Source organism: Hypanus sabinus, chromosome 21 (genome assembly GCF_030144855.1).
Source record: "Hypanus sabinus isolate sHypSab1 chromosome 21, sHypSab1.hap1, whole genome shotgun sequence".
Classification (NCBI taxonomy): Eukaryota; Metazoa; Chordata; class Chondrichthyes; order Myliobatiformes; family Dasyatidae; genus Hypanus; species Hypanus sabinus.
Genome location: NC_082726.1, coordinates 45693838 through 45765926, shown reverse-complemented (window position 1 = coordinate 45765926; position 72089 = coordinate 45693838). Strand labels below are relative to the sequence as shown.

At 41.7% G+C, this 72089-nt stretch overlaps 1 long non-coding RNA gene across 1 annotated transcript; it reads right to left on the bottom strand.

The window, feature by feature from the left end:
* Positions 1–26456: 26456 nt before the first annotated feature.
* On the bottom strand, positions 26457–69891 carry LOC132379007 (uncharacterized). The gene is made up of 3 exons (XR_009507263.1): positions 69777–69891; positions 53386–53449; positions 26457–28244 (listed from the first exon to the last, which is right to left on the bottom strand). It is a non-coding gene; the product is annotated as an uncharacterized LOC132379007 (long non-coding RNA).
* Between the last annotated feature and the right edge of the window lie 2198 nt (positions 69892–72089).

The window sequence follows — 72089 nt, the reverse complement described above, 5'->3', positions numbered from 1 at the left end:
GCATGGTGGGAAGGGTTGACACTGTATGTCTGTGTCCACAATATTACAGTGTATGACACTGTGTCCACAATAATGAACTTGTAAAGTTGAAGAAAGTATGTTCGATTCTTTATTAAGAAACTAGTAAAATGAAAACCCTGAAACAATAAAAACTAATGAAACGAGTGATATAATGAACTGAACAGACTTAGCATATTTAAACATACTTAGCACAAGCATTCTTAAATATATTTAAGGGTATTCAAGCTTATTTAAGCAGACAACAAAATAGATACCACTCTGGCCCACTCCCTGGCTCTACCCAGACTAGACTGAACTGAAGTCAAAGCATGAATGCATAACTAAACTCTTCATTACACCACAGACCAACCCATGTGACTAACAACCCATAATAAACTCAATAAACGCACAGCACAAAATACAACACAGACAGAAAATAGATACATGGCTCCTGTAACAAGCCTTTTAGCCCTGGCAACATCCTCATTAATGTTTCCTGCACTCTTTCCAGTTTAACACTTTTTTCCTATAACAGGATGATAGGTCCAGAAACGGAGTCCAAGTTGATGCACCCAAACCGCCACTGAAGAATTGCACCACCACCGAGTGCAGCAATGGAGCTCTGTCTCACTATGGAGAAGGTCCAGGTGCCGATAACATCTAATCCTTAGCGTTACAAAGGGAGGTCTTGTGGGGGAAAGATGATAGTTACCTTTTCTCCCCCCACCTATTAAATCTACTCCTCATTTTCTTTTCTCTAGTCCTGCCCAAGGGTCTCGGCCCAAAACATCGACTGTATTTTTCTCCTTAGCTGCTGCCTGGCCTGTTGAGTTCCTCCAGTTTTTTGTGAGTTACCTTTTCTCCATTGGATTGAGACCACATTCAGAGAAATGCCTCCATTCCTTCACAAGACCTCCCAGATGTAAAGGTGAGGATTAGTCACTTTAGCTCTCCACTTTATTTTATTTGTGATTTATTTATTTGTTTGTATCTTCAGGTATTTTTATTTAATTTTTTTATTAAAAAGCTTTTACAAAGACAATAACACCAAGCTGTGTAATTATTGAAATTTATGAAGTTTTATGAGTCATTAACACAGAAATGGGCTCTTCAGACAGTTACATTCACACAGACCATCTTGCCCTGCCAGGATGGAAAACCATAGCATGTATATTCAAGTGTGGCACAGTAGCAATAATGCTTTACAGTGCCAACAACCCAGGTTCAATTCCCACTGCTGCCTGTAAAGAGCCTGTACATTCTCCTCGTGACTGCGTGGGTTTCCTCCAGGTGCTCTAGTTTCCCCCCACTGTCCAAAGATGTACCGATTGGTAGGTTAATTGGTCGTTATAAATTGTCCTGTGATCAGCCTAGTGTTAAACCAGGGGTTGCTGGGCGACATAGCTCAAAGGGCCAGAAGGGTCTATCCTACACTGTATCTCAATAAAATAAAAATAAAAAGATGGCACGCACAAAAATTTTATTTTATTGGGTGGGGGGGAATCTGGAAGAGAATTCCAGGGACTGGACTTTGGTGTTAATGGGTCAACTTTTAATGATGAAACAGGTAAAGCCAATGAGGGCCAGAACTGAAGGTGCATAAAGACCTCAGCACACAGGAAGAGGTTACAGAGTCAATAAGAAATGGAAGGATTTGGACACATGAACAAAAATTTTAACGTTGAGGATTAGCTGGACTCTGGCAACCTGGGTCCAATTCTACCCTTATCAGCTTACACGATTGAGCCTCAAACTCTCAGAGAAAAGGTGGTAGGAGGGGAGAATTTTTGCACTCTCATTGCCCCCATTCTTTTTTAAATAGGAATTATGTGAATGAGTGAAAAAAGATATTGGCTCCTAATTCTTATGGCCTCAACTCCTCTCCCAGCCCCCATCCCGACCGGAACGCTAGGAGATAATTTATCAGCCAGAACTAACTTCATAATTGCTTGCACCTTTCTCCTAAACTCGCTGCTGTGAGAGTTGTCCAAGGAGGCTGCTCAATGGTGAATGACACAAATTAATGTTAGTTTCTCCATATACTGACACAATACGAAATATTCCTCTCATCCTTCTTCAAGACTCCTTGTTGCACAAATCTTTGCACTAACAAATGAAGAACCAAACTTTATTAAGTAAAACAATCGATTGACTAATAGAAGCCAGTCAAAGAAGGTCCAAGTCACTAATAAAGAATTTAATGAAGTATTCAGTTTTGTCACTTGGCTCATTTGAGAACTGTGTTTAACCCTGAGCCTTTTATGTTTCCACTTACCAATAAAATACTTGAGATCACATAGTTTACAATTCAGAACTGAGTGCTTAACCCTTTAAATTCTGGTGCTGAAGGTCTCCCAGGATATCACAGGATATTAACATTTTTTCTTGTATAATTTATGTGTAGTTTGTTTTTCTTCTGAATGCTGTCTCTCTAATGTACCTGTGATGCAGGAGGATTTTCATTGCACCTGTGTATAGATGTACCTGTGCATGTGACATTAAGTTCAACTTTGACTCTACAGCAAAAATCTGAAAATTTGTTCTTAAATGCATATTTAAATTTGGTACCCACCTACCATGTTCCCTTTTTAGAGATAATTGCAGTGCTTTACTTCCTTAATTTTATTGTTTATACTGCATATTTTGGATGAGTAATTTTCAATCTATCTTTCCAATTTCAACCTTCTAATGTATGATTTAATTCAGAAATTAAAAATTTCAGCTCAGTCATAGGCAATGATCAGTTCCACTATTAAGTGCCTTTGGTTCCCTGCTGGCTTACCATCAATGCCAGAGGCAACAGAAAAATAAAGAGTTTGGCATTAATTTAAGGGTCAGAGAAGGAGGAAGAAGAAAATCTAAATAGTTATTGGACCTTCCATAACCTCAGGACATCACAAATTAGCCATCTGTAAAATAGGAACCACATCAGCTGACCAGAGCTTTGATGCTCCTGTTTGTACGTCTTCCCCTACACAACATGGGTCTGATTTATTTTCCCTTTCAATTTCATTTTCCTGCCTTCTCCTATAACCTTCAATGCCCTTTCTTATTAAGAAACTGTCAACCTCCACTTTAAATACAGGTGATTCCCCCCTCCCTGCTTTACAAAGGTAGAGTGTTCCTATGAAACCTTTCTTAAGCCAAAATGGCGTAAAGCAACAAACCATTAATTTATATGGGAAAAATTTTTGTAGAAGTGAAAATCCTCTACATAATGTGAAAACAGGTTACTAATGTAGGTCTTTTGTAAAAGTGGTGTAAAACGAACATTCATAAAGCAGGGGACACCTGTACTGTATATCCAATGATTTGGTTTCCACAGATTTAGGTGGCAAAGATTTCTACAGTTTCACCACACTCTGTCTAACAATTGTCTCACCTCTGTTCTACAGGGACATCCTTGTATTCTGGGTCTATGCATCCTGGTCATAGACTCTCCCACTATTGGAAACATCCTCTCCATGTCTATTCAGCCTAGGCCTTTCAATATTCAGTAGAGACCACCCCCATTTTTATAAACTCCAGTGCGTACAGGCCCAGAGCCATCAAACACTCCTCATATAGAACCATAGAACATTACAGCACAGAAACAGGCCTTTTGGCCCTTCTTGGCTGTGCCGAACCATTTTTCTGCCTAGTCTCACTGACCTGCACCTGTCCCACCTCCCTTCATACACCTCTCATGTATGTTAACCCTTTCGTTAATGGGATGATTCTGGGAATCTCCTGTGGACCCTCACAATGCCAGCACATCCTTTCTTGGATGCAGGGCCCAAAACTGTTCGGAATACTCCAAATACTGTCTGACTAATGCCTTGCAAAGACTCAGCATTACATCCTTGCTTTTATATTCTCGTCCTCTTGAAATAAATGCTAACATTGCATTCACCTTCCTTGCTACCAACAACTTAGTACAAAGTTGCAGTGCACAGAGAAATAGAGAAAGGGAATGAGAGTCAAAGTGCCAGCAGACACTTTGCTTTAAGGTTTCAATGTCATAATCAGAATCGGAATCAGATTTAAATTCAACAAGATATGTTGTGAAATGTGTTAACTTTATGGCAGCAGTACAATGAAATACATGATAAATATAGAGAAAAAGCTGAGTTACAATAGATATATATATATAATAGTTAAGTAGGGCAAACTAACAGAAATATAAAAAGTAGTGAGGTGGTGTTCATGGGTTCAATATTCATTTAGAAATCTGATGACAGAGGGCAAGAACCTGTTCCTGGATCACTGAGTGTGTGTCTTTAGGCTTCTGTACCTCCTTCTCGACGGTAAAGAGGGCATGACCTGTGTGGTGGGAATCCTTAATGATGGGCATTTCCTTCCTGAGGCACCATTCCTTGAAGATGTCTTGGATACTATCGATGCTAGTACCCATGATAGAACTAACTAGTTTTACAAGTTTCTGCAACTTATTTTGATTTTGTGCAGTAGTTCCTCCCTACCCCCGTACCAGACAGCAATGCAGCCAGTCAGAATGTTCTCCACATTTGTACATTTGTAGTTTAGTTTTCGAGTGTTTTAGTTAGCAAACCAAATCTCCTCAAACTCCTAATGAAATATGCCCACTGTCTTGCCTTCTTTATAGCTGCATCAATATGTTGCATCCAAGTTCGGTCCACAGAGATATTGATACCCAACAACTTGAAACTGCTCACTCTCTTCACTTCTGATCCCTCTATGAGGACTGGTTTGAGTCCCTGGCCTTACCCTTCCTGAAATCCACAATCAGCTCTTCCGTCTTGCTGACATTGAGTGCAAGGTCGGTGCTGCAATACCATTCACTTAGCTGGTATATCTTGCTGCTGTATGCCCTTCTGTCACCATCTGAAATTCTGCCAACAATGGTTGAATCATCAGCAGATTGATAGATGCTGTTGGGCTATGGCTAGCCACACTGTAATAGCTGTCTAGAGCAGCGCTCTGAGCACATGGGCTATGGCTAGCCACACTGTAATAGCTGTCAAGAGAGTAGAGCAGCGCTCTGAGCACATATCCCTAAGGTGTGCCAGTGTTAATTGTTAGTGAGGTAGAGATGTTATAAGACCATAAGACACAGAAGCAGAATTAGGCCATACAGTCCATCGGGCCTATTCTACCATTCCATCATGGCTGATCCAAGATCCCACTCAACCCTATTCATCTGCCTTCTCACCATATCCTTTGATGCCCTAACCAATCAGGAAACTATCAACTTCTGCCTTAAATATACACACAGTCTTGGCCTCCACTGCAGTCTGTGGCAGAACATTCCACAGATTTACTACTCTCTGGCTAAAAAAATTCCTCCTTACCTCTGTTCTAAAGGTTGCTCCTCATATGTTAACCCCTTCATTCCCAGACTCATCCTCGTGAGCCTTTCCCCAAGTAGGCTCAAACACAAGCTGTTCTAAGAAGCCATCTCGTAAGCATTCAACAAACTTCCTCTCTTGCGATCCAACACCAATCTGATTTTCCTAATCCCCTTGCATATTGAAGTCCCCATTACAACTGTGCCATTACCCTTATTATATGCCTTTCCCAGCTCCCTTTGCAATCTCAAACCCACATGTTGGCTACTATTTGGAGGCCTATATATGATTCCCATAATGTTTTTTTTTACCCTTGCAATTTCTTAACTCCACCTACAAAGATTTACCATTCTCTGGCCCTATGTCACCTCCTTCTGAAGATCTAGTTCCACCTCTTACCAACAGAGCCACACCACCACCTATGCCTTCCTGCCTGTCCTTTCGACATAAAGTATATCCTTTTGATGTTAAGCTCCCAACTACAGCCTTCTTTCAGCCACGACTCAATGATGTCCACAATGTCATACCAACCAATCTCTATTTGTTATTTCCAATCCACACAGATTGTGGTCTTGCAGTTAGGAAGTCAAGGATCCAGTTGCAGAGGGAGGTACAGAGGCCTAAGTTCTCCAGCTTCTCAGTCAAGACTAATGTTGTTAAATGCTGAGCTCTAGTCAATAAACATCATCCTGTCGTAGGTACTTGCGTTGCCCAGAAGCTGCGTGGAGAGCCACTGAGATTACATTTGATGTAGACCAAATGTGGCAATAGGCAAATTACAGTGGGTTCAGTCCTTCCTCAGACAGGTGTTGATTCTAGCCATTTCCAACCTCTCAAGGCATATTATCACTGTAGATGTGAGTGCTACTGGATGATAGTCATTGCGGCAGTTCATAGTGCTCTTCCTAGGCACTGATATCATTGTTGCCCCTTTGAAGCAGCTGGGAATTTCTGACGAGCAGTGAGAGGCTGAAAATGTCTTTGAATATTCCTGCCAGTTGGTTGGCACAGGTTTTCAGAGCCTTATCAGGTACTCCATCGAGCCTGCTACATTGCGAGAACTCATCCTCTTGAAAGACAGCCTGACGTTGGCCTCCAAGATAAAGACCGCAGGGTCACCGAATGCTGCAGGGATCCTCTCGACTGCGGTTTTATTCTGCCTTGTAAAGTGAGCATAAAAGGCATTGAGCTCGTCTGGTAATGATGCATCACTGTCTTTCATGATGCTGGGTTTTGCTTTGTAGGAAGTAATGGACTGCAAATCTTGCCAGAGTTGACATGCATCTAATGTCACCTCCAACCTCACTTGGAATTGCTTCTTCACTCTTCAAATAGCCCTCCACAAGTCATATCTGGTTTTCTTATACCGATTTGTATAATGTACAGTACACGTGCGCATAGCAATCTTTCACAAACAGCAGTCTGATAATAATAATAAGTCTGATAAGAATCTGTTCCAAACCTTGAATGAAGTTGATTAAGAGATAAATATTGGCCACTATCTGCAGATGCTTTCCTCATCATCTATTAGTACCGCAGTATTTTGCTTTATCCAAGGGAGTAAATCATCCCTCAGTTAAATGGTTATGCAAAAGACAATATTACTGATACTGCTCAAGAGACTCAGACTGGATCTCTGTGCTCCAGTCTCTGTTGTGGGACTTGAACCCACAATCTTCCCACAAAGAACTGCTGATGCTTTATACTCAATTACACCCTGCACCACCATGGTGAGAGAAATGAATGTGGCATGCACATGAAATTTATGGGATATTTTTAAAATGCAGTGGAAAATAAGTTGGAAATCTGTATCCTCTTTGGGTTTGGTTGTGAGATTTACTCCTGGGAGATCAACACCATTATCCCCTCAAAACTAATCAATAAGCTTCAAGTCCTAGGCCTCAATACCTCCTTGTGCAACTAGATCCTCGATTTCCTACTTGCAGACACTAGTTGACAACAACATCTCCTCGACAACCTCCATCAGCACAGGTTGTGTCCTTAGACCCCTACTCTACTTGCTTTATACTTATGACTGTGAGGCTAAGCACAGCTCTAATACCAGATATAGATTTGCTGACAACACCACTGTAGTTGGCCGAATCAAAGATGGCAACAAATCAGCATATGGGTCGGGGGAGATTGAAAATCTGTTTGGCTGATGCCACAACAACAATCTCTTCCTCAATGCCAGCAGTACCAAAGAGATGATTATTGATCACAGGACAAGGAAACCAGAGGTCCATGAGCCAGTCCCCATCAGGGGATCAGAGCTGGAAAGGGTCAGCAATGTTAAATTCCTCGGCATTATTAGTTCAAAGAATCTGTCATGGATCCAGCACGTAAGTGCTATTACAAAGAAGGCACAACAGCGCCTTGACTTTCTTGGAAGTTGCAATGATTCAGCATACCATCTACAACTTTGACAAGCTTCTATAGGTACACAATGGAGAGTACACTGATTAGCTGCATCACAGCCTGGTATGGAAACAACAAGTCCCTTGAACAAAAAAGCCTTCAAAAAGTAATGAATACAGCCCAGTGCATCACAGGGAATGGCCTTCCCAGCACTGAGCACATCTACAAGGAATGCTTTTGCAGGAAAGCAGCATCCAACACCAAGGACCCCCTCCATCCAGGCCATGCTCACTTCCTGCTGCTGCCATGAGGGAGGAGGTATAGTGGGCCTTAGGACCCACACCACCAGGTTCAGGAACAGTTATTACCCCTCTGTTATGTTTTGTAACTCCAAAACATAAAACAAATCAAATGGAACACACCAAGCCAGGGATAAATGTGTCTGCTTTGGTTTGACTTTTACTGAGGTGCTCATTTATGACATGGTGAGGTAACGATACATGCATATGGTGTGGTGGTGTAATGACGTATGCCAAACACATACTTTTACATATAACCCATTCTGAATTATATAAACAATAAAGAATGCTTAATCAAACAATGTATTAAAATATTACTCGATAATACTGTTATGCTCGCTTTGAAAGGGAGAATAAAACTACAGCTATAAGGATTCCTACAACACCTGGTGATCCAGTGATCTCTGTCTCAGAGGCCAACGTCAAGGCTGTATCTCAAGAGGGTGAACTTTCACAAGGTGACAGGCCTTGATGGAGTACCTGGTCGGGCTCTGAAAACCTGTGCCAATCAACTGGCACGGTTTTTCAAAGACATCTTCAGTCTCCCATTCCTGCATCAGGAAGTTCCCACCTGCTTCAAAGTTCGAGAGTGTGAGGGGGGGCAAAAGCATGTGAAGCTGTCATTACTAGAGAAAAGATGCTTACAAAACTGAAAGGTCTGAAGGTAGATAAGTCATCTGAACTAAATGGTCTACATCCTAGGTTCTGAAAAAGGTGGCTGAACAGATTGTGGAGGTATTAGTAATGATCTTTCAAGAATCAATAGATTCTGGCATGGTTCCAGAGGACTGGAAATTTTCAAATGTCACTCTACATTCAATAAAGGAGAGAGGCAGAAGAAAATAAATTACACTGACCTCAGTGGTTGGGAGGATGTTGAGTCCATTGTTAAAAATGAGGTTTCCGGGTACTTGGAGTCACATGATGAAATAAGCCATAGTCAATGTGGTTTCCTTATGGGAAAACCTTGCCTGACAAATCTCTTGGAATTCTTTGAAGAAATAACAAGATAGACAAAGAAGCATCAGTGGATGCTGTGTACTTGGATTTTTTGAAGGGCTTTGACAAGGTGCCACACATAAAGCTGCTTAACAAGTTAAGAGCCCATGGTATTACAGGAAGGATACGAGCATGGATAGAGCATTTACTGATCAGCAGGTGGCAAAGAGTGGAAATAAAGAGAACCTTCACTGATTGGCTGCTGGTGATTAGTGGTGTTCCATAAGGGTTTGTGTTGGGACCACTTCGTTTTTCATTATATTTCGATTATTTGGATGACAGAATTGATGGCTTTGTGGCCAAGTTTGGGGATGATACAAAGACAGGTGGAGGAGCAGGTAGTGTTGAGAAAGCAGAAAAGCAATGGAAGGACTCAGACAGATTAGGAGAATGGGTAAAGAAGTGACAGGTGGAATCCAACTTTGGAAAGTGTACGGTCATGCACTTTGGTGGAAGAACTAAAAGTTTAGGCCATTTTCTCAATAGAGAGAAAATTCTAATATCTGAGGTGCAAAAAGACTTGGGAGTCCCCGTGCAGGATTCCGTAAAAGTTAACTGCAGGTTGAGTCAGTTGAGGAAGGCAAATGCAATGTTAGCATTTATTCTGAGAGGAGAATATAAAAGCAAGGACATAATGGTGAAACTTCATAAGGGACTGGAGTATTGTGAGCAGTTTTGGGCCCTTTATCTAAGAAAGGATGTGCTGACATTGGAGAGAGTTCAAAGGAGGGTCATAAATTAATTCAAGGATTGAAAGACTTATCATGTGAGGAGCATTTGATGGCTCTGGGCCTATACTCACTGGAATTCAGAGGAAAGAGGTGAGATCTCATTGAAACCTTTCAAATATTGAAGGGCCTTGAGAGTCAGTGGGTCACCCCAGCTTGACAGGTCCCAGAATTGGAGATCAATGCATGCAAGAGGCACCAGGCAGTGGCCCCCTAGTGGCTGTGTAGGTGAGCCAGAATTTCAAGTCTTGGAACACAGGGTCCCGTCATTGGTGAGTCCTGAGGTTGATAATGAAATCTGAAGCCCAAAAGTCAAAGACCAAAATATGCAAGTCCAGGAGTTGAGGGCCAGTGGCCAAAATCCTGGATTGGTGAATCCACCAGGGATGTTGGAAGCCCAATGTCTGAGAGTCCTTGAGTCCACTGGAGGCTGTAGGCCCAGAAATGACCTGTCCTGCGGTTGCAGGCCTATCTATGTGTGTGAATGAGTGGGGGGGAGGAAGGAGGCATGTATTTCTGTTGTTTTTTTGCTGCTGTTGTGTCACTGCTACTTGTGTTGTTCTGCTGAAAATTGTGGGCAAGCTATGTTGGTGCTGAAATGTGTGGCAGCACTTGTAGGCTGCCCCCAGCACAACCTTGGGTTGTATTTTGTTGTTAATGCAAACTACTCATCTGTCCCATAAGTTTTGATATACAGTACATGTAATAAATAAGTTAATCGAAATCTGAATCTGGAGTTCTGGCCAATGGACATTTCTCAATCAGATTACTAAGGCATTACTACATCGCTGTATGAAGCACATTCCAGTGGTCAAAATGACGCACTTACTGCAGTGGCCGTAACGATCATGAGACACCCTAAGGCTGAGGAATACAACAGAGGAATGCAAGTTCTTTCCATCAATGGAGAAACAGCCCACTCGGGGGATCCAATCTCACTCATAACTTAAACACCTATCACAAGCTGCACAACTTCCACACAACACATCTGCCAGTTTGCTTTAATAAACAATTAAACCTACACTGTGCGTTTACACTCATTGTTGCTACATGCAATATGCATTGGATAAAAGACCCGTTTCGCCATTTGGGAGTTAGTATTATAAGAAAAGCTAAAAGCACAAAATAAGGTTAGAAATATTCAAGTATGATAAAATGAAACCATGGAATGTGGTGTCAATCAATGTGTGCTTGAAACATTCACTGTAAAGAAGTGGCAGGGTGCAGTTCAAATATAGATATTGTTCTAGTTTAAAACAAGTCTGTTAATTGCCTCCCTACCATCCACACCAACTCCACCATAGTTACAGAGCAGTCAGCAAAATATCTTTAACCCTGAAGGTAACAGCAGAGAAACCAAGCTTATCTGCCCAGGATATAGCTCGGAGCATTGGGTTAATGAAGATAAATGGACTCGCCCAAGCAACCTAGCCACTAGATGCGAATGAAAACTGTTTAATGGTCAATATGTGTCCACCAAGAGATGATTAATTAGCCCAGGGAGTTGCTAATGGCACATTTGTTGCTATTAATAGCACATCAGTCAGAGAATTCCCTTTCGTGAAGTGAGCTTCCTGCTGGAGTGAAGCTAATCTAAAGGACAAATGGGAAACTGTTCAACTTACAGTACACTGTCTCCATTCTAGAATCAAGGTCACCCCAACCTTAGTCACTGAGCTGCAGCTGCAGACAGCACTTGTGTATACTCACATTCCACGGCCAATGCGAGCTCAGCTCTCCCTCTGTTTTTAAAATGAAGTCCATATAATGCAGTGAAAGATGACTCGGAGCTCAGCCTCAGAATATGAGAATATGTAAGTACTTCCCTCAACCATTTCCTCTGGTAACTCATTCCATATAGAGACCTTGCTCTGAGTGAAAAAGTTTCCAATTGAATTTCTTTCCTTTCACCTTAAAACCTATATGCTCGAGTTCTTAATTCCCTAACCCTAAGAAAAAGACTGTGTGCATTTATCTGTGTATGCCTCTCATGTTTTATAAACCTCTATGAGTCATCCCTCATTCTCCTACACTCCAATAAATAAAGTCTTTGCTAGAGGGATCAAGAACTACACAGCAAAGGTTTTCAGGTGCTAAGGTAGAGATTCAATTGAAACCTGAAGGATAACTTTTTCACCCAGAGGGCGGTAACGATATGGAATGAGCTGCTGAAGGAAGTGGTTGAGGAATGTGCATTAACAATATTTAAAGGACACGTGGACAGGCTAGAAAAGGTTTAGAGAGATATGGGCCAAACACAGGCGAATGGGACTACCTCAGATGGCACCTTGTCCAGCATAGACCAGATGGGGTGAAGGAACTGTTTTCATGCTACAAGGTTCTATATGTAAAACAAGGGAGTCTACCATCTAGATTTGATTTACAACACTGCCCTTGATCCTGATTCATAGATATCATGGACCACTTCCTATACTTCAGAAGCTGTCTCTCAGCAAAAGCTGATATTGAAAGTAAAATTTGGCATCACTTTCCATGTGCCAGCACAGTATTGGACATCTGAGCAAAAGAGCATTAGAAGCTTAAGACTTTAAAGTAAATATAAATCTCATGTTGTACAGGGCAGCAATGATCCCAGCTCTCCTGCTTCTGAGACATGGACTACCTCAAAGCATTGAAAAGAGGTCATCAATGCTGTCTATGCAGAATCCTGCAATTCCATTGGAAGAATAAGTGACCACTGTCAGTTTGGTACAATAAGTCAATCACTAAATTCAAAGTTCAAAGTAAATTTTATTATCAAAGTACATATACATCACCATGTACAACCCTGAGATTTATTTTCTTGTGGATGTACTCAACAAATCCATAGAATAGTAACTATAACAGAATCAATGAAAGACCACCCAACTTCTGAATTCAACTAGACAACTAACTGTGCAAATACAAAAAGAAGAAACTATGTTATAAATAAATGAACAATAAATATCGAGAACATGAGATGAAGAGTCATTGAAAGTGATTCTATTGGCTGTGGGAACATTTCAATGATGGGGTAAGTGAAATTGACTGAAGTTATCCCCTTTTGTTCAAAAGCCTGATAGTTGAGAGATAGTAACTGTTCCTGAACCTGGAGGTGTGAGTCCTAAGGCACTCATACCTTCTTCCTGACTGCAGCAGCAATAAGACAGCATGTCCTGGGTGGTGGGTGTCCCTGATGATGGAGGATGCTGCTTTCCTGAAACAGCATTCCGTGTAGATGTGCTGAAAGGTTGGGAGGGCTTTACCCACAATGGAGTGGGCCATGTCCACTATTTTTCCATTTCTGTATCTTCTTTGCTTTAAATCTTTACCAACTTTTATTCAGCAACATTGTGTCACATTATTTTTGCAATTTGGCTGCTCTATTCTTTAATAACTAGGTACAAAGTTTGAAAAGATTCATATTAGGCATGCCTTTACTTTAATTCACAAACAGGTTAACTGCCTATTTTAAAATGACATTACTGAAAATGACTCATGATTGGAAATCATCTAACAAGAGGAAGCAATTGAAGAGTGCAAAAATGGAAATAGGATTTGCTGAGGTTTGATGTTTTAGCTGCTCTGCCCCAGTGAATACCTGTCAAAAGGACACTCGGCCATGCTGTTCTGGTGCACCATCAGTGTCTTCTTCCAGCCAACAGCCATGACATGGAGAATGATAGTCCTTGGAGAAGAAGTCAAGAATATAGATTGTTGAAAAATGTGTAAGATATATTAACTTTCATAGGTTGGGGCACATAATATAAGAGTTGGGGTGTTATGCTGCAGCTTTACACTGGACCACACTTTGAATATTGAGTTCACTTCTGTTATGACATCAGGAGGAGTTTCATCAGTATAAGCAAGCGTGATTAGTGTAGATGGGCAGAAGTTGTTGGCATGGTCATGATGGACCAAAGGGCCTGTTTCCATGCTATATTCCACCAAAGCTTGTTATCCTGAACCTCAAGGAGCTACACAGGAAGGGAACAACCTTAGAGCTGCACTTGTCCTTTATACCCTCACATCACCCACAACAACTACGGCATACAGAGATGCCCAAGGTTCGGTAAGAGCCAAGCACATCATAGACACCTCCAAAGTTCCTGAACTTAGATGTAAAGATCTAGCAGTGAGACAATAGGAGCACTGGAGGAGCAGCACTGCCCCAGAGAGCCTTCAATGAAAAAAGATTAATTGACATAATCCCCCAGTTTGCCATGTGAAGAAGCTTGTTGCTCAATGACTTCCACAGAACAATGCAGTTGAAGGTCATTTGGAAAAGATGGACCGTAGAATCATTTGGGATATTCTCAGCACCAGGGGATAGGAGGTCCTCTTCAGAAATCAGCAGCTTGGGCCATGCAACATACTCTGTTTCTGATTTTGCTTTTAAATGAAGCCCCAGGTGGAGCTGACCCTGATGTATCCAGAAGTACAATTTCACTCCACTCCACAACATTTGCTGATCACTGCACTCACTCATGACAAAGCCTGCAATGATAGGGAGGGATTCATCTTTGGTCATAAGCAATGGCCATATGTGAGAACATCAGCTTCTGGCTGTCTGCATTGCACATTTAGTTCCACTGAGTTCAACACGTTTTCAGATATTACTCCGGGTTATTGAGAAAGGCAAGAGAAGAGATTGCTCAGGCCTTGACCAATATTGTTGTGTTCTCTCTAGCCATAGGAGAGGGTTCAAGAGTAGCTAATGTTGTTCCATTATTCAAGAAGGGAACCAAGGATATTTCTGGAAACTATAAACCAGTGAGTCTCACGTCAGTGATAAGAAAGTTACTAGAGAGGATGCCTAAGGATAGGATTTATGAGCATCTGGAGGACCACGGCCTAATTAGGGAGAGCCAGCTTGGATTTGAGCGGGGCAAGTCGTGTGTTACTAACTTGATTGAGTTTTTGACAAGGTGATGAGGATGGTTAATGAAAGTAGAATTGTGGATATTGTTTACATGGATTTTAGTAAGACATTTGACAAGGTCCTTCATGGGAGTCACATCCAGAAGATTAAAATGTATGGGATCCATGGTGAATTGGTTGTTAGGATTCAGAACTCGCTTGCCCATAGAAGATAGAGGATAGTGGTCAAAGTGATTTATTCCAACTGGAGATTTGTGATTAGTGATGTTCCACAGAGATATGTACTGTGACCACTGCAGTTTGTGATGCATACAAATAACCTGGATGAAAATGTAGATGAGTGGGTTAGTAAGTTTGAAGATGAAACAAAAATTGATGGTGTTGTGGATAGTGTAGATAACTGGCAAAAAATGCAGCAGGATCTAGATCATTTGTAGATATGGGCAGAGGAATGGACAATGGAGCTTAATCCGGCCAAATGTGAGGTCAAATGTAAAGAGACAGTACATTGTTAAGGATAAGACCTTTAAAAGTGTTGATGAGCAGAAGGATCTTAGAGCACACAATCATAGCTCCCTGAAACTGGCTACACAGGTTGATGGGGCAGTTAAGAAGGCATGTGGCATGCTTGTCTTTATAAGTCGAGGCATTGAGTGCAAAAATCAGGAAGTTATGTTGCAGCTTTATAAGACTCTAGATTGGCCACATCTGGAGTATTGCATGCAGTCGCTTCATTATAGGAAGGATGTTGAGGCATTAGATAAGATGCAGAAAAGGTTTATCAGAGGGCATGTGCAATAACAAGAGCTTGGATAAACTAGAGTTGTTTTCTCTGGAGTAGTGGAGGCCGAGGGGAAATGTGATAGAGACTTATAAAACTCTGAGGCATAGATAGACAGGTAGTATCTTTGTCCAGAGTTGATATGTCTAATACCAGAGGATATACATTTAAGGTAAGAGGAGGCAATTTCAAAGGAGATGTAAGGGGCAATTTTTTCACACAGAGAGCGGTGTACAGGTAGATATATTAGGGACATTTAAAAGATGTTTAGATAGTCACATGAATGAGAAGAAGTAGTAAGTATATGGGCATTGTGTTGGTAGAGAGGATTAGACAGGTTGCCTATTTGATTACTAATGTAATTGAATCAGCACAATATTCTGGGCCAAAGGGAACATCCTGTGCTGCAGTGTTCTATGTTCAATGCAGAGTCTACCTAATGGAAGTTCTGCTCCAGGGGTACAGTGACCAACAGACTGGTGTTATGCCTACTCACTCTGGCATTGCCAGCTCCACTCATACCTGTTCCTGAAAGATTCAAACACTTGAGCTAGATATTCCTACACTGAAACCACTGTCTATCCTCAATGAAACACAGAATCAGAAAACATAATTGAGTGCCTTGCTTGTCATTTATACAACCTCTATCTCACCATGTCAAATCCTTGCTTCAGCAGGTTCAGTCCACTCTGTAAGCGTACCCTTTCCACAACAAAGTATAATACCAGTCTGAATTAGCAACTTTACGTTGAACACACAGATAAAGCCCTCCCAACCATGGAGCACGTCTACATGAAACACTGTTGTAGGAAGTCAGTATCCATCATTGGGGATCCCCACCACAAAAGCCATGCTCTCTTCTTGCTGCTGCCACCAGGTGGAAGATGCAAGAGCTTCAGGACTCATACCACCAGGTTCAGTAACAGTTGCCGCCCTTCAACCATCAGGCTCTTGAACAAATAGGAATGGCTACACTCAGCTTAGCTTGCCTCATCATTGAAATGTACCCACAACCAATGAACTCACTTTCAAGCACTTTACATCTCATGTTCTTGCTATTTCTTGCTATTTATTTATATTTGCATCTGCACAGTTTGTTGATCTCTTGCACTCTGGTTGATCTTTCATTCATCCTGTTTTAGCTACTACTCTATAAACTTGTTGAATGTGCCCACAAGAAAATGAATCTCAGGGTTGTATATGGTGACATATGTGTATTTTGATAATAAAAATTTACTTTGAACTTTGAGTAAGCAAAGAAGTTAGCAAAATTGTCTGATTCAATTGTGCTAATGTGCTTTTTTCATCAAGTAATATGGTTAGAACCCAGTCGGTCCCATAGGATATGCAAGGACATCTTATTGCATTACTCAGCTCCTCTGAGAACTGCAATGGAACGAGTATCTAGATCTCCAGACCTCTAAATCAAGAACCCACCATCTCTTATGAGCCACAGATAAAAGTCAAAAAACTGGTGGAGGAACTCAATGAGTCAAGCAGCATTTGTAGAGAGAAATAGACAGTTAATCTTTTGGGTCAAGATCCTCCATCTAGATTGAATAAAAGAAGTCCACTGATTATTCCAGATCGCAGTATGAGCGGATTTACAAACATTGTCATGTAAAAATCACACGATGCAAGATTGCTTCTACAAGGATATTCCCTCAGGAGCTCAGTCAGGATCCCATTACTGTAAGCACCTTAACTGCATAAGGGGTAGGCCATTTAGAACTGAGATGCGGAAAAACTTTTTCGCCCAGAGAGTGGTGGATATGTGGAATGCTCTGCCCCAGAAGGCAGTGTAGGCCAAGTCTCTGGATGCATTCAAGAGAGAGTTAGATAGAGCTCTTATAGATAGCAGGGTCAAGGGATATGGGGAGAGGGCAGGAACTGGGTACTGATTGTTTATGATCAGCCATGATCACAGTGAATGGCGGTGCTGGCTAGAAGGGCCAAATGGCCTACTCCTGCACCTACTGTCTATTGTCTAAAACTAAAATTATTGCATGACAGTGATTATTAAGGTATTCGAAAATAAAACCGTAAGTCGTAGAAGCTGAATTAGGACATTCAGTCCATTGAGTCTTCTCTGTCATTCCATCATGGCTGATTTATAATCTCTCTCAACTCCATTCTCTTAGCCTTTTCCTTGTAACATTTGACGCCCTTTCCAATCAAGAACCTATCAACTACCACTTTATGACTTGGCCTCTGGCCATCTGTAGCAATGAATACCACAAATTCACCACCCTCTGGCTAAAGAAATTTGTATTTACCTCTGTTCTTAATGGATGCCCTTCTATTCTGAGGCTGTGCCCTTTTGTGCCAGACTCTCTGACTGTAGGAAATATCTTCTCCATGTTCACTCTATCTAGGCCTTTCAATATTCCATAGGTTTCCTTGAGATACCCCTTCAACCTTCTAAGCTTCAGCAAGTACAGGCCCAATGCCATCAAAAGCTTTTCAAATGTTAACCCTTTCATTCCTAGAATCATTCTTGCAAACCTAAACAACTTGTTTCTTTGCCTGTTGACCTTAAGACCAAGATCAAATGACTGTTATATTTTATATATTAGTCAATGACTTTGAACTACTCAATGTTAAAATGTTTTAGTAATAAACATACACAGGTTTGAATATAAAATGTTACCTTAATTTGTCTGCATCTGCTCATGATCAACAGAATTAAGTATCTCAATGATATCATAACTCCAGTTTGATCAACATAAAATTTAATATGCTGTTGTAAAGTAGTCATTAATTGCTGCTAAGAATAATCATTTTGGTCTAAAATTGCCCATCACTCAAATTGGTGGCTGAACATTTAGCCATACTCTCCTGCTGCTCTCAGTTCGACACTACCATTAACGCATTTAAGTGAATCAGCAGATGAATTTCAAATTAAGTTCTTTTAGATTTGACACTCCACATGACCCTGTGAAACACAGGTCTCCTATATAAAATAACTCACAGAGAAATATTAATCACAGATTTTTTTGAAACATTTCTAAAGATAACACAGAACAAATTTCTTCAACACCATCTTTCACACCCTTGACTTCTACCACCAAGGGCAAGGATAGCAGGAAATGCCATCATCTGCATGTTGTCCTCATCCTGAGCAAAGCCCTTTTATCACTACCAGGTCCAGATCATGGAACTTCCTACCCAGGGAGCACCTTCTCGGAATGGACAACAGTGGTTCAAGAAGATGGCTCATCACCACCTTCAAGAGCACTTCCATTTGACCAATGAATGTCAGCAAGGCCGTTATGTCCACGCTCCATTACAGAATAAAATTTGGCATCTTTCTTGGGATGAACTAAATTAGACTGGGTTCTATCACACAGAATTCCATGGAATATGCCAAAACGAACAGCCTAAAATAATTACCCACAATCTATATTGCTAATATAATTTCTCATACCTTTGTGGTGCTGTTATTATTCCTCAAAGTCTAGACCATGTTTCCATTCATTAGAAGGTGAAAAGAAAATTCAAGAGTGGATGAGCAAGGACAACCTGGCCATTCACCACTTGAAAGCAATCTAGAGAACCCACCATCCATCCCAGCCAGTTAAGAATCAACCGCACTGGTGAGTCTAGAAACACGTACAGGACAGAATAACCAAGGAGGCATGAGAAACTACAGATGCTATAAATACGGAGCAACACTGGAAGAGAGATGGAGGAACACACAGCTAGAGGGAAATGGACAGTTAACATATCAGATTGAGACCCTTCATCTGGACATTGGACAGTCCTGATAAAGTGTCTCAATTTGAAATAATAACTGTCTACTTCCCTCCATAGTTGCAGCCTGACCGGCTCGGTTTCTCCAGAATAAGCAAATATGACTGATTTCCTCCATTGAAAAACATCAATAAATCAGATAGGCTTTAAGCAATCCTTTTATATCAAAGTCTTCATCACTAATGCTAACTTTTAATTACAAACGTATTTAATTGAATTTAAAACCTCAGCTGTTGTGCTGAGATTTAAACTTGTTTTAATCCAGATCAATGTGTCGGCCTTTAAATACCAATACAGCATTTTAACCACTAGGCAGCCGTAACAAATCACAGTTCTTACATCACAAAGTACTAAAGGAAACAGCTGTGGAAATAGTGGGCACATTGTTTTCAGTTTCCAGAGTTCTTGCAGATTGGAGGGTGGCAAAAGTAAGAGGCATGAAGCAAAAGTTAGCCTAACATCAGGAGTGGGGAAAATGGCACAAGCTGTAATAGGGAAGTGGATTTTTATAAGGGAAATTGTCGTTGACATACTTTCTTGTATTTTTTCAGAAGGCAATTGTGGTGAACTCCATGTGCCTGTCTGGAAACGCCCCCTGCTGACTGCTCCTGTGGCTCCTCCCACAGACCCTGTATAAAGGCGATCTGAGGCCTGACGCTCGGCCTCAGTCTCCAGGACATAGTATGATGGACACTCACTCCTGGTTCCTTCTTCCAGTCAATAAAAGCCGATATCTCGCCTACGTCTCAGTGTGAGTTATTGATGGTGCATCAGCAATTACTAGAACAGAGGAGGGAGAACCAGTGAATGTAATGTATTTGAACTATCAAAGCTTTTAATCACTGCTTGCATAGATAGTTAGTGTGGCATATTAAAGTACATTGTGTTAGGAATGTATTAGTGTGAACTGAAAACTGGTTGTCAGGCAAGGAATAAAGCAGGAATAACTAGTCTTTTTCAGGGTGGCAAAGGGTTGATGACTGAGCGTGGTTATGACAAGGGGGGTATTGCTAGGATCAGTGCTTAAGTTTCATCCAAAATCATTGAAAGAACCAAATATGGTATTTCAAAGTTTGCTGATGACACTAAACTGAAAGCTCTGTTATTCCTTAATAAAAGATTCAAATATTTTCCTGACAATTTATATTAAACTCAGACCTATAGCTCTACTTTATATGTCTCATCCCCTATTTTGAATGGTGGTGTTATATTTACTGCTTTTCAATCTGGCAGAACCTTTGCATAATCTACAAATGATGAAATGCAATAACCAATATATCCACTTCCTCTGCAGTCACCTCATTTAGCCATCTTGGATGCAGAGTATCTGATTAAAGAGATCTTTCATTCTCCTGTCCATGAGTCTGCCCGGTGCTTTTGTTAAAAGCATTGCTAAATTTCAATATCAGTTTCAAAATTTACATTCATTTTGTACTAAGAGCTAGAGTTCCAGGTGTCAAGTCCCACAGGGGTCAGTGTTTGAATTGCAGTTTTTCACTTTATAAACAAATAATCCGAAAGAAGACATCACGGCCATCACAAGATAGGTAGAGGCACAGGTAGTGATGCTGAGGTAGAGAGACTGCAGAAAGATTTGAACAGGTTGGAAGAGGAGCCAAAGAAGTGGCAGATGAAATACAGCACAGGGAATTGAGGGGTTATGCACTTTGGTAGAAAGAATATAGGTGTACACTATTTTTGAAATAGGCATAAAATTCAGAAAATTAGGGGGAACAAAGGGATTTAGGAGCCCTAGTTCAAAATTCCCTTAAGGTTAATATGCTGGTGAAGTCAGTAGTAAGGAAGGCAAATGTAGTGTGAACATTCATTTCAAGAGGAATACAACATAAAAACAAAGATGTATTGCTGAAGCTTTATAAGGTGTTAGTCAGACAACATTTGGAATATTGTATCTAAGGAAGAGCAGGCTGACCGTGCAGAGGGTCCTGGGGAGATTTACAAGAATAATCCCAGGAATGAAAGGCTCAGTATAGAAGGAGAGTTTGATGGCTCTGGGCCACAGCTCAATAGAGTTCAAAGGGATGAGAAAGTACCTCATTGAAATCAACCAGATTCTGAAAGGCCTGGACAGAGTTGGCTTAGACAGGATGTTTCCATTAGAAGAGTCTCAAGTTCTTAGGGTGCAGCCTCAGAATAAATGGATGCCCCTTTGAAATGGAAGAGGAATTTCTTCAGCCAGAGAGTGGTGAATCTGTTGAATTTTTTTGCCACAGAGGACTACAGAGGCAAAGTCATAGCATTCCCCATTCTTCATTACAGAACTGCGGAAGCTCTGTCAGATTGTATGGGGATCATGAGTGAACAGCCCTGTTCAAGTCCAGCCACAAATTCTTGGTTGGGTTGAGGTCTGGGCTCTTACTTGACCACTGCAGTACATTAACTTAGTTGTTTTTATGCCGTTGCTGTGAGGCTTGCTTTATGCTTGGGGTCATTGGCTTGCTAGAAGACAAATCTTCTCCCAAGTCACAGAACTCCTGCAGACTGCATCAGGTTTTAATCCAGGATTTCCCAGAATTTTGCTGCATTCATTTTACCCTCTACTGTTACAAACTTCCAGGGCCTGCAGCAGTGAAGCATCCTCATAGCATGAAGCAGCCGCCACCGTGTTTAATGGTAGGGATGGTGTGTTTTTGATGATGTGTGGTGTTTAGCTTACACCATACATAGTGTTTATTCTGATGGCCAAAAGCTCAATTTTGGTTTCATCAAAACATAGAACCTTCTTCCAACTGACTTGAGTCTCCCACATGTCTTCTGACAAACTCTAGCCAAGACTTCATGTGTGTTTTTTCAACAGTAGCTATCTCTTTGCCACTCTCCCATAAAGCTGCAAATGCTGAAGCTCCCAGGCAATAGTTGTTGTATGCAGTCTCTCCCATCTCAGCCACTGAAGCTTGCGACTCCCCCAGAGCTGTCATAGGTCTCTTGGTAGCCTCCCTCACTGGTCCCCAGTCATTCAGTTTTTAAGGACAGTCTGCTCTAGGCAAATTTACATTTGTGCCATATTCTTTCCATTCCTTCATGATTGGCTTAACTGTACTCCAAGGGATATTCAGTGACATGGAAATTTTCTTGTATTCATCTCCTGACTTTTGCTTTTCAATAACCTTTTCGCAGAGTTGCTTGGAGTGTTATTTTGTTTTCATGGTGTAGTTTTTACCAGGATAATGAGTCACCCACATTTGGATCTTCCAGATACAGGTGTATTTTTACTACAAACACCTTGTCTGCACACAGGTATCCAAAAACAGATCTTCAGTTAACTAATTATGTAACTTCTAAAACCAACTGGCTACATCAGTGATGATTTGGTATGTCATATTAAAGGAGGAGAGTACTTCTGCAATCAATTATCTTGTGGTTTATATTTGCAGTTAATTTAGATCACTTTGTAGAGATCTGTTTTCACTTTGACATTAGTCTTTCTGTTGATCAATGTCAAAAAAAGTCAAATTAAATCTACTGTAATTCAAAGTTCTAAAACAATAAACCATGAAAACTTCCGAGGGGAGTGAATACTTTTTATAGGCACTGTATATCTTATGATCTAAGAACTGTAGAATCTACAGAGCTATAGGGTGATAAAATATTACACGGAGGCTGTGCTATTCAGATGGGTATTAAAAATCTGGAGAGGAGCTTGCAGGTGCATATATTGAAATGGAAAAGGCAACACATGGAGGGTGTATATTTGCTGAATTCATTCAGTTTTTAGTGGACACAATTCTTGAAATTTGGCTTTAATGAATGTGGTAGAGATGTAAATCAAGAACACTTTGGACTGCTAAACCAACGTAAAATCACCAGACTACATTCAGAATTCATCTATTTTTTAAGTTTATTTATGGAATGGGACAACCATTGCAAAGGTTGATATTTGCTAGCCATTCTTTCAGAAGAATGTGACTGCCATCTTTTAGAGCCTTTCTTTCTGTTGAAGGCTCTCCCATCGTAGAGTTCCATTGTCATAGACAGATACTGCATAGGAACAGGCCCATCAACCACCCATTTGTACTAACCCTACATTAATTTTTTTCTATTCAGCTCACATTTTCGTCATCTCCTACTGGATTCAAAAACTCAACCATGCACTAGCAGCCAACCAACCTACTAGCTCACGCATCTTTAGGGTGCAGGAGGAAAGCAGAGCACCCAGATGAAAGCAACATGGTCACAGGGAGAACATGCAAACTCCACAGTCACAAGGTCTGAAGTTGGATTTGAACCCAGATCTCTGGTACTGTGAGGTAAGGCCTCCACCAACACACAAAAGTGACACCAAAGACTAACCAAAGGACAATGAGGTAACAACAAGATACAGTCATAGAATCATAGAGCACTACAGTAAATAAGCAGGCCCTTCAGTCCATCTAGACCATGTTGAACTGTTATTCTGCCTCTACCCATTAACCTGAACCTGGACTATAGCCCTCCATACCCTTCCAATCAATGTACTTATCCAAACTGCTCTTAAACATTGAAGTTGAACCCCCATCCGCCACTTCCTCGGACAGCTCACTGAAGAAGTTTCTCCTCAGGTTCTTCTTAAATATTTCACTGTATCTTCAAGTCTGGATGTGATAGAGAGAACTTGCATCACCCATCACCCAGATTATGCCTTGTTCTCATTGCTACCATCAGGAAGGAGGTACAGAAGCCTGAAGGCACACACTCAATGATTCAGCAATAGCTTCTTCCCCTCTGCCATCTGATTTCTGAATGGGCATTGAGCCAATGAAAACTAACTCACATCTTTTTTATTTCTATGTTGTACTACTTATTCAGTTTAACTATTATATACATATCTACTGTAATTCACAGGATTTTTCTCTATTATTATGTATTGCATTGAACTGCTGCTGCAAAGACAACAAATTTCACGACAAATGGTGGTGATATTCAACCTGATTCTGATTTTTGCATTTGTCGAGTGCCCTAATTAGTAAAGATCAGGGCTTCAGGAAAGGTCATCAAAGACACATTCGTGAATAAATATAGTCCATCTTACGGAAGGCTAGCACTGATGCAACATTCACCGAGTGGTGGAAGTGGTGTATTTTTAGCGTGGATATTTGAATGGAGGTAATCGTTTTGAATATTATTGCAGCTGAAGTCTGCCGACAAGAAAATCCCTTCAGAACTTCACAATTACCATTCACCAATTCCCCATTGTTAGCTGCGCACAATATAACTTGCAGCCTTGGCTTTAATCACAGAAAACGTCTGCCGTGTTTACTCAGTGCAATTCTGCTCATCATCCATCGGGAGCAATTTGTGATGCCGTGAAAATATAAGATGATATGTTTTCATCTCCAAGCTTTTCCCCAGTGTCAGCATTCACTCCTGGAATGTTATTACCAAGCCCCAGACACTTAATATATTGTTGCATTATACTACAGGGTCTGCTAGTCACAGCCAGCCTTTTTGGGAATTCTTCAAAACACTGTGCCTACCATTAAGGAGATTGGACCTGTGAATTAATTATGCACAGTTTTTCAGCCTTGATAGTAGACTATCCACAAAAAGACTGGGAAAAAAGCATTAATTCCAGGCTGTCTCTTGAATTATCCATGGGGAGCATTTAATGATACAGACAGCTAAATTATCAGATTATGCTTTTTTTAAAAATTATTTGCAGTGCATTTCAGTTTGGATTTCCATTCACCCACAAATTCGCATCTATATTCAGCAGCTGAATCCTTTTATAGCAACTGGGATTCACCAGTACCCCAAGCAGCGGGAATTTTACAATTAAATTATGTTATTATTAAGAATATTTATTTATAGTTCTTTTCATAACCTGAAAAAATGACTATGTTTTTTTAAGGGGTAATGAGTTTAGTTGGACATTTCAATACAAGAATTAGTAATTACAGAAAGAAGATGAATGTTAAGGGTATGTCCTGATTTTACACAATAACTTGAAAAGGTGGGTCATCTCACTTTTCATCCGACCCTCAGATTTGCTTCTGGAAGCTTTGCAAATGAGTTTCGTTCAGCCAGTAGTGGATGCATTCGTGCCTGATGACAGGCACGGTGAATAACCCCCAAGGCCAGCAAAAGCTGAAAGTAATTGCCAGGCAAACTGCTAACATTTCAAGTGGGGATTGGACACTCACTAAAGGTAGCAGCAGGGAGTCACTGCCCTTCTTATGCTGCAGAAATAGAAGGTACAGTGGCAGAGGGAACAACCAAGCTCTCCTCTGAGAAGAGATAAACTCAGCCCAGTGAAAGTTATTCACAGGAATTTCCTCAAGCTCACAGTATACCCACGAGGAACATATAACCTGTCGCATCTTTAATATCCTTTCAGCTGATTCAAGGAAGGCTTGCATCTGTACAGAGACTTTCACCAAGTGCTTTACAACCAGGAAAATACATGTAAAGTGCAGTCATTGTTATGGTGCAGGAAATTTCTGCTGATTTGTATGCAGTGAGCTCCTACAATGAGCAGGCAATCTGCTTTGAAGGATTTTGGCTGAAGGATATTTATTGGATAAGAGAAGGGATTTAACTCTGGTGTTCCAAGAGGAGGTAAATGCAGGTTTTTTTAAAAAGGAAGTTTAAGGAGTTCAGAGTTCTGGGGAAGTGGCACAGAAGAGGGAGAGGATGGGGGCAAGCCAGCTAGGATCATATTTAAGAGGCAGGCTTGAGAAATCAAGTGGCCTATTCCTGCTCCTATTTTCTTGTGTCCTTACATTCTTACTAATATTAGATGCTCAACTCCATCACCGAAAAGAGACCTACTTATGATCTCTTGCCCTTTGTGGGACCTTGCTTCCCACAAATTGTCTTCTAAGTTCCCTTCTTTATAATCACTATTACACTGCATTGGCTGTGCAGTGCTTCTGGAAAGATTAGAGGTTGTTAAAAGAGGTTACAGAGCTACATAAGGAAATCTGCAGATGCTGGAAATTCAAGCAACACACACAAAATGCTGGTGGAACACAGCAGGCCAGGCAGCATCTATAAGGAGAAGCACTGTCGTTGTTTCGGCCCGAGACCCTTCGTCAGGACTAACTGAAAAGAAAGATAGAAAGATAGTCATCTCTTACTGTGGCCCTGTCTCACCAAATTAACACACAAAGTTTTGTCCCTTACATAAACACACATTGCATGCGCACACACACAACTTTTATATTTACCAGTTCAGCTCTCTGCCATGTTTGTGATACCTTTCGATTTTGTAGCCACCGACCTGAACAGGTCCAAGTGTGAGTGCTAATTTTAGCTGTACTCACCCACTTACACTGCTGAGATTACTGGCCACAAATTGGGTCACAAAGGCATCCTGGACCAGTCCCCAAATATTGTCGTATGAACGAAGTCACTAGGGAGAAGTGCTGGCAGATATGAAGCAGTCTCTTTATTCGACAAAATAAGACAGAGCAGGCATCAGATCGAGACACCTTTCAGAGGTAAAAGGACACATTGAGCCAATACTACACAACATTTTATATGCTGAAGATTAAAGAACAATTCAGGACAATTCCATATTTACAATGCATGCACAAAGCTTCCTTTGAATTACATACAACCATCACACCTCCCTCTTCGCACCCACACTACATTTAAATCAGCATTGTCTGCTCTTCCATTTAACTGTGATTCACAGTTCTTGGGAATCTGTTGTTCAGAGCTGCGTTTCAAATTTAATCTACATTTAACATTTGGAGATTGGTGGCTGAAGTCAGTTACTGAAGATATTTGTTATATGTGCTAACTCCAAAAGTGCCCCAACAAGGGGCCAGACATTTAAGGCAGAGATTATATGAATCTCTTTCTCACCGAGGGTTATCAATGTTTGGAGTTCTCTTCCTCAAGGGTGGTGGAAGCAGAGCTTTTAAATATTTTAAGGCAGATATTAATTAACAAGGGGTGAAATGTTATCATCGGAAAGTTGGAATGCAGAGCTGAGGTTACAATTAATTCTCCTGTGATCTTATTAAATGGCAGTGAAGCTTAAGAGGTTGAGTGGTTGGCCACAAGTCCAGATTTTTGTTTCATTTTTATGTTATCCCTTGAAATATTCTAAGGACTCTAAATGTACCATGTGTAATAAAATCTTGATCTTATCTTTGAAAAGATTGGCGATTTTAAGTGTGTACTGTTTAACTTGTACCCGTCATTTATGTTTTGCATAGTGTGGGAATTAGTGTGGAGATATTTCAGGGAGAGGTTTTATCCTGATATATCTGTCAGGAAGGCACCTATTGAGGTCAAGCAATTTCAGGTCAAGAACTCTGATGACCCGAGTGAGCCCTTTTGATCATGATTACAACCATCCATAAGCCCTTCACCCCACAGCAGAGTAGAGCATTTTGTCAGAGCTGCCCTCACTTAAGGTCATCAGTAGGAATACAGAATTCTGGCTCAAGCTCAAGGAAATGGTTCAGATTCACCAGGTGCACCCTAAAGATGTGTTGGTAAGAGCAAAGTGCCCAGGGGATATGTCAGACAGGGAATCCAGGATGGTGCATGGGCAGCCCCCAGGAATGCCAGCAATGAAGAGAGGTATCACTTCTTCAAAGCAAAAGTGAGACAGCGACAGGAGGAAGGTGAGAGTAACTGGAGAACGATAATGTCAGTGATTCGGAGAGCTGAAGAGCCAGCCATGCAATATGCAGAGCGTAAACAGCGAGTGTATGAAGAGTATTCAGGGTTGGTAAATCCGGAGAGGGATGGGTCAGTCTTCCTGAAGATGCTGAAGGAAGGCCTGAGCTCAGCCCAACAGGAAGTTTTAGATTTGGGGATAGTGCTGGGATCAATCTACTCAGTGATAGTGTCAGGGGCCAGTGAGATAGACCGGAGGATGGGGAGGGGAAGTCATAAAGTGGCTGTAGTGAATGTAGCTGCTGTGACATCACAGAGAACTTGTTTTGTGTGCCAGCAATCAGGGCCTTTAGCAACGAACTGCTGGAATAGACATAGGAGAGTAAAGGACAAACACGAGGAAATCTGCAGATGCTGGAAATTCAAACAACACACACAAAATGCTGGTGGAATGCAGCAGGCCAGGCAGCATCTATAGGGAGAAGCGCTGTCGACGTTTCGGGCCAAGTCCCTTCGTCAAGAGGGTAAAGGAGACGATTTGTTACAGGCGTGGCCTCTCAGGCCATGGTTGGATGCAGTGTCTGTCCTGTAAAGAGAGGAAAGTGTGTGAATCACTCACCAAACTGAGATACAACCCACAGCAGCACCCTCTCTTTCTGCTTTGGCTGCTGACCAGATTATAGACCAGATGAGGTCAGGCAAACGGCTGACGGCAGCCTCTGTTGCCAGTGGAGGTCATTCACAGATGTACACAAGAGGTGTATTAGGGGGCCAGCAATGTGAAATGTTAGTGGGCACAGGATCATCTGTGTTGATAACTGATTTAGCCTTGCCCATGACTGGAGAGGCAACTTACATTACCAACGCAGAAGATGAAACAATAAGGGAAGAGAGAAGTCAGCCCCAGGTGCTTGAGACTGAGGGAGTGCAGCTTCCTGTAGGTTTCTGGGTGTGCCCAAACAATGAAGGTACAATCTTGAGAATAGACACACTGAATAAGGCTGATGTGACCATAGACTCAGGAAAGGGAGAAGCAACTCGCACAAGACAGGGTGTGTGACCCTGTGTGCCCTGCAGAGCAGTTAACGTGGCCCATATTAGCCTTCTGAAAACCCTCAGCATCTTCTATATTAGGATATAATTTTGCAGTTTTTTTACACAGAGAGTGATGGAACACACTGCCGGGGTGATGGTAGAAGCAGATAAATTAGGGACGTTTAAGAAACACTTAGATACATGGATGTTAGAAAAAATGGAGGGTTAGATTGATCTTAGGATGGTTAAAAAGTTAGCACAACATCATGGACTGAAGGGCCTGCACTGTTCTGTAATGTTCTATGTTCTGATATGTATTATTATTCCTTTGTAATAAGGCTTGGTAAACTTGTTTATTGAGTTGAGAGGATTACCTATTTACTATTAGTCAAACCTACTAATCTCAGAAACCAAGTTGGAGACTTAGGATGGGTTTTTCGGTCTTAAATTAGATTCTCTTAACCCTGATTCAGAAACAGCCGATGGTAAACAAAACATTTTGAGAGGCACATTGGTTGGTATCTTCTTGGCTGTTTTTAATGTGTCGTGTAGGGCCTGAATCATCTGTGTTCTACTAAGGAAAAAGTAATTGTCTCATCAGTCACAGTTCAGTGCTTGCATTAACTCCCCATCTGTACTTTTAAAAGCTGCATATTATACCTCACCACTGTGCTCAGAGTGGATTTAATCTACGCTCACGTTAAATTAAACCACTCATGGTTCAATACATGGTAAATTGCACATTGGAAATTACAACTTAATCACAGAAGGAATTTTTGTTACCCCAACAACTCAAGTCAATACTTTTGGAAATTCTTGCCTGTTGTCAGACATCTTCCTATTTCGGCAGTGCTAATATGTTTAATAAATAATCACAACTAATGCATTTATTAATATATTCATGAAACAAATTAAATGAATTCCTGTGTATTTTTGATTGTGCCTACTGAATTATTCAAATATGTCCTCGTTCAGACACACATAGCATTGGTGTTTAAATGATGCAACAAGATGCTCTTAAGGCAGGGAATGGCTAGTCAAATGGAGCAGAACATTTTGCTTCATTGTCAGATACTTAATCAAGCCTGGAACCGTGGGATTAAAACATTGCTTTCTGTGCTGGCATTCAGGTGATCTACACCAAAAATGTCCACTGTCCAGGCAGAAATACCTGCTGCTCAATCAATACAAATTAATTTGAAACAATCACTCAAAATTGCCTGTATTTTGTCTTCTAGACAAATGCTTGCTAAAATGGATTCAAAATGCTTGCTAGAGACAGAATGACAGGAAGACAGAATGCTTGCTAAAATGGATTCAAAAGATCCCACTGTGAAGTCTCTTTGAGGTATGCCTACCCTGAAGAAATTTAAATCTTCTCATTGACGTGAGTTCATGAGACCATCTCTCACTGCTCTCCCTCACCTAGCACCAGCCAGCTTATACTCCTTCCCCTCCCCTCCAATTTCTTAATTTGGCTGCTTCCCCCTTCCATCCTTGTCCTGATGAAGGACTGCAGCCCGAAATATTGACTGTTTATTCCTCTCCATTGATGCTAGCTGACTTGCTCTGGAGTTCCAGCATCTGCAGAATCTCTTGTGTTAAAAGATCCCATTATACTGTTTCAAAGAAGAGATCAAGCCAAAGTCAGTCACCCAATCTACTTCCAGACTAACCAAGGTTGCGGAGACCATATCAGGAGCACCAGATATAATAAATAAGGCTAGAGGAGACACATGTGAATAATTGCCTGACCTGAAAAGGCAGTTTCATGCCCTGGATGGTGGTGAGAGAGGAGGGATAGGTGTTACACTCCCTATGGTTACAGGGAGCCTGGGGGTGGCTACAGAGGGATGAATGGATCAGGGAGCCACAAAGACAATGATTCCTGAGGAAAGCAGAAAGGGGTGGTGAGAGCAAGATATGATTGGTGGTGGGATCACGCTGTAGCTGGTGGAAGTTGTGAAGAATGATATTCTGGATATGTAGGTTGGTGGGGTAGTAGGTAAGGACAAGGGGAACTCTATCCCTACTCTGTACGCAGGGTTAGTGGGGTAAAAGTGGAGTGTGGTAAATAGAGGAGATGCAGGTGTGGGCTCAATCAATAACAGTGGTGGTGGGGGGGGGGGGGGGTGAATCCCATTTGCTTTAAAACGACATCTCATTTGTCCTGGAGTGGAAAGCCTGATCTTGAGAACAGGTGCAGCAAAGTCAGAGGAACTGAGAAAAGGAACGACATGCATTCAGGTGGCAGCTTGAGAGGAGGTGTAATCATCATTGTAGGAACTTTGTGTTCTGTGGTGCGTGCATATTAAGTTTACTATGGTAACTAGTCTCTTCAGTGGGGACATGGTATAAGTGAAGGGAATAAGTTGTGTATTCATGTTTGTTTCATGGCAGTTTGTAGGCGGAGGTCATATCCTTACTGACCACTTAATATTGCTTCAAGATAGAACATTTGCCAATTGCTAATAAAGGATTGAAATAAGGAATTTGACTCTTTGGAACAATCAGTTCATTGAAGCTGAGGGTGTGACAGGCTAGCGGCAATTGTTTAGTTTTGATTTTGAATTAGTTTTTTCCACTACAATGGTCACTGTGGGTGTCAGTGATCCTGTGATAGATGCTGCCCCGTTGAAGACAGAGATCCTGAAAGGGGAGAGAGATGCCAGAGGAGGTCCAGGTAATTCTGAGGGTGGGCTGAAAGGTGGAAGGTGGTAGCACAATTAATGAAACTGATGACCCCAATGCAGTGGAGGAAGAGTTAGGAAGTGGTACCCAGGTGGCTTTGGAACACAGACTGCCAACAATAAAGGCAGGCAGATCCAGGGACCAGCTGGGCACCTACACTCCATCGGCAACTCCCAGGTTTTGGCCATTTCAATCCCACACTGGCATGTATGTGCTTTGCATCCTCTACTGCAAAGACAAGGAGAAATGCAAGCTGCACAAACAGCACCTTATGTTCCATCTACAACCCAGTAGCATGGACTTCTAGCAAACTGCTCACCCCCTGTCCCTTTTCTCCCTCCTCCTGATCTACCCAGCCCTGATCACACTGTCTCTTTCCTCTCATCCATGCTGTCCATCTGCCCATCCCCCCAATGGCTCCCCTCCCCCACTATTCCCATCATCCCTTTCCTCCTCCTTCCTCTGCTTCCATACTTCACCTTCCTCTCCGATCAGATTCCGTCATCTACAGCCCTTTAGCACTTCCATCTATCAACCCCTGGCTTCTGGTGTAATTCCCATTCTTCCCTAACCTGGGTGCACCTATCACTTGCTGGAGTAACTCTTACTCTGCCCCCTTCACTCACCTCTTTGATTTGGCTATCTCCCTTCTACCTCAACCGCTTCCCTCCACAGATGCTGCCTGACTCCAACATTGGGGTGCTGATCAAGTGGGTAGCTTCTTGTGTGCTGTGAGAACTATACATGCTTAGACAAGCAAAGCGTATTCTATCATGCGCGTATTCTATCATGCTCCTAAACCGTGACATCTACAGATAGAAACTGCTGTGCAGTCTCAGAAGGTATGACATGTTGAATCCTGGTAATTTTGTGATCCAAATGTTCTTCAGAAGTCAAGAATGAGACATAATACTTGTTGTTTATGGGCATTTTATCAAGTGTTACAACAACGAAGAACAAACAAAGGAAAACGTAACTGTGGTCATCTCATACTCAGACAGGAGATAGCAACTTTCCAGTAATAACAATAAACCTATAAAATAGCCAGATTCAAGTGGTGTAACACCTTCTACAGAAAACCGAGAAGCTTCTAAAAAGATACAGAAACAACTGTACCATAGTTACTAAAAAAAAATCACTGAACAATTACATGTCTATAGAAAGTTATATAAAATACTAGAAAGGATAGGAAAGCTAAGCTACAAGGAAAATATGAAAAAATACGAACTCCAACCCTTCCCTTATCCAACAGTCACTTACAACAGGGTACCCAGTGTCTGACCTACTCTTGAATTGAATTGAATTGACTTTCTCTCTTACATCCTTCATATGCATGAGCAGTAAAAACTTTCATGTTTCATCTCCATCTGAATGCGCAACTCTTAACAGAGTTGTGACTTATATGCTGGTGCAGGTGAGTTTCCATTTGGAAATGGTCACTCAATGTCGACAGTCATTCTGGGAGTTTGGTTCATTGTGCAGAAGTGGGGTAGAATACGCCTTTCTCACTGATAATATGCCTCTGTTTAAATAGTTTGACATCCACAAGCCTTACAGTCCAGTAGGTAATCATTTCTGGACCAACCAGTACATTATGTAAATGATAACTTCAATCTGCATCTTGCAGCTTGAAAAGAAATCTGAGATTCCCTAATTGGAATTAAAATTAACAACAAAGCACTGAATGAAATAGACCTCTGGGACAGAACCAGGGCTGAAAGTGACTTCCTAATCAATGATGACTTCCTAACCAATGAAATACAGGGGTTAAAATTAAATAAAGGAAGGACCGACACGAGGGAAAAAAAGAATGAAATCACATCCACAAAGTAATCAAAGAGGAGGAAAAAGTTAACCTTAAGAAAAATTCTGCCACATGGATGTGTAAGACCAGACAGTTTAAGCTGTCTTTTCATGACCAAGTGGTTCATTGGCATCATCGAAGCATCTATCACACTGTTACGGTGTTATTCATGTCATTAATTACCTGCCCGAACTTCCTGCAGCATTTAATGGACAATTAATGAGCAAACCCAGCAAGTTCTTATAAATGACGTGATGATGCTCGTGCAGCAGGTTCTGGAGATTTGCAACTTGCCACACATCCCTCAGCTTTGAATCCCCAGCAGACTTGTGAAATAATAGCATCATGTGCTTATCCCTCATTATTTCTCCAACAAGGTTCAACTCTCTAACATCAGGCATTATTCAGATGTTTTTCTTTCCCTCAGGCCATGAATCTTTTTTTTCATTTTGTCTCTTCCTAATCACAGAGGGATCTGCTATTTCAAACATTTGCTGCTTTAAATCTGAGCTTCATATTTGCAGTTTTCCTTTTAACCAGAGGCTGACAGAAACCTCATAAATGCTAATCATGAGTTATTAGATTATCAGTGAACTCAAGCGTCACTAAGGCCTAAAATAATTGTAGAGATATCAATTAATAGCCAATAACATATTTAAAATCAACCTGCAAGATTAAAACGTCTGGTTTATCAAAATCAAACTTAGAAAGTTCTGAAAATTAATCAATGTTTTCTTATTCTGTTCTGTATTTTCTCCTCAGAAAAATGTCTGACATTTCTATCATCCTTAACACAACCTTTAGAAATGTCAAACACATGTGAAAGCTCTAGGTGTGCTTTTTTGAAGTAAATTGATTACTTCAAATAGGTGTCATTCTTTTGAGCCCTGGTGTCATCCTTTAGTCTCTGTCATCTCTGATATTCAATGTTACCTCACTGCCAGATAGCTGCACTAACCCGGTATCTCTTCACTTACTTAATATCTGAAATCTTAATGTTGAATATACACCCAGGAGACACAAGGGACTGAGATGTTGCAATCTGGAGCAAACCACAGTAAGTTCCTCCAGCTTATTGTATCTTGCTCCTGTATATACTTAGTTAATTGGTCTATTTAAGAGGTCTATTTCATTCAGAAAAGCAAGGTGGCATGCCTGAATGATTATCGACCTGTGGCTCTGACATCAATTGCTATGAAGTGCTTCAAGCGATTGGTTAAGGCACACATCAACCATAACCTACCGGTCAACCTCAACGCTTTGCAATTCACCTACCGGAGCAACAGGTCAACGGCAGATGCCACCTCTCTGGCACTACATTCCTCCTTAGAACACCTGGAGAATAGAGACGCATATGTAAGGCTCCTTTTCATTGACTACAGCTCTGCCTTTAATACCATCATTCCAAATAAACTGATTCCTAAGCTCCAGAACCTGGATCTTAGCACTCAGATCTGCAGCTGGATCTTCAACTTCCTCACAGACAAGACCCAGGCTGTAAAAATAGGGGACAAGCTCTCCTCTACAATCACTCTGAACACCAGTGCCCCACAAGGCTGTGTGCTCAGCCCCCTGCTGTACTCACTGTACACCCATGATTGTGTAGCCAAGTTTCCATCGAACTCAATATATAAGTTTGCTGATGACACCACAGTTGTAGGCCGTATCTTGGGTAATGATGAGTCTGAGTACAGAGAGGAAATTAAGAACCCGGTGGCATGGTGCGAAGACAATAACCTATCCCTCAACATCAGCAAGACAAAGGAATTGGTTGTTGACTTCAGAAGGAGTAGTGGACCACACGACCCCATCTACAGCAGTGATGCACAGGTGGAACAAGTCAAAAGCTTTAAGTTCCTCAGGGTGAATATCACAAATGACCTAACTTGGTCTAACCAAGCACAGTCCACTGCCAAGAAGGCCCACCAGCGCCTTTACTTCCTGAGAAAGCTGAAGAAATTTGGCCTGTCCCCTAAAACCATCATTAATTTTTATAGATACACCGTAGAAAACATTCTTCTAGGGTGCATCACAACCTGGTATGGAAGTTGTCCTGTCCAAGACTGGAAGAAGCTGCAGAAGATGGTGAACTTAGCCCAGCACATCACACAAACCAATCTTCCATCCTTGGACTCACTTTACACCGCACGCTGTCGGAGCAGTGCTGCCAGGATAATCAAGGACATGACCCACCCAGCCAACACACTTTTTGTCCCACTTCCCTCTGGGAGAAGGTTCAGGAGCTTGAAGATTCGTACGGCCAGATTTGGGAACAGCTTCTTTCCAACTGTGATAAGACTGCTGAACAGATCCTGACCCAGATCTGGGCCGTACCTTCCAACTATCCGGAACTGACTTGCACTACCTTACTTCCCCTTTTCTATTTTCTAATTATGATTTATAATTTAAATTTTTATTATAGTTACTTCGATTTGTACTTCAGGGAGCACGAAGCACAGAATCAAATATTGCTCTGATGATTGTACGCTCTAGTACCAATTGTTTGGTGACAATCAAGTAAAGTAAATCGGAAGACAATTCCAAAGATCCAGAACAGAATCAGAATAAGGTTTAATATCACTGGAATATGTCATGAAATTTGTTGCTATGTGGTAGCAGTACATTGCAACACTTAATAATGAATGGTGTAAATTACAGTAAGAAGTGTATATATGTGTAAAATGTTAAATTAAATAAGTAGTGCAAAAAGAGAGGAAAAATGAGGAAAAGTTCATGGATTCATTGTCCATTCAGAAATCTGATGGCAGAGGGGAAGAAGCTGTTCCTGAATCGCTGGGTGTGTGCCTTCAGGCTTGACTACCTCTCTCCTGATGGTGGCAATGAGAAGAGGGCATGCCCTGGGTGATGGGGGTTTTTAGTGCTGGATGCCACTTTTTGAGGCATCGTTCCTTGAAGATATCCTGGGTGCTGGGGAGGCTCATGCCCATGATGGGCACATGCCTCCCCAGCAACCAGGATGCTAAAGTCAGGCAAAGAAACTTCTTAATCCTGTTCTGAATGGCTGTCTTCTTACAATCAGACTGACATCTGCCACATCAACCTCCTTAAGAATTGCATACCTTTCAATAAGATAACTTAATGGACACATCTATAAATGATGTATAGCTGCTTCCATGTGAGCCACAAAAGTAATGCTTGCTTTACAGGGGCGGACTCAAAATGGAAAGCTCTCTCACTTGGACCTTGGCATCAACTGTGGTTCAGTGTATCACATTCTTGGATAAACCAAAGTAAGTTCTAGGTCCCCTAACACAACAAACTACCCAGGAGGAAACAACGTATTGCTCAAGGAGCTGCATTTCAGAAAAACATTGCACCAAAACTATCCCTGTCTATGTGTTTAGAAAAACTGCAGGAGAGCATTTCACTTGTATCCTGGACTTTATTCATCACTCTGTCAATAATGATATATATCTGGCCACCTTTCATTTTGATGTTTATGGGATCTCTGCACGTATTTTCTTCATCACAAAAGTGACCACACTAAGAAATATTTCACCGGCAGAAAAAATATCCTGGAATAGCATGAACGGCTCAATAGAAATTCAGGCATTTCATTCATCAATGGTATTGGTGGAGTCAGATCACATTGATTCGGGCTTCTGAAGCCAGAATAATACATAAGAGAACAATGTTTATTGAACAATGCTACTCAAATCAATCATTTCCTCTTTCAGTTATTTTCAACTTCCTCATGGGATACAAGTAACATTGATAAGGTCAGCATTAGTTAGTTGCTGCAGTTGCCCTCCAGAAGACAATAGTGAACCCTTCTTGAATCGTGAATCACTACAGTCCTTCTGGAGAAGGTGCTCCCACCGTGTTGTTGTGTAGAGTTTTCCATGATTTAAACTGAGCTTCCAAATAAGGATAATGCTAAGTTTGAAGGGGAATTTGCAAAAGGCAGCAATCCGATGCACTTGCTGCCCTTGAGATCTTCCGTACCTTTTTTATGACTTGGAGCCTGACCATTAACCGAGGGATCCGTTGACCCCAGCTTGGGAACCCCCGAGTGAAGATGTCAACTGTGGGAAGTGAAGTCAAATAAACTTCACTAAATGCTGCGGACCGTACACACTGCAGTCAAGGTGTGTGCTGGCGGCAGAGGGAATAATCATTTAACATGCTGAACACTTTATTTATTTACCGGTACATCTTTGGACTGTAAGAGGATGCTGGGAAACCTGGAGGAATCCCACAGAGTAACAGGGAGAACATACAAATTCCTTACAGGCAGCAGTGGGAAATGAACCCAGGTCGCCTGTACTGTAAAAGTGATGTGCTAACTACTACATAACCATAGTCCTTGAAAGTGAGTTTTGTGTATTTAATATTTCAATAATATTTGAGTAATTTTGTAAATATGTTGTTTGATTAAGCATTCTTTGTTGTTTATATAATGGGTTGTATGTGAATGGCATGCATTAAAGCTTGGAGAAAGTGTGAGAGGGAGGATAGGCAGGTGATAGAGAAGGGACACACTCAGACCAATGGTTTGAGATGTGTCTATTTTAATGCAAGCAGTATTATGAACAGAGCAGATGAGCTTAGAGCGTGGGTCAGTACTTGGAGATATGATGTGGTGGCCATTACAGAGACTTGGATGGCTCAGGGGCAGGAATGGTTACTTCAAGTACCAGGCTTTAGATGTTTCAGAAAGGACAGGGAGGGAGGCTAAAGAGGTGGTGGCATGGCACTGCTGATCAGAGATTGTGTCACGGCTGCAGAAAAGGAGGAAGACACGGAGGAATTGTCTATGAAGTCTCTGTGGGTGGAAGTTAGGAACAGGAAGGGATCAATAACTCTATTGGGTGTTTTTATAGACCACTCAGTAGTAACAGGGACATCGAGGAGCAGATAGAGAGACAGATTCTGGAACGGTATAATAATAAAAGGGTTGTGGTGGTGGGAGATTTTAATTTCCCAAATATCAATTGGCATGTCCCTAGAGTGATGGGTTTAGATGGGGTGTAGTTTGTTAGGTATGTTCAGTAAGGTTTCTTGACACAATATGTAGATAAGACTGCAAGAGGAGAGGCTGTATTTGATCTGGTATTGGGAAATGAACCTGGTCAGGTGTCAGATCTCTCAGTGGGAGACCATTTTGGAGATATGATCACAATTCTATCTCCTTTACCATAGCTTTTCAGTGGGATAGGAACAGACAAGTTTGGAAAGCATTTAATTGGAGTAAGGGGAAATATGAGGCTATCAGGCAGGAACTTGGAAGCATAAATTGGGAACAGACGTTCTCAGGAAAATTATCGGAAGAAATGTGGCAAATGTTCAGGGGATATTTGCGTGGAGTTCTGCATAGGTACGTTCCAATGAGACAAGAAAGGATGAGAGGATACAGATACCATAGCGTACAAAGTAAATCTAGTCAAGAAGAAAAGCTTACGAAAGGTTCAAAAATTAGGTAATGATAGAGATCTAGAAAATTGTAAGGCTAGCAGGAAGGAGCTTAAGAATGAAATTAGGAGAACCAGAAGGGGCCATGAGAAGATAAGACAAGAGAGAATAGGATCAATCAAGTGTGACAGTGAGAAAGTGTGTATGGAACAGAGGAGATAGTACAGGTACTTAATGAATACTTTGCTTCAGTATTCACTACAGAAAAGGATCTTGGTGATTGTAAAGATGATTTACAGTGGACTGAAAATCTTGAGTATGTAGATATTAAGAAAGAGGATGTGCTGGAGCTTTTCGAAAGCAACAAGTTGGATAAGTCACCAGGGCCAGATGAGATGTACCCCTAATTACTGTGGGAGGTGGGGAAGGAGATTTCTGAACCTCTGGCAATGATCTTTGCATCATCAATGGGGACGGGAGAGGTTCTGGAGGATTGGAGGGTTGCGGATGTTGTTCCCTTATTCAAGAAAGGGAGTACAGATAACCCAGGAAATTACAGACTTCAGTGCCTGGTAAGTTGATGGAGAAGATCCTGAGAGGCAGGATTTATTAACATTTGGAGAGACATAATATGATTAGGAATAGTCAGCATGGCTTTGTCAAAGGCAGGTCATGCCTTATGAGCCTGATTGAATTTTTTGAAGATGTGACTAAGCACATAGATGAAGAAAGAGCAGTAGGTGTAGTTATATGGATTTCAGCAAGGCATTTGATAAATAACCCAATGCAAGGCTTATTGAGCAAGTAAGGAGGCATGGGATCCAAGGGGACATTGCTTTGTGGATCCAGAACTGGCTTGCCCACAGAAGGCAAAGAGTGGTTGTAGACGGGTCATATTCTGTATGGAGGTCGGTGACCAGTGGTGTGCCTCAGGGATCTGTTCTGGGACCCCTACTCTTCATGATTTTTATAAATGACCTGGATGAGGAAGTGGAGGAATCGGTTTGTAAATTTTCAGATGACACAAAGTTTGGGGGTACTGTGGATAGTGCCTATCAGAAGTTTCAGCAGGACATTGATAGGATGCAAAACTGGGCTGAGAATTGGCAGATGGAGTTCAACCCAGATAAGTGTGAAGTGGTTCATTTTGGTAGATCAAATATGATGACAGAATATAGCAATAATGGTAAGACTCTTGGCAGTGTGGAGGATTAGAGTGATCTTGGGGTCTGAGTCCATATGACACTCAAAGCTGCTGCACAGGTTAAATCTGTGGTTAAGAAGGCATACGGTGCATTGGCCTTCATCAATCATGGGACACACACAAAATGCTGGTGGAACACAGCAGACCAGGTGTCCTGATAGAGGTGTGTAAGATGATGAGAGACATTGATCGTGTGGATAGTCAGAGGCTTTTTCCCAGGGCTGAAATGGCTAGCACAAGAGGGCACAGTTTTAAGGCACTTGGAAGCAGGTACAGAGGAGATGTCAGGGATAAGTTTTTTACACAGAGAATGGTGATTGTGTGGAATGGGCTGCCAGCAACGGTTGTGGAGGCTGATACGGTAGGGTCCTTTAAGAGACTCCTGTATAGGTACATGGAGCTTAGAAACATAGGGGGCTATGGGTAATGCTAGGTAATTTCAAAGGTAAGGACATTTTCGGCACAGGTTTGTGAGCTGAAAGGCCTGAATTGTGCTGTAGGTTTTCTATGTTACTATGTTTCTATCATGCCATCATGTCATACACGCATGCCTTGCTTAAATTAAAAACAAAACTGAGACTGTTGTCCTGAACTACCCTCTTTTTCCTTTCAATTAGCCTTATGCTTTACAGTAACAAAACTGTAGGTCTACAGGTTGTGAAGTCAGTTCAGTATTGATCTGAGTGAAATTATCCATGCTGGTTCAGGAGCCTGATGGCTGAAGAGTAGTAACTGTTTCTGAAACTGGTGCTGTAGGATCTAAGGCTCCTGTTCCTCCTGCCCAAATATAGCGGTGAGAAGAAAGTATGGCCTAGATGGTGGGGGTTCTTTATCATGGATGCTGATTTCTTGTGTCAGAGCTCTTTGTAAATGCGTTCAATGTTGGGGAAGGCTTAACCTATGAAGTACTGGGCTGTATGCGCCACTTTTTGTAAACTTCTTTTTCCTGGGCACTGGTGTTTCATTAACCTCTGAATACAAACCTATGCACTTACACAGCTATTTTCAAGAGCAAACACAGCAGCAGGAATGGAAAATTATACTTTATGTCCCTGTCAGTCCTGGCTTTTTGCGTACACATCCTGCATCTGCGCAGGTTATGTGTAAAGACAAAGGCATGTGTATCTGTGTTTGCAAACTGGGACACACACACACACACACACACACACACACACACACACACAATATTCATGATTCACAGATCGTAATTTGCTCTGAAATCCATGACAGATTAAACACAGCTGGAGTCTGTCACTATGTTGATTCATAACCTTGATTCTGAATGACTGGCTGCACCAGTTCCACCTTTACAGCATCCATTCCATATGGCTCATCTACTGAAGAAATTCATCTCTGGAATCTGAAGTACAGTATCGTTCACTCCTCTCGCTCTCCCTGCTTCCATTCTAACCATCTCTCTGCTACGTTACAATCATCTTCAAACTCAAAAGGTTGAGCTGGGATATTTTAAGTGGCTAAACTCCACTGCTGGATGAAACAATAAGCTTTGCTGTCAGCCAGTTAAGCTTGTCAAACTTTCTTTTTAATTTGAATAGTATGTGAGGTGCTCCTCCTGACATATTTTCACATCCTGTCATTTCTTCAACTAATTTAAGTACAAAACTGACGCAGAGTGGATACGAAAGCATGCATTTTGCCACTGCCCAAACTTAGAGCAAACCTGTGCTTGTACATTCAACTGTGGGTTCAACATCTCAACCACACAATTATCAATTGCAGAAAGACCTGCATTTTTTCAATTACCTGGACATTGCTTCTTCTATTCCAGTGTAATCAGACTCGTGAATGGACCTCTTGTATGATAAAATGGACACTTGAGCTCACAATCAACCTCATTATGATCTTCCATTTTATTGTTTACCTGCACTGCACTTTTCTGGCAGCTTTTATACTTTATTCTGCATTGTTATTATTTTACCTCATTCTAGCTGAATGCATTGTGTAGTGATTTCATCTAAATAAAGAGTATAGAAGACAAGTTTTTCACTGTATCTTGGTACATGTGACTATAATAAACCAATACCAATCCCCTTTTGGCATACTGTCATCAACCAACTGGAAGAAATGAAACAACCAAATAACATCCAGTAGTGTCCCACAAGTAGCAAACTGTAAACAAATAGATAATCAGTTTATACTCATAAAAAACAGGAGGAACTCAGCAGGCCAGGAAGCATTACGGGAAAAAGTACAGTCGACATTTCGGGCCGAGAGCCTTCATCATTTTTTTATGATACTGATCAAGGGAATCTATTGACAAAGCCATCAGGGCAAATTCCCTTTCTGTTCTTTAAAGTAGTACCATGTGATCTCACCTATCTGAAAGAACAATCGGAGCACAAGCCTAACGCCTCATTTGACAGACATCAGGGTTCAGCACCCCCTTCATACTGCAATGGAGAAGCAGTACTGACTTATGTGCCCAGTTTTCTGAAGGGAGGCCTCATCTATCAGCTTTTGGGACTCAATTGCACGAGTGCTGCTCACTAAACCCACAGAATGGACACAACATACCCTCAGTGGCCACTTTATTAGGTACACCTGTACACCTGCTTGCTAATGCAAATATCTAATCAGCCAATCATGCGACAGCAGCTCAATGCATACACACAGTCATGGTCAAGATGTTGTTCAGACCGAACTTTAGAAAAGGTGAATAAATGCGATCTAATTGACTTTGACAATGAGTAATTGTTGCTACCGGACAGGGTGGTTTGAGTATCTCAGAAACTGCTGATCTTCTGGGATCTTCACACACAACAGTCCCTAGAGTTTACAGGGAATGGTGTAAAGAAATAACACCCAGTGAGCGGCAGTTCTCTGGGCAAAAATGCCTTGTTAATGAGAGTGGTCAGATGAGAATTGCAAGATTGGTTCTTGCTAACAGAAAGGCAATGGTAACTCAAATAACCACACATTACAAAAGTGGTGTGCAGAAGAGCATCTCTGAATGCACAACATGTCAGGCCTTGAAGTGTGGATGGGCTACTGCAGCAGAAGACATGATCGTACACTCAGAGGCCTCTTTGTTAGGTACAGGACGTTCCTGGTAAAATGGCCAGTGTGTGTGCATAAATATGGCACTTTATGCAGCCATTGAGTCAATGTAGGCTGTCAGTGCAACCCCATCAATCCCATTCCCTCCACCTATTTGCTTATTTCCCTATACCTCATTCTCTCCCACGTGCCCATCTACTCAGACTGATGTCCCGGCTCCCCATTTACTAGAGGGCCAGTGATCTTATATGTGCAGATGTAGGCCAATGGAACTAGATAGAATAACAGTTCAGTAAGGGCTAGATGGGCCAAAGGGTCTGCTTCTGCGCTGTTGTGCTTTATGACACTATGACTCTATTTCAAATAACATAAATTCAAGGTCACAGAGGTTAAAGGTGTTGGAGAAGTACACAGTTTTCAGGGCAGCAAATCACCAGATTTAAAGGAAGCTGCTGAACAGATTGTGGGCATTTTGGTAGAAAACGTGCTAAATTATATGGGGGTACCATAAGATGAGAAAAAGTGTCTAACTGACACCCTTGATCAAAAGGGAAGAATAGAGAAAGCGGGGAACTATAGGCTATAGTTCATCACTCTATTTTGCCAAGATGTTAGAGACAATAATCGAATAATATAATATAATCATGTTTGTCAAGTTCGCTCAAATTCATTGAGGATGTAACAAGGAGAGTTCATAGAGGGGAGCCTGCAGATGTAGTGTATTTAGATTTCCAAAAGACAGTTGACAAGTTGCCATAAAGGAAAAGTGTGCAAAAATTAAAAGCCCAAGGTATCAGAAGAGGTGTCTGCATGGATTGAAAACTAGCAGTCACTTTGAAAACAAAGAATTAGAGTGAATGAGAGCAAGTATAGTGAGTGAAGGACTTCAGCAATTGTTTTTTGGTTTTCAATAGTTTACTACTTAAATAATGACCTAGAGAAAGGAATGAAAATGTAAGTTTTCCAAATTTGCTGATGATATAAAAATTGCTGGAAGGGATTTTTTAAAGAAAGGAGGTGCCACATATTCTACTTGAGGTGGCTCAACTTCAATAATCTCTTTCTCAGAAGCCCAGCGCAATTCACCTTCGACCAGGTATTTTTTAACTTGGGAGCTGTCAACTCACAACAGTGTAATGCTAAAGACAGCCCAACATTTAAGGAAAATTCCACAAATATATGACAAAGGAAAGACATCAAGATTATTTTAAAATTTAAAAAATGAGTTTTCAAAATTTATCTTAAATTTTCAATTTAATGATTTGGCTTTATTTGGCACCTGTATATCAAAACATACAGCGAAGTGCATTGTTCTGTGGTCAAATCAAATCTGCAAAGATTGTACTAGGTAAGTTTTGCCATGCTTCCGAAGCTGACACTCACTAACCCTAAACCATATTTCTTCAGAATTTGAGAGGAAACTGGAGCACTCGGGGGAAACCCATGCAGTCACGGGGAGAACATAAAAACTCCTTACAGGCAGTGGTGGGAATAAAACCCCAACAACCATGCCAGCCTAACCAAGTAGCTTCTTGATTCTGCTGGTCACATTCTTGTTTTGGATTCAGAAGGTCATGGATTGCCAGAGCTGGAATGACTGTTGCTCCCTCAGAAGACCCTGTGACGATGAACAGCCATTATTAAAATATAATAGGACTTGGTTACAACAACCTTCCTCATGGTTACTGCCCTGGGATCTCATCCAAAATAATCCTTGCCTTTAATGCAATAAGTAGACACTATGGCAACAACAAGGACTAAAGCCCAACTGCCCATTTGACAGATATCACCCACCATCAGCTCACCAAGATCAGAAAAGAAAAGCAATTTACAAGCAGATAAATCACTTCTCAGCTAAAGCAGATGCATTGGCAGGTGGCCTGGTCCATTGGGCTGATGCATTTGTAATTGCATTCACACTAAAGCATTAGTAATCATGAAGTGATTAAACATCAATTTATGGTTTAAAATGGATGCTCATTTACCACAACCAGAACATATTGGAATTTTTTAAATTATCAAGATATATTTAATTTGTTAATGTTCCACTATTCTGCGTATTTCCAACTGTTCTGCTTGATGGAGAACGGATAGATTCCACTGAGTTTCAGAAGCAGAATGTTATAGAGAGGCTTCAATGATATAAACCTTCGGAACAAAATTAAGTGAATCTCTGAGACTGGATTATAGCTTTCAATTCACTACCTGCTTTCTGTAATTATTTGCAGATTTATCTGAAAGTTGCAAATTCCTTAAAATAGCTTTCCTCACCCAATTCCAGTCTGAAGCTGAAAGTTATTCCATTTGTCAAGGCAAAGATCATTTATTTAATGAAGAGGATGACTGGTACACCAAGATTTTAATAACATTTAGGTATTCATTAAGGCATATTTATTAATGATTTTATATATAATTTCCACCAATTGTCTTAATCTCTACATGCACGCTCCCCAAATGTTTAAAAACTTACAAATAACTTGAATAAATTCTCTTTGATTTGTTTATAAAACCGAAAGGTAGTCAGATTAATGGGATGAGGTTATTTATGTTTTGGATTCAATTTGTTGGTTTTATCTGAACAACAACTCAGAGAATACCCCAAAAGACCAGCCTGGGAAAAACAATTTTGTTTCAACCAATAACAGCAACAATATAAAGCATACAAAATTTACATTTTTATTCATTTTATTTAAACAGGGCTTTCGAACTTTCATATTAACTGCTCACCAAATCCTTTTGTTTTGTGGAAAATACTGTTTAAAGGTCAGAAGGGTGAAAGCATGGGTAGATATAAGGTGGAAAACAAGTTATTTGTGATTATACAAAATAAATTCTTTCCTGCAAGGTTAGTTGAAAATCGTTCTTTAGGTTATTGGTTAATGGCAAATAAAGAGACAATGGATGCACTGGTCATGATCGTTTGAGAATCACCTGACTCTGGCATGGTCCGGAGGACTGGAAGAATGCAAATGTCATTTCACACTTCAAGAAGGCAGGAAGGCAAAAAAAAGGAAATTATAGGCCAGTTAGCCAAACCTCAGTGGCTAGGAAACTGTTGGAGTCTATTATGAAGGATGAGGTTCCGAGGTACTTGGACACTAATGATAAAATAAGCCAAAGTCAGCAAGGTTTCTGTAAAGGAAAATCTTGCCTGACAAATCTATTAGAGTTCTTTGAGGAAGTAACATGCAGGGTGCACAAAGGAGAGGAAGTGGATGTCACTTACTTGGATTTTCAGAAGGCTTTTGATAAGGTGCCGCACATGACTGCTTAACAAGATAAAATCCTATGGCATTACTGGAGAGATACTGGCATGGATAGTGGAATAGCTGACAGGCAGGAGGCAGTGAGTGGGAATAAAAGACACCTTTTCTGGTTGGCTGCCAGTGACTAACGGTGTTCCTTAGAGGTCAGTATTAAGACTGCTGCTTTTCATTGTTTGTTAATGATTTAGATAATGGAATTGATGGCTGTGTGGCAAAGTTTGTGGATGATACTGTTACGTACCCCATAACTGGGTCACTTACCAGCAAAGATAGAGAGGTCCGTGGAAGTCTGATGGTACTATTTTTAACAGTATTTATTGATAAAAATACACAAAAATAATATCAATACAAACATACAGATAATATATGTCGTCAATACTAAATCTAAAAGCGTGGGTACAATAATAATCAATAAGAAATAGCTCTATCATTGTCTAGGGGATAATGTATTGTCCGATGGAAATATAAAAGTCACTTCGGTTCATTCAGGCTGCAGCTTTTGGTTGGAGAGAGAGACGGATTTTTTAGAACTTGCCCATTTTCCTTTTTATGATGTCGATCCTTCGAAATGTCGTCGGTGGTGATCTCTTCTTTAGCTAAGCCATCTTCCGTGGTAAGGCCTCAATCCCGGGCAACGGGAAAGGACACACGTGGGCCCTCCACCGGCTGTCGCTATTAAACGCTGTCACGGGATTTCTAGCGTTTCTCCTGGTGCGTCTAAAGGGGTTGTTCCCCAAACCTTCTTTTATCCTTACTCACGGGGTCTCAGATGTCAATCAGGTTGGAATGATGCCACCCCTCAACCAGCCCACTTTTGGTCCTTCCCTGAGGGCTTCAAATAAATAGTACGGTACTCAATACACAATTCCGTCTCCAAGAGACAATGGCCATTTTCTGTGGCTTTGTATCGCTGACGGGCCAGGACATTCCAAACCACTTGTGGATTCTGTGTGTCTCTCTCTCATTTACTGGGTCCCAGACCCACATTAATAGCGATCTTGCGATTCTCAAAAAGGAGGGGGCTACTTTGTACCCTTCGGCCCCTCAGAGTTGGGGCACAGTCGTAACAATATGAAGGTAGGTGGAGGGCTAGGTAGTGCTGAGCAAGCAATGCGATTGCAGCAGGACTTAGACAAATTGGAAAAAATAGGCAAAAAAATTGCAGATGGAATAGAGTGTTGGGAAATGTATGATAAATACATGATGTATGATAAATTCCTGAAGATAAATCCAAGGAAGATGACTGGCCCAGATGGCGTCCCGGGACGGGTTCTCCGGGCCTGTGCAAGCGAGCTAGCTGGAGTGTTTGCTGACATCTTCAACTGCTCCCTACTTCAGTCTAAGATCCCCTCATGTCTTAAGAAGGCAACGATAATCCCAGTACCGAAGAAAAGCAAGGTGGCATGCCTGAATGACTATCGACCTGTGGCTCTGACATCAATTGCTATGAAGTGCTTCGAGCGATTGGTTATGGTACACATCAACCATAGCCTACCGGTCAACCTCAACGCTTTGCAATTCGCCTACTGAAGCAACAGGTCAACGGCAGATGCCATCTCCCTGGCACTACATTCCTCCTTAGAACACCTGGAGAATAAAGACGCATATGTAAGGCTCCTTTTCATTGACTACAGCTCTGCCTTTAATACCATCATTCCAAATAAACTGATTCCTAAGCTCCGGAACCTGGGTATTAGCACTCAGATCTGCAGCTGGATCTTCAACTTCCTCACAGACAGGACCCAGGCTGTAAAAAATAGGAGACAAGCTCTCCTCTACAATCACTCTGAGCACCGGTGCCCCACAAGGCTGTGTACTCAGCCCCCTGCTGTACTCACTGTACACCCATGATCGTGTAGCCAAGTTTCCATCGAACTCAATATATAAGTTTGCTGATGACACCACAATTGTAGGCCGTATCTTGGGTAATGATGAGTCTGAGTACAGAGAGGAAATTAAGAACCCGGTGGCATGGTGCGAAGACAATAACATATCCCTCAACGTCAGCAAGACGAAGGAATTGGTTGTTGACCTCTAGAAGGAGTAGCAGACCGCACGACCCCATCTACATCAGTGATGCCCAGGTGGAACAGGTCAAAAGCTTTAAGTTCCTCAGGGTGAATATCACAAATGACCTAACTTGGTCTAACCAAGCACAGTCCACTGCCAAGAAGGCCCACCAGCGCCTTTACTTCCTGAGAAAGCTGAAGAAATTTGGCCTGTCCCCTAAAACCCTCATTAATTTTTATAGATACACCGTAGAAAACATTCTTCTAGGGTGCATCACAACCTGGTATGGAAGTTGTCTTGTCCAAGACTGGAAGAAGCTGCAGAAGATGGTGAACATAGCCCAGCACATCACACAAACCAATCTTCCAACCTTGGACTCACTTTACACCACACGCTGTCAGAGCAGTGCTGCCAAGATAATCAAGGACATGACCCACCCAGCCAACACACTCTTTGTCCCTCTTCCCTCCGGGAGAAGGTTCAGGAGCTTAAAGATTTGGGGAACAGCTTCTTTCCAACTGTGATAAGACTGCTGAACGGTTCCTGACCCAGAACAGGACCATACCTTCCAAATATCCGGACCTGACTTGCACTACCTTACTTTCCCTTTTCTATTTTCTAATTATGATTTATAATTCAAATTTTTATTATAGTTACTTCGATTTGTACTTCAGGGAGCGCAAAGTGCAGAATCAAATATCACTGTGATGATTGTACGTTCTAGTATCAATTGTTTGGTGACAATAAAGTAAGTAAAGTAATACATTTTTGTAAAAGGAACAATAGTGCAGACTATTATCTATATGGGGAGAAGGTTCAAACATCAGGGGTGCAGAGGGACTTTACTGCAAGACTCCCAGAAGGTTAATTTACAGTTTGAGTCTGTGGTAAAGGAGGCAAATGCAATGTTGGCATTTACTTCAGGGGAAATAGAATAGCAAAGAGATCATAAGATACTAGCCAGGCTGCACTTAAGAGTGTTGTCAACAGTTTTGGACACCATATCTCAGAAAGGATGTGTCATCATTGGAGAGAGTCCAGAGGAGGTTCAAAAGGATGTTTCTGGGAACAAAGGAGTTAACATGTGAGGACAGTTTGGTAGCTTTGGGCCTGTACTGACAGAAATTTAGAAGAAAGCCGGGGGTTCTCTTTGAAATTTACCAACTGTGGGAAGGACTAGATAGGGTGGATGTGGTTCCCTATGGTGGGGGTATCCAGAACTAGAGGGCACAACCTCAAAATTGAGGAGTGAGCATAAAGGAGTAGTAAGTCTGTGGAATGCTCTGCCAGACACTATGGCGGAGGCTAAGTCCATACATATATTTAGGGCAGAAGTTGATTGTTTCCTGATCGGTCAGGGCACCAAAGAATATGGTGAGAGGGCAAGTGTATGGGGTTGAGTGGAATCTGAGATCAGCAATGATGGAATGGTGGAGCAGACTCAATGGGCTGAATGGACTAATTCTGCTCCAATGTCTTATGGCCTAGAGATTCAATGGGCATGTGTGGGACAGGATAAGTTAATGGGGTACAGCAAAATAATGCAAAAGGGAATGAGACCTCCAGGAACTAGCATGAACCCAGTGATCTGAATGACTGCTCATTTCCACAGATGCTGCCCTACCTGCTGAGTTCCTCTAGCGTGTTGTACGTGTCGATCTGAATAACCTCTTTTTGTTACAAAAGATCTTCAAAATCCTCAAAGACTGAACTAGTCCATTTTTATATCATTATTATTTCAATTTATTTGCACTTTATAAAAGCCAAGAGTTAACGCATCCTAACTGCCTTTTTTCTAAATTGATTCTGCTGAACAGTAATAATAGATAAGCAAATTCCTCAAGTGCAACCAAATTAAAAATTAAAAAAATATCAAGCACTAACTGGATTTATCTTCTGGTTTCTTCAGCGTCCCAAGCACCGGAATTTATGCTGATGCAGTTCTTTGAGAGTGTTGCATTGCAGGGGTGCCGACTTTTTGATGGGATTTTAAACAGAACCAATGGCAAACGTCATTACACCACCATGTCATAAATGCACAACTTGATAGACAAGTGTTAAAACCAGAAACGTACGTGAGCTATCACAGCTCCTGGTTTTCTTTCAATTAGTTTTATGTTTTGAAGTTGCAAAGTACAACAGTGACAATGAAGGCATTTTAAACAAAACTGAAATGACTACCTACCTGTTGAAGCATAGCAAGCTGTTTGAGTTTTTAAAAAGTCCAATAAGACATTCAAGTTAAAAAAAGAGGCAGAATATGGAAAAAAAATTCACAGGTTCATAAATTGTGAGTAAAGGGTAAAAATAATCATAATTTTTTTAAAAAAATTGAAATGGCTGGCTATTTTGGAAGGATAGATACATTCAATTGCATAAAAGATAACTGGATGATATATACTGAGTGAATTGAGCAGTATTTTAAAGCCAATGAAATACCCAACAAAAAATGGGTCCCAGTTTTGCAGAGTGTAGAAAGTGGAAGTGTATACAGTTTGCTTAGAAGGTTCACTGCTCCAATCAAACCAGCCAAAATGAGCTTTGCTGATATTGTGAAAGGTGAAAGTAATGCAGGAGCATTTAGAATTGAAACTACTGCTGATTGCAGAATGCTTTAGGATTTATAAGTATAAATAAATGGAAGGAGAGTCCATTTCAGCATACGTGGCCATATTGAAGAGATCATTTGAGCATGTTAGCATGCTAGCATGGGCTTAGTGATGCACTGAGAGATCACTTAGTTTGTGGAATCTTACAAGAAAGCATTTAAAAACTGCTCCTAACTGAAGCAGAGCTCACATTTCACAGAACGGTTGAAATCACTGTAACAATGGAAACAGCAGGAAATTCTGTTGTATTCAGGAATGATAGTGAACATGAATAAAATTGCAATGTCTAAACAGACACCAGCCCAGCCAAACAAATTGTGTTACCATTGTAGCAGGGTCTACATATTTATTGTACAGAAGACCAATGCAGGCTTCAAGGTTTAAACTTGCAGAAAATCCAACAAAGTTGGACACATATAACGAGTATGTTGAGCAGACAAAAATAAATGGACTACACAGAGCAGAGGAAAGGATTAAAAAGTCATGTTGCAGCTTCAAAATAAGCACTATTCTACATGCTGTTGATGAGAGTAACATGGGACTTGGAAGTCCTGAGATTTGCAATGTGAGAACTAACAATAGACAAGTGATATGGCTGACACCAGAAGTGAATGGCAAATCAATTAAAATGGAAATGGACAGTGATTGGTCTGTTTCAGTTAATCCACAAAAAGAGCTTGAATAGCATTTCAAAGATACTGAACTGAAGCCTGCAGATATCCAACTAAGAACTTACACTGGAGAAAAAGTAACTCCTCCGGGAATGACATTTGTAACATACAATAACCAACTAGACTCATTGGGCTTGTATCTAGTTAAAAAAAAAGAAACACCAACATTGTGGGACAATGATTGGCTGAGACAATTACAACTTGATTGAAGATCCATCCACCATTTGCCTCATTCCCTGCAATCGAGACAACTGGAGGTGAATTAAGAAAGGTACTGGATGATGCCACAGCAGCATTCAGGGATGGCATTGCAAAACTCAAACATATCAAGGGTAAAATAGTGTTAGATGAAATTGCCACTCCCAAGTTTTGCAAAGTCTGCCCAGTTCTTTATACCATCTGTAATAAAGTAGCCAGTGAGCAAGATGGCATGAAGGCTGAAGGAAGGAATTCTTTCAAAGGTTGAGTGGGGCAACTCCAATGGTCCCAATAGCCAAGAAGAATAAATGGGTCTGTAGTGATATTCATGTCACCATCAACCAAGAACTGAAAGTAGATCAGTACAGGATATAGGATATCTTTGCAAACCTTTTAGGAGTGAAACACTTCAGCAAACTGGACTTAGCTGAGGCCTACCTACAGATGAGATAGAAGAATCCAAAGAGCTTCCACCATAAACACTCATAAAGGTCTTCATCATTATAACAGGCGTATTTTTGGAATAGCATCTGCTCGTGCACTCCGGCAAAAATCCATGCAGCAGGTACTACAAGGCTGCCGAGGCACTCAGTGTTAATTGGATTACATCATTATTACAGGTAAGGATGACAGGTAACATCTCCAAAATTTCAAGGCAGTGTTAAAAACGCCAGAAGATTACAGGCTCAGAGTATGACGCAACAAGTGTGAATTCTTTAAACCATGTGTCACTTTCAGTGGTCATGCCATTGACACACAAAGATTACATAAATGTGCTGAGAAAATTCAAACAGTGGTGGATGCCCCAAGGCTAAAGTACGTGTCACAGTTGCAGTCCATTTTAGGAACTGAACTGTCAATTACTATAACAGGTTCCTGTCAAATCTGGCTACTCTGCTCCACCCCTTGAACTCAGTACTGCAGATTGGAAAGAAATGGCAATGGATAAAGGAGTGTGAGGTGGCTTTTCAAAAGAGAAGGGAAGTGGTGATGTTACGTACCCCGTAACTGGGTCACTTACCAGCAAAGATAGAGAGGTCCGTGGAAGTCTGATGGTACTATTTTTAACAGTATTTATTGATAAAAATACACAAAAATAATATCAATGCAAACATACAGATAATATACATTGTCAATACTAAATCTAAAAGTGCAGGTATAATAATAATCAATAAGAAATAGCTCTATCATTGTCTAGGGGATAATGTATTGTCCGATGGAAATATAAAAGTCACTTTAGTTCATTCAAGCTGCAGCTTTTGGTTGGAGGGAGAGATGGAGTTTTAAAACTTGCCCCATTCCTTTTATGATATCAATCCTTAAAGAGTCGTTGGGGCTGATTTCTCCTTTGTGTTAGCTAAAGCCGTTCTTCCGTGGTAAGACCCACCAATTCCGAGGCAAATGGAAAAGGACACACGTGGGCTTTCCCCCCAGCTTTCGCTATTACGCTGTTACAGGATTTCTAGCGTTTCTTCTGGTGCGTCTAAAGGGGCCGTTCCCCAGACCCTCTTTTATCCCCACTCACGGGGTCTCAGATGTCAATCAGGGTGGAATGATGCCATCCCCCAACAAGCCCACGTTGCCTGAGGGCTTCCACAAAGCACAGTACTCAATACACAATTCCGTCTCCAAGAGACAATGGCCGCTTCCCGTGGCTTTGTATCATGAAGGGGCCAGGACATTCCAACCTCTTTGTGGATTCTGCATGTCTTTCTCTCATTTCCTGGGTCTCCTGACTCAAATCAATAGCGATCCTGCAATTCTCAAAAAGGAGGGGGCCATTCTGCACCTCTCGGCCCCTCAGATTTGGGGCACAGGCGTAACAGTGACATCAGGCACAGTACTTACACATTATGATCCATATTGTCCAGTGAAGCTTGCCTGTGATTCCTCACATTGTTTAGGTGCAGTCCTGTTTTGAGAGATGAAAGTGAACACCCAAAGCCTTTGCATCATAGTCCCTTAACACTGCAGAGAAAAATTATTCACAGGTTGAAAGGGAAGACTTAAGTGGTTTGGGGTGTAAAATGTTTCAACCAGATACTTATATAGGAGAGAATTTATCCTCATTACTAATCATCAACTACTGGTATTCATTTTCAATCCACAGAAGGGTACTCCACTAACACTAAATGCAGAGATGGGCTCTGGTTCTTGGAGGACACATTTACAAGATTGAATCATGGAAATGCTGATGGTTTGTCCCATTTACTCTTGGAAAAGGAAATACCCAAAATCCTCTTGACATAGTCTCCCTAATGCAAATCAGAAGTCTCCCTATTAGGGGAGAGATGATCCAAAGGGAAACCAAAAAATACTCCATACTGCCTCAGGTCTACATGACAACCCAAAATGGCTGGAATGTGCAGCAGAAATCACAGATCCCCCAATTTTACCCCAGCTGGAATGAACTTGGCCTTGATGGAGTTTGCCTTACGTGGAGATTGAGAGTAGTTGAGTAGTTGTACCATCCAAGCTAAGAGTTAAAGTTTTGGAGGAGCTACACGCCGGTCATCTAGGCATGATCAAAATTAAGCTGTCTCAAAGCTTTGTCTGGGTGGCCTGGGATAGTTCTTCAGATCAAGCAACTTGACATGTACTGTTCGGGATGTCAATATGTCCAGAAGAAAGTTGCCCAGAGCTGTCAGAACCACTTCCTGCAGTCCCAGAGTCAACTCCTACAACCACTACAGAGGAGGGCCCAGAACCTGAGGTAGTTTCACAGCCGCAAGTCTCACTTGCCAGGCAGAGTGAACACCCTCACCCTCTTGTCAGGAAAGACCTTATCCAATAAGAGTAAGAAATCAACCACAACAATTAAATCTTTAGGCCTAATGGACCAATATAAAATTTACTATGCTGTGGATGCCTATACACCTATACTGTAGTAGTTGTATAATATACTGTGTTTTACATTATATATATGTATATACACACCTATGTGTGTACACAGAATATTATATAATACAATATATATATTTATTGTACATTCTATAATGAATTGGAGTTTATAGCTAAGCAGGGAGAAGTGTTGTGTATTTAATATTTCAGTAATATTTGAGTAATATGGTAAATATGTTGCTTGGTTAAGGATTCTTTCTTTGTTTACATAATTCATTATGGGTTATGTACAAGTATGTGAATGGCCTATGTCGTTACACCGCCACGTCATAAGTGCATGCCTCACTAAAAATAAAACTAAGAATATACATGAGTTATCTTGCCTTTGTATTTTTCTTTCAATTAGTTCTATGTTTAGGAGCTACAAAACATAACAGGCATAGATTCAATGGGCTGACAAACTCATTTCTGTGCTGTGTGATACAATGACGCAAATACTGCTTTTACTCTTTAGTCTGAGTCATTAATTGACTCAAACAATGGGGGAAATTAGCTCAACTGCCAGCCATTATCCAATTTCAAGTTCCTTGACTCACTATTTGATGTATTACATCCAATAAAGTAGAAAATAACCATTTATTTGCTAATCTGCACTCTCAGACGTAACCATACATTTGATAACCAGTGTCATCACCGAGTGGCAGTCAGTATAAAATTAGAAAGTGCTGCAGATAATCAGGCAGAATCTATGGAGAGAGAAAGAGTCTCTAATTTCAGGTCATCAAATGAATGCTCATGAACATGAAACACAGATGCTGCCTGACCTGTTGAGTATTCCTGGCACTTCGTTTATTTCAGATTTGCAGCATCTTTTGGGTTTTTTTTGTTATTCTTGTGGTAAGCATACTTGTGCTTCAGGAGGCCCTTGGAGAAAAGGAGGTTCTCATTGCATAGTCTATTGTCAGAAGAGACTACTATTATGAGAGGTTATTTGCAGTGGAATAGCTTTTTAGAGACACAAACAAAATGCTGGAGGAACTCAGCAAGTCAAGCAGCATGTATTATTATTATTATTCCTCACCACACCTTGTAGTGCATCAGATGGCAACCCTGCCATTTCTTTAGTATTTGTCTGTTTTCCATAAGACTGAGTTGCTAGGTCAACGCTCAACCCAGCACAGATGGAAAGCGTGCAAGGAGCCAGCAGGATTCAAACCTAGAACCACTTGCTTCATGGTCCAGAGCTTAGCCACTGCACCACCGGACAGCTACAAGGCAGCAAGGAGAGGAATAAAGAGTCAATGGAACTCAGCAGGCCAGGCAGCATCTATGGAAAAGAGAACAGTCAGTGTTTCGGGCCGAGACCCTTCAGCAGGACTGGAGAATAAAAGATAAGGAGTTAGAGTTAGAAGGTGTGGGGAGTAGATGAAGAAACACTAGGTGAAACTGGGAGGGGCGAGGGGTGAAGTAAAGAGTTGGGAACTTGATTGCTAAAAGAGATACAGGGCGGGAGAAGGGGGACTCTATTAGGAGAGGGCAAAAGACCATTCGAGAAAGAAAAAGGGGGAGGAGCACCAGAGGGAGGTAATGGACAGGCAAGGAGTTAAGGTGAGAAGAGAGAAAGGGGAATGGGCAATGCAGAAAGGGGGGGTGATTACCAGAAGTTCAAGAAACCGATGTTCATGCCATCAGGTTAGAGGCTACCCAGACGAAATATAAGGTGCTGCTCCTCGATGGTCTCATCCCAACAGTAGAGGAGACCATGGATGGACATGTCGGAATGGGACCTGGAAGTGAAATTGAAAATGGTGGCCACTGGGAGATCCCACTTTTTCTGGCGGATGGAGCATAGGTACATGGGGAAGTAGTCTCACAATCTACATTGGGTCTCACCAACATACAAGAGGCCACACCTAGAGCACCGGATACAATAGCAGACCCCAGCAGACTCATAGGTGAAGTGTTGCCTCACCTGGAAGGACTGTTTGGGGCCCTGAATTGTAGTGATGGAGGAGATGTAGGGGCAGTTGTAGCATTTGTTCCGCTAGCAAGGATAAGTGCCAGGAAGGAGATCAGTGGGGAGGAATGAATGGACAAGGGAATCACAAAGGGAGTGGTCCCTACGGAACTCAGAAACTGAAGGGAAGGGACAGATGTGCTTGGTGGTGGGATCCTATAATCTCTTTGCTGCCCATCCCCCCACCCCCTGCGTTTTTCTTTCTCCCACAGCCTTCTGTCCTTTCTAATTCAATTTCCCTTTCTCCAGCCCTGTATCTCTTTCACCAATCAACTTCTCAGATCTTTCCTTCACCCCATCCCCCTCCCACTTCCACCTATCACCTTGTGTTTCTTCCTCCCCCCACCACCTCCACCTTCTAACTCTGACCCCTCATCTTTTTTTCTCCAGTCCTGCTGAAGGTTCTCAGCTCAAAACATTGATCGTATCATTTTCCACAGATGCTGCCCGGCCTGCTGAGTTCCTCCAGCATTTTGAGTGTGTTGCAGGCATTATATTGAGATGCTTTTGGTGAAAAGGTCTGGCTGGCCCATGCTACCCAATATTTTATGTGCTAAACATCAAAGGATAATTCCATATTTACGATGCATCCACAATGCTTACTTTGAAACTACATACAAGCTTCACAACTCCTGATTCACATCACACCTCAGACATCTAGAGAAATTTTAATAAGCATTGTCTGGTCTATGATTCAAGGCTTTTAAAAACCTGTTGTTCAGAGCTGCATTTTAAATTAAATCTACAATCCATATTCAGATTTGAAAATTGGTGGCTAAAGTCATTTGCTAGATGTGCTAAACCCAAAAATCATTCTAACAAGGGTTTACAACCTCAAACTTTCCCCCAGGGTAGAATGTCAAAGATTAGAGGGCACAGGTTTGTGAGAAGGGGGAGTTTTAAAAGTGATGAGTAGGGTAAGTTTTATTTTTAAAACACAGAGAGCGGTAGGAGCCTGAAACACTATGCCAGGGGCAGTACTGCAAGCGGATATGATAGTGACATCCTAAAGGCATATCAATGTGCAGGGAATGGAGGGATAGGGATTAAGTGCAGGCAGAAGGGAATAGTGCAATTTGACAACATGCTCAGCATTGACATGGCGGGCCAAATGGCCTGTTCCTATGCAGTAATGTTCTACGCTCTGATTGTTTAATGAATTAGCATTTGTCCTATATGACAAGCAGTAAACACATGATACAGCATCATCGTTCGATTGTACACTGCTTTCAAAATGCATAGCAAACTGCCGGAGCAACTGAGGCACTTGTTTGAATTAATAGAAGGATTCAATAGAGGAGATGTTGCTATTTGCTGGTAAGAGCAATAATAAATGAGTACAAGATAGTTTATGGGAAGATTAAGAGCAACTTCTTGCCCTACAGAGTGTGAGTACGTGGAACTAGCTACTAAATGCAATGGTAGTTTAGTTGTGGCATGTATTAGAGATACATTAATGGAGACAATATGGGAGGAACAGTTATGTCTACAGTTTTGGATCCTGATGCTTTTGCAATCCAAAGGTTCTTGAATGAGTCAAGAATGAAGCATAAATCTTGGCACAGCAATCACTTACCAATAACATCTATATAATACAAGCAAGCTTAAGAAAGTTAAGCTATAAGAAAACTAACAATTCTATACCCCAATCCAATAAGAGGGAGATGAGTGAACCACAAAAATACACATGGAGTGGAACAGCTCACTTTCAACTATGTTCTATGGACAATGAAACTAGTTCATTTCAATAGCGTCATGCTAGCGTAGCAGTTAGCATCATGCTATTACAGCTTGGGGCATCGGTATTCAGAATTCCTTTCCAGTGTTGTCTCTAAAGAGATTGCACATTCTCCCCATCACCACATAGGTTTCCTCCAGGTGTTCTGGTTTCCTCCCACAGTTCAAAGTTGTTCTGGAGAGTAAGTTAGTTGGTCGTCTAGTGTTAAATAGACGGGCTGCTGGGCGCAGGGGCGCAGAAGGGCCTGTACTATGATGTATTCTAATTTTTAAAAAATTAATAATTGTCATTAATTCATAATCACAACCCACATCAACTCTCAGGGGTGATAAACAATAAGCTCTGGTCTTGGTATTGACACTCACACACCAAAAAATGAATAAATATAAAAATTTCAGTCCTGGGGCAGAGACTCAATTTGAAACCACCTTTGCATCCACCAATGGTGCTTGACTTTCCAAGATCTCCCCAACAGATTGTTGCTTGCAGAAAACTCATCCTTCCCACTTTTGGATTAATTGTGGCCTGCTATGGAAAAACCAATGCCGATGACTGGAAAACCCTACAGAAACTGGTGGATGCAGTCTAGCCCATTACAGAAAAAGCAACACCTCCCCCCAACATTGAGCATATCTACAAGCTCCACTGCCAGAAGAAAGCAGCACGTTAGAATAAGCACCCAATCGCACCAGCTTCCAGGCTGTAGACGCTCAAATTCTCTGGAATATAGAGAGTTGGTGTGGCCCCTTTAAGGATTCAGGACCATCCCACCAATTAGTAGCCAGGTTTTGGCACCAGGATTTCAATATTTAAGGAGAACCTGAATGGAGGTTCGGTACTCAATCATCAGTTCTTCCTGGATGATCACTTAGTGTCTAGTATTCTGTTTTCATTTCAATCTTGCATCGTGTCTCCATTCCAGCCTTGGATACTTGGGTCCAACCATTTCTGCCTAGGTGTCTTGTCACACAACATCCATCATCAAGGATCTCCACCAACCGAGCCATGCTCTTTTCTCACTGCAGCCTTTGATCCCCCAGCATGAGGTTCAGGAGCTATTATCATCCTTCAACTATGAGGTTCCTGAACCAGCACGGATAACTTCACTCACCTCAACACAAGGACTCTCCAACTCACGTTCTCCATATTATTTATTATATTAATTATTATTATTAGTTTCTCTCTTGTATTTGCAAAGTTTGTCGTTTGCAGATTGGTTGCATGTTTGTGTATAGTTTTTCACTGAACCCATTGTATTCCTTTGTATCAATTGTGAATGCCTACTAGAAAATGAAAGTCAGGGTAACATATGGTGACATAGAGTATACATGCTTCCATAATAAACTTACATTGAACTTTGACTGTTTTATGCTCATTGTCCTGTTTTTGGTCTGCTCTATAGGGGAAACAGTCCCTCCAGATCTGACCCATCAAGTCCACACATAAAGTTCTGAAAGCCCCTTCTCTTGTCCACTGAAACATCCCAAACTATTCAAATAATCCTGAAAATTATAACCTCTCAGTCCTGGAATGCAGGACAATTTTTATTTTAAACTATACAAATAACAATTTTTTAAAACACAAGAATACAAGTTAAATTAAAAAGAATAAAAGCTGAGTGTTTGATATCGTCTCACCAGTTCATTTCCAATAATGATTCCAAAGCATCCTGCATGCAGACTCTAATAATCACTGGATCATTTGAGACGGATAACACTGTTTAAGTATTCCACTTAGTCAGCACACATTAAATTTCATTTTCAGTCAGACATTAGCAAAATAAGATCTGTCACAGATCAAGAAAAACTATTCATCATTGCTGCACTTTCCACAATCGTATATATCAAACGGCATGTTAAGAAAAGGTTGCCCAAATAAGTGCAGGAATAATATCATCTTTCCAACACCCTGCTCAAGCCTGCTCCAGAGTCCCAGATTATTCAAACACTCAGTTCATTAGCACAGCTGAGCACTAACTGTCAAATCGCAGTTTGCCAACCTAGGTTTAGGTTCTGCATCAGTGGAGATTTCATAAAATCTACAACAGTATGGGCATCCTGTGTAAAGTCAACATTTGAAATGCACAAAGGCAGCAATTTGCTGTTCATAGCCAGGAGACTTGTGGATGATTTCTCCTTTCATTGTTTTCATTTCCCGAAAGGTGTGAAGCAGCAGTGAAGCACAGGGAAACAGGGCAGTCTCTGAAAGGCGCGCAATACAGACGGAAGATGCAGGAAACACTCAGCAGGTCAGGCAGCAGCTGTGGAAGGAGAAGCAGTGAAAGGTTCAATTGTGATGAAGGGTCTCAGCCTGAAACGTTGACTGTTCATTCTTTACCATAGATGCTGCCTGACCTGCTGAGTTCCTCCAGTATTTAGTAAGTGTTGCTTTGGATTTCTAGCATCTGCAGATTTTCTTGTGTGCATAGTAAAAGTGTCAGGCCCAAGACCATTCATCAGAACTGGGAAAGAAGGAAAGACTATTTAATTTTCAGCAGAAGAGTGGATGAATAGAAGAAATGTATTATCTCTGTTAGGGAGATTCTAAATGGAGGCAGTCACAAGCAATGCATTAAGTGATAGCAATTCAACTTATAAAAGCAGGCAGACATCGTCAAGAGGTTCATTTGTCATTCAGACCAAACATCAGAATGGGAAAAAAAATGCAATCAAAATGACTGTTTGTGGAATGATGGTTGGTGCCAGATGGGGTGGTTGGTGTATCTCAAAAACTGCTCATCTCCTGGGAATCTCATGCACAAAAATATCTTCTAGACCATAAGATATAGGAGCAGAAATAGGCTATTTAGTCCATCAAGTCTGCTCCACCATTCAATCATGGACTGATCCAATTCTTCCAGTCATCCCCACTCCCCTGCCTTCTCCCCACACCCTTTGATGCCCTGGCTAATCAAGAACCAATTTATCTCTGCCTTAAATGCACCCAATGACTTGGCCTCCACAGCCACTCATGGCAACAAATTCCACAGATTTACCACCCTCTGACTAAAGAAATTTCTCTACATCTCAGTTCTAAATGGACATCCTTCAATCCTGAAGTTGTCCCCTCTTGTCCTAGACTCCCCTACTATGGAAAATAACTTTGTAATATCTAATCTGTTCAGGCCTTTTAACATTCAGAATATTTCTATGAGATCCCCCCTCATTCTCCTGAACTCCAGGGAATACAACCCTATTGTATTCAAGACTATATAATTTTCAGCAGAAGAGTGGATGAATAGAAGAAATGTATTATCTCTGTTAGGGAGTAACCCTTTCAGTCCTGGAATCATTTTTGTGAATCTTCTCTGAACCCTTTCCAATGTCAATATATCCTTTCTAAATTAAGGAGCCCAAAACTGCACACAATACTCCAAGTGTGGTCTCACAAGTGCCTTATAGAGCCTTAACATCACATCCCTGCTCTTATGTTCTATACCTCTAGAAATGAATGCCAACATTGCATTCGCCTTCTTCACTACCAACTCAACCTGGAGGTTAACCTTTAGGGTATCCTGCACAAGGACTCCCAAGTCCCTATGTATCTCTGCATTTTGAATTCTCTCCCCATCTAAATAATAGTCTGCCCATTTACTTCTTCCATTAAAGTGCATGACCATACACTTTACATCATCGTACTTCATTTGCCACTTCTTTGCCCATTCCCCTAAATTATCTAAGTCTCTCTGCAGGCTCTCTGTTTCCTCAACACTATCTGCTGTTCCACCCATCTTTGTATCATTGACAAACTTAGCCACAAATCCATTAATCCCATAGTCCAAATCATTGACATACATTGTAAAAAGCAGCGGTCCTAACACCGACCCTTGTGGAACTCCACAGGTAATTGGCAGCCAGCCAGAATAGGATCCCTTTATTCCCACTCTCTGTTTTCTGCTGATCAACCAGTGCTCCACCCATGCTAGTAGCTCCCCTATAATTCCATGGGCTCTTATCTTGCAAAGCAGCCTCATTTGTGCACCTTGTCAAAGCCTTCTGAAAATCCAAGTACACCACATCTACTACATCTCCTTTGTCTACCCTGCTTGTAATTTCCTCAAAAAATTGCAGTAGATTTGTCAGGCAGGACTTTCCTTTCAGGAAACCATGCTGAAATCTAGAATTCAGAGAGAATGGTGCGAGAAACAAAAAAACATCCAGTGAGTTGTATTTCTGTAGGTGAACTCATCCTGGTCAGAGGAGAATGGCCAGATTGGTTTAAGCTGATGGGACGGTGACAGAAACACAGTCCAAAGATGTACTATTTAGTAGGTTAATTGGTCATTGTAAATTGTCCTGTGATTAGGGTAGGGTTAGGCTAGGGTTAAATCGGGGCTTGCTGGGCAGTACGGCTCAAAGAGCAGTAGGATCTACTCCATGCTGTATCTCAATAAAAGATAAATAAATAAGAAAAATGGCGTGGCACGTGGTCAAGTGGTTAAGGCGTTGGACTAGCGATCTGAAGGTCATGAGTTCGAGCCCCAGCCAAGGCAGCATGTTGTGTCCTTGAGCAACGCACTTAATCACACACTGCTGTAAATGGGTACCGGCAAAATGCTGAGGGTTAACCTCACAATAGACTGGCATCCTATCCGGGAGAGAGTCTCGTACTCTCAGTTGCTTCACGCCACGGAAACCGGCATAAGCACCGGCCTGATGAGCCTAATAGGCTCAGGACAGACTTGAACTTTAAGATTAAGTAAGAAAAATGGAGGCAAAAATCACCTCAGGCAGAAGTGGCCACTTCTGATACAGACAGAAAGCAAGAGTGAGCTTCCTAAAATTGGAGGATTCAGTATTCATTTTGGAAAGTCGCAACATGCCCTGGCAGGCTGTTTTCCCCATTGAGCCTTGTTGGAACAGTGCAGGAGGTCACTGATGCCAATAGTTTATTAATCCACCTGGTGCTTCATCCAGGGGGGTGGCAGGAATACAGGAACATGCTTCCACTTCCAAGCTCAGTCAAGTAAAATCCCAAGTCTTCCAACTCGCCTACCATTACTGTGAATGCAACTGTCCCTCAAAGATGATTAACACTCTTCCCTTGACTGGAGCACACACAGAATTCAGCTAACCCACCTTGGGGAGCCCTGCATTGGGGAAACATTGTACAGGGAAGTCGAGGTTCACTTTCTCAGCAGATTGTTGGAAGACTCAAGACTCCATGGAAAACCACCCATCCCATGCCTCCCATCAGAATTGGAACCACGTGACACACCTAATGTTCTTGAGGCCAAGCTCACTCTGAAATAGCCTGACCGCACTGGTTGTCGAAACAATTTGGTGGAGAATCAGCAGGGAATGGTGACACCAAGGAGTGGGATACATTCAGCCACAACAGGACTTTTAGTAGTTTGGATTCAATGGAAGTTTCAAGACTAACTAGAAGCAGATATTAAGAAAGCTTTGCAAGCAGGTTAGTAAATGGGGTATTGGGGAATAACCGGCTGCAGCGAATGCCCATGTTAACGCTGGATGTGAACCTCCACCCCATCCCTTTTCAGCCCATTCATCACTGTGAACGATGGTGGCAATGAGGCACTTCAGCCATTGAATCCATGCTGACCATCAACCAACCATTTGCATGAATCTCATTTTACATTCTTCCCATGTTCTTATCAACTCCCCTGAATTCTACTACTCACCCACCCAACTGGAGCGACCAGTTAATCTACAGACCCACATATCACCAGGGCGAGACAGGAAACTGGAGCAGCCGTCTCCACCACGGTACAAGGAGTTAAGAGACAGTAGCATAAAAGCTGTACTATCACGAACAAGAGAAAATCTGCAGATGCTAGAAACCCAAGCACCACACAGAGAACGCTGGAGGAACATTTTGGGCCGAGACCCTTCATCAGGACTGGAAAGTAAGAGGGAATGAGTCAGACTAAGAAGATGGGTGGGGGAGTAAGTGATAGGTGAAACCAGCAGAAAGGGAGGGGTGAAGTAAAGAGCTGTTAAGTTGATTGATAAAAGTCATAAAGGACTGGAGAAGGGGGAATCTAATAGGAGAGGACATAGGACCATGGAAGAAAGGGAAGGGGAGGAGCACCAGAGGGAGGTGTTGGTCAGGTAAAGAGATAAGTTGAGAGAGAGAAACAAAAATGGGGAGTGGTGAAGGAGAGTGGGGGAGCCACTCAAGTTCAAGAACCAGTTCAAGAAATCAATGTCCATGCCATTAGGTTGGAGGCTACCTGTGACACAGTGCAGTGGATGGCACACTTGTCTTGAGTCAGAAGACCATGAGCATGAATCCCCATCTATCACCACCTAGTGCAGGACTTGGCGGTGGGGGGGGGGTTGCTCACTGTCAGGCCCTGCCATATTTTGCATTACATGCTAAGTTGAAGGCGGCCGACTTGCATGTTTTTGATATGTGGGAGTAAATCCGAGAGAAGAGCGTGCAAACTCCACATAGACAGTACCCAAGCTCAACACTGAACCTGGGCCTTAGGCAGTGAGGCAGCTGTGACCCTCATTGTGCGTTTCCCAGCATTCCTTTAATTACATCGAGCTCATTAATCTCATCAAGTCTCAGTGGTAGCTTTCTCAGCATCGTTAGGGAGGGCTGCTTCTTCTTGGATTCTATATTACTGGCCTCCCATTCTTGAAAACACATCCTCAACCTCCACATTGAAATTTCACCATAAATTCAAATATTTTAGTTTTAAATTATTTAACAAGAATACAGACCAGAAAATTTCACAGCTTGTACAGAAGCAAGTAAAAGGCACTTAAAGAAAAGGTGGGATGATTAAAGAAAATGAGCCTGGACTATAACTAAGAATGTCATTTCAGAAGCCTAATTTTGTAATGTATTTAACTGAGCAAACTATTGCAGTCATCCATTTAAGCACTGTGTGGATTTCCAGACTAATTGTGGACTGTCGTGCAGATTTGTCCTGAAATGTTTATGCTTAAATAATTAAAATGATGCATAGTCACTTTATCCGATTACACAGCTGAATCTCCTGGTTTTGAACGAGCTCAACTAAAATTTGTCAAAATCTCCTACTAATGCACTTGATCCAAGCCCAACAGAGACTGTTATGGAAGACAGAAAGCGGGCAAAGATAATGCATTTAATAAGACTGAGTTATTAAAGAGAAAACAAAGAGTAGAGGGCAGCTTTTTTTTTTGGAATGCTTGTTACTCTACATTGGGATCCCAGTTTGGGACAACTTTTTACTCACTATGTTAGAAATATTTCCAGAGGTCCAAAGGGAGAATCATGGAAACTTGCAGACAATGCCAATATTTAACTTACGGTGCATTTTTAAAAATAGGCCAGAACTTGGCACATTTAATCTCATGTATCGAGGTTATGCATTAAGCTCAAAACAAAGACCAGAAATTGCAACCTGATCTGAACACGGTGTCCAATATCTCAGTAGTGATGCTCAGTGTCCCACTATTTACGGTTGGGATCTGATGTTGGCTGTCGATCAATAGGTAGTGCTCTTGTCTCTTAAGTCAGAAGGTTGTGGAGTCAAGTCCCAAGGCTGTAGCGCAGAAATCTAAGATGACACTCCAGCACATTACAGAGTGAGTATTACACTGCCATCGTTCGGATAAAATGTTAAACTGTGGCCCCTTTGCTCACTGACGTGGAGATACTTTGGAAAGCGAGGACATCATCCCTGACATTTTTATCCTTTAATCACCAAAAGAAATTATGTGTTCATTATCAAATTGCTTTTTGCACAGTGCAGGTCGATCACTGTTTTCAACAACAGTACTGCAGGTCATAGCTCTTTAATGCAGATATTAAAACAGGCAAATATTTTCTTCTTCCACAAGGCTGCCACATTCTTACGCTCCACCTCGTTCTTCAGCCTCTGATCGACTAACCTCATAGCCCATTTCACACCCATCCCCCCCCCCCCCCAACACAATTAAATTATTTTGGATTTCATCCTTTTTGTGGTAGGGACTTCTGTTTTCAGCAAACTCTGAGAAGCCCTTTCTTCCCCTTCCAGGGGAACATACTGATGAGCATTACGATTTCCGCTGGATTTACTTCAGAGCCACTGTACCACAGCACAAGGTTCCACTAGGGTACCTTGCTACAAGGGACACCGCGTTACAATTCTAGCATCTCAGGTTCAATCCTGACCTCTGGCACTATCTGTGTGGAGTTTGCACGTTCACCTTTTGATTGTTTTATCTGTCAGAGATACTCCAGTTTCCTCCTACATCCCCAAGGAGTGCTGACGGTATATGAATTGCCCAAAGTGGGTAAGGAATTTAAAGAAGCTAGCAGATTTATTGCCTTTGGTTTATTATTGTCACATGCACCAAGATACAGTGAAAAGCTTGTCTTGTGTATTGCTTATACAGACTGGTGCGTCAACTTGGAATAAGGTAAATCAATTACTATGCAGAATAAAGTGTAAAAGCGAACAAAAAATTTCAGTGCATGTAAACAATAAAGTGCAAGATCATAACAAGGTAGATTGTGAGGTCAAGAGCCCATCTTATCAACAAGAGGTTTGTTCAAGAATCTGGTAACAGTAGGAATAGAAGCTCATTTTGAGGCTTTGATACGTGCTTTCAGGCTTTTGTATCTTCTACCTGATAGGAGGGTGGAGAAGACAGAATGTCCAGGATGGGTGAGGTCTTTGATTATGCTGGCGGCTTTATCGATGCAGCAGGAAGTGTAGACAGAGTCCATAGAGGGGAAACTGGTCCCAGTGGTGTGCCAACAACTCTGCAGTCTTTTACATGCAGAGCAATGATCATACCAAGCCACTGTGCATGCAGACAGAATGCTTTCTATGGTACCATGATAAAAATTTGTAAGAGTGGAATAGGGAAATGCAGAAATTCTTTAGCCTCCTGAGGAAATAGGTGAGCTTCCTTGCCCATGACATCAATGTGATTTGGACCAGGACAGGCTAGTGGTGATATGGTGATATTCTGAAACTCTGAACCCTCTCGTCCTCAACACCATAAACCACCCACCTTTCTGAAGTCAATTACCAGCCCTTTCATTTTGTTAACATTGCAGGAAAGATTGCCGTCACAAGACCATGTCACCAAACTCTCTATCCCCTTCCTGAACTGTTCATTGGAATGTGAGGAAGATTAAAAACAGACGATTAGTGTAAATGGGTGTTGGATTATTGACTCAGCCCAGTGGGCTGAAGGGCCTGTTTATATGCTGTACGAACAAGGAGCAAGCAAGGGAACATGAAAGATGGTTAGTTGTTGGCACAACTCGGTTCCCATCCTCATTTCCAAATGAGAACTTTGTGTACAAGCCTGGTACCAGCTGTATGAGTTTTGGACCCAATCTCAGAGAACTCCCATTTGGATTCATTTGACAAGGTTCCACACAGAAGGTTAGTTAGGAAGGCTCAATCGTTAGGTATTAATATTGAAGTAGTAAAATGGATTCAACAGTGGCTGGATGGGAGCTGCCAGAAAGTAGTGGTGAATAACTGTCAGGTTGGAGGCCGGTGACTAGCCGTGTGCCTCAGGGATCTGTACTGGGTCCACCATTGTTTGTCATATACATTAATGATCTGGATGATGGGGTGGTAAATTGGATTAGTAAGTATACAGATGATACTAAGATAGGTGGCGTTGTGGATAATGAAGTCGGTTTTCAAAGCTTGCAGAGAGATTTAGGCCAGTTAGAAGAGTGTACTGAAAGATGGCAGATGGAATTTAATGCTGATAAGTGTGAGGTGCTACATTTTGGTAGAACTAAGCAAACTAGGACATAAATGGTAGGGCATTGAGGAATGCAGTAGAACAGAGTGATCTAGGAATAATGGTGCATAGTTCCCTGAAAGTGGAATCTCATGTGGATAGGGTGGTGAAGAAAGCTTTTGGTATGCTGGCCTTTATAAATTTGAGCATTGAGTATCGGAGTTGGGATGTAATGTTAAAATTGTAAAAGGCATTGGTGAGGCCAAATTTGGAGTAATGTGTACAGTTCTGGTCACTGAATTATAGGAAAGATATCAACAAAATAGAGAGAGTACAGAGGAGAGTTACTTGAATGTTACCTGGGTTTCAGCACCTAAGTTACAGGGAAAGGTTGAACAAGTTAGATCTTTATTCTTTGGAGCGTAGAAGGTTCATGGGGAGGCTTAATAGAGGTATTTAAAATTATGAGCGGGATAGATAGAGTTAACGTGGATAGGCTTTTTCCATTGAGAGTAAGGGAGATTCAAACTAGAGGACATGAGTTGAGAGTTAAGGGGCAAAAGTTTAGGGGTAACAAGAGGGGGAACTTCTTTACTCTGAGAGTGGTAGCTGTGTGGAACGAACTTCCAGTAGAAGTGGTAGAGGCAGGTTCGGTATTGTCATTTTTTTTTAAATGGATAGGTACATTTGCAGGAAAGGAATGGAGGGTTATGGGCTGAGTGCTGGTCGGTGGGACCAGGTGAGAATAAGTGTTCGGCACGGACTAGAAGGGCTGAGATGTCCTGTTTCCGTGCTGTAATTATTAAATGGATTTATGGACAGAAGCAGTAATGCAGGCTGTTCATTTCCTGTAATGCATTCATTTTCAAGCATGATCAGAATTCAAAACAAAATGAGCGTGTAGACCATCCAGGCTCCAGAAATGCATTCTGCGCTACAAACTTTACCATGCAGACACCAGTGGGTATTTTCCCTGCTGACTCAGAATTGTTCCAGGAACTACTGTCTGCCTCAAAATTCCCAGAAAGTCACCCTGGCTTTCAAAACAGTCTGAAAGTTTAAAGCATCAAAAAGGGTCAACTGCATTCCTTTGATTATTTTTGAGCAAAAAACCACCCTGAACTAGCAAAGCAAACACATCAGGTCTCCAATAAAAGGACATTGCACATTAGCAGTGTCTGGTCGAACAGACAACGAGGGGTTTTGGATGCTGCTTTCAGTCAGCCTGATGCAGTCTCACTCGCAGTTTACATTTAATTCTGGCAGTGCAATCGAAAAAGCTACACTAACACATCAAGATCAGGAATGCTCCTGGACTGGTGACACAAAGGGCAAAACTCTCGTCCCGGTAAGGAATTATCTGAATGTCAATGTTAAAGTCCTCTGGCAGATATTGTCCACCTTGACAAATCAAGGCCTGAAAACAAAACCTGATAAAATCTGTTAAATAGCAATTCAACCAGAGTGCTCAAGACAGTGGTCTAAATCTTAACGCATTAGGCGTAGGTAAGGAAGCCATCCCCCGTAAGTACTGTACCACAGGAACAGAAGTAACACACACAGAATTCTGGAGAAACTCAGCAGGTCAGGCAACATCTATGGAAAGGAATAAAGAGTCAACGTTTCAGGCCAAGACCCTTCATCAAGTGTTGACGGATTATTCCTTCTCCATAGATGCTGGCTGACCTGCTGAGTTCCTCCAGCATTTTCAGTGTGTTAATCTAGATTTCCAGTATCTGCAGAATCTCTTGTTTTTACCACAGGAAACTAAGCAGTTACACTAAAGGTTAGTATTCTCACCTAACAGTAGCACACAATGTTGAGTATCTGATCGAACATCTCATGCACTAACACAGCCATAAAACTGAACCAGTTTATCAACAAGTAGCCAGTTCCATTAAACCTGGAGAAACAAAGACAGAAATACAGCCAAATACAGATTTCTGCCTGTACCATCACAGAGTAAGTCCAGACCATTACCCACCTCTGGTGAAAAGCCTTTCCCTTATTTCCCCTCCAGTCTCTTGACCACTCCTTTAGAGCAGTGGTCTCCAACCACCGGGCCGCAAAGCATGTGCTACTGGGCCGTGAGTAGTGCTTTGAATTGGCAATATGAAACGATATGAGTCAACTGCACCTTTCCTCATTTCCTGTCACACCCACTGTTGAACTTGAACGCATGCAAGGTCATTACCCATGTGAGGTCATCAGTCAGTCATTAACCTACAACTATTTGATGAGTTAAAAACAAATATCGCTTGAGAGTTTCTTTGGAAGAGGTGATAGGGGACATAAAAGGCCTAACGATGATGATAACGCAGAGTCAGCTGAGGCCAAGACTGCAAAAAAAAAGAAAGCTTCCTTCAACAGAAAATACGACGAGCCGTACATAAAATATGGCTTTAACGTGACTCGCACGCTCCAAGCCCCCCGTGTGTGATATGTGGAGACAAGCTGTCTAATGAGGCAGTGAAGCCCTCAAAACTGCTTCGGCACCTTGAGTCCAAGCACCCTGCACTTAAAGATGAACCCATTGAGTTTTTTGAGCAGAAAAAAACGTGAGCAAGTAGGACAGAAGCAAGTGCTGAGAGCCACCACCTCCACAAATATTGCTTCTCTGAGAGCATCGTACTTAGTGGCCAGCCATATTGCTAAGGCTAAGAAGCCTTTCACTGTTGGTGAAGAATTGATTTTGCCTGCTGCCAAGGACATGTGCCGTGAACTGTTGGGAGAAGCTGCAGTTAAGATGGCACAGGTTTCTCTTTCATCTAGCACAGTTTGAAGGAGAATCGATGACATCGAGGCACAGCTGTTGGAACGGCTTAACGAGTCAACACGGTATGCTATCCAGGTCGACGAGTCTACCGATGTCGACAACAAAGCAATGCGCGATATATATTTCAAGACGATGTGCACAAGGAAATATTGTGTGCACTGCTGCTGCCAACTAACACAACTGGGGCAGAACTATTCAAGTCTTTGAATGACTACATGTCAGGCAAACTGGACTGGTCATTCTGTGCTGGAATATGCACAGACAGGGCTGCAGCTATGACTGGACGGCTGTCTGGTTTCACTACCCGAGTCAAAGAGGTTGCTCCTGAATGCCAGTCTACACACTGCGTCATACACAGGGAAATGCTGGCTAGCCGAAAAATGTCACCTGATCTTAACAGCGTATTGAGTGACGTTGTTGAAGTTATCAATCAGATCAAAGCAAAAGCCCTTAACTCCTGTCTGTTTGAAAAGCTTTGCGAGAAAATGGATGCAGAGCACAAACACCTTCTCTTACACACTGAAGTCAGGTGGCTATCAAGGGGGAGAGGCCTGGCCAAGGTTTTTGAGTTAAGAGCACCTACAGAGATTTCTTTCAGGAAAAAAGTCACCACTGGCAGCACACCTCAGTGACGAGGAGTGGATACCAAAACTCGCTTATCTGTGTGACATCTTCAACCTGCTCAATGAACTCAATTTGTCACTTCAGGGGAGAATGACAACAGTCTTCAAGTTGGCAGATAAAGTATCTGCTTTCAAAGCCAAACTGGAACTGCGGGGACGGTGAGTAGACAGGGGCGTACTTGACATGTTCCCAACATTAGCTGGGATTTTGGGAGAGACTGAGGCTGCACCGTCCTTCTCACAGCTGGAGCGCGATCACCTATCTTCGCCATTGGCAGAATCCGAACGTTACTTCCCAACCGCAAGTGACCCAAGACATGCAAAGAAATGCGTCCGTGACCCATTTGTGAATATCCCCGGTGAATCATCCGTGTCAGTGCAGGAAGATCAACTCCTCGAGCTTGCAAATGATGATGGGCTGAAAAGTATGTCTGACGTAACATCTCTGCCGGCATTCTGGATCAAAGTCAAGGCTGAATATCCTGAGATAGCCACAAAAGCACTGAAAACATTGCTTCGATTTCCAACATCTCTGCAAAGCAGGGTTTTCTGCAATGAATGCAATGAAAACTAAATTGCGGAATAGACTGGACATGAGGAGCCCCCTTCGACTTTCGCTGTCTCCCATCACCCCTCGATGGGACCATCTTGTTGCAGGGAAACAAGCCCAGGGTTCCCACTGATTCAGCGATAGTGGTGTGTTGCAATGATTTTATATGTTCATACGAGGAAAATATGCGTTGTGTGTTTAATATCCAAATGTTACTTAAAATGTTATGATGCTGTTGACTTATAAGTGACTTATAATTAACTTATCACTATATTTGTGCGAAGAAAATATGCGCTGTGTGTTTAATATTCAATTGAGTGTATTAGACACTTATAAGTGACTTATAGT